Source organism: Ylistrum balloti, unplaced genomic scaffold (assembly GCF_031769215.1).
Source record: "Ylistrum balloti isolate Yb309-2 unplaced genomic scaffold, AGI_CSIRO_Ybal_v1 Utg370234, whole genome shotgun sequence".
NCBI classification, from domain to species: Eukaryota; Metazoa; Mollusca; class Bivalvia; order Pectinida; family Pectinidae; genus Ylistrum; species Ylistrum balloti.
The window spans coordinates 145,841-217,929 of NW_026782192.1; the positions used below are offsets into that span (position 1 = coordinate 145,841).

General features: G+C 36.5%; 1 protein-coding gene across 1 annotated transcript; it reads left to right on the top strand.

The window, feature by feature from the left end:
* The first annotated feature begins 905 nt into the window (after nucleotides 1-905).
* LOC132552075 (degenerin mec-10-like) lies at nucleotides 906-16,100 on the top strand. Its single transcript, XM_060216218.1, has 12 exons — nucleotides 906-1,238; nucleotides 1,725-1,963; nucleotides 3,512-3,592; nucleotides 3,987-4,078; nucleotides 4,241-4,404; nucleotides 5,444-5,527; nucleotides 6,302-6,431; nucleotides 8,024-8,099; nucleotides 8,482-8,539; nucleotides 8,706-8,806; nucleotides 9,352-9,433; nucleotides 15,930-16,100. The coding sequence occupies exons 1-12, from the start codon at nucleotides 906-908 to the stop codon at nucleotides 16,098-16,100; spliced, it is 1,611 nt and encodes a 536-aa protein (XP_060072201.1).
* The last annotated feature ends 55,989 nt before the right edge of the window (nucleotides 16,101-72,089 follow it).

Below are 72,089 nucleotides of genomic sequence, written 5' to 3' on the forward strand. Positions count from 1 at the left end.
AATTTTGCGTACTGTTGCCGTCGTCGGACATTTTTCCAGCGATTACTTAGTAATTGTTATGTAACTGATAGTGTACATTAACTCCGCCTACCAGAACAAATTGGGTGTCAGATCAACTATTCAGGTTGTCTAAACTCCGCCCCCGACCAATCACAGAGGTCGTTGTATACTTGACTCGATTATTTGAATACTTCAATACAATAGTATCAACACTTTGTTCAATACTATAGTAAGTGTGTCGTTCACACCTTCCCTTCATCGGTAGTAAAGGTGCATATAATGAATTGAAATGTGTAAAACAAAAGATGTAAATGCACATTGTATTTAATTGCCTGTGAGTGAACAGGATAACAAGTTTTGTCCTTTACGCTCATGCACGTCTCATTTTCAATGGGTAGTGTAAAGCTTCCGAAATGATCTGCGGTCCATCTCATTCGAATGTGCAACATTCTTGATGCTCACAATGCTCAACGCTTGCCCCTGATGTTTACTGACCTGTCCTTAAATTATTTTAGGAAACACTCCTAAATATACACACCTACCTAATATATATATATATTTAAACTTTTCAAATCAAAGTCATGTACTGCCTACACTATTCACAGACCACTTAGTAATGCTCGGCTTTATATTTGTGTATCTTTCTTATATTTCATTTTGATACGTTGTTATTCCAAATTGTTTCTTGAATTGCCTTTCAAATATAAAATGTCTTCTATAAAATCATATCCTGTTACTCCGGTAAATTTTAAAATGGTAGGATCCGTTTAAGGTCCAGAGCGTAAAATGTAAATGCATATTTCATTACATAGCGGACATATATAATATGCATATATATCAATAAAACTATATGCTTTCTTTTCAGTTCGGTGTTAAGAACAGTGGACTCATTCAGTTAAGTCAACATGGCCGATGGCAACGCCAAGTCGCTAAAAAATATTCTTAATGATCTAGGAGAAAATTCATCCGTCCATGGTATTCCGAAGATTTTATCGTCCAAGAACATGCTGTTAAAGATATTTTGGCTGGTCGTCTTCCTGGGAACAACTGCGTATCTCTGTCTTCAGATGTATGCACTGTTCGAAGACTACTACACATATCCAGTGGAGACTACAGTTTCCCTCAAGTTCAGTGCCATACGGTATCCAGATATAACCTTCTGTAATATGAACCCTATAAAGAAATCCATGCTTCACCACACACCCCAATCACTTCAGGATACACTCAAGCCAAAAGAGGTACGGTGTATAATTGGTAGATAATGCATGCTTTTCAAAATGCAATTGTCACCCGGATGTTGGTTTCAAGCCAATTGTAATATACTATTTAGGAAACATTTCAATAGATATGCTGTTTTGTTGACATACATTCTATTTACGGATCATTAAACATATTGTAGAAGTGGAGTGTACAGGTTACTTTACTATCCTCGGTTATCAGAGATTAAGTCTAGTAGTAGTGTGTTTGTTTTTATACCAAGCATAGCGAAAGAATGGCAGTTTGAACCTCAGAGAGGGCGACATAATTGTCAACTCTCGTAATTACATTGTCCTTATAAGTGAATTACTTCAGATATTTTTGTTAATGAAAAACTTCAGATATTAATGCATACATTTGTACCCCTTAATTACAGAAAAGTAGGTTCCAGTTGTATTTACAATATCGTTCAGATTAATAACTACCGACGCTGGCTTTGGATCCTAATTATGCATATCTACTTTCAGTCCAAAAGCGCACCAGAAGGTGACGTCACATACAACAGTGAAGACGATTACTACTACTACTCGTATGAATATGATTACCATTATGAGAATGAGGAATACCAGGACGAGATTGACGAGTACTTCTCAGACCCCAACCCTTTACAAGAGGAATATCTAAGATTACAAAGTCCTGATGTTCCAAAGGACAGATGGACAGATCGCAAGGATAAATTTAAGACAGAATACAGAAAGATGCACAAGTAAGATGTTCTATTTGTTCAGATGAATCAGCAGAATTTTTATTAGTATTTGAATTTAATGTCATGTCTTTTAATGGGACGTCATTGTCACCAATTTCTTTCCAAATTATCCTTACAAGTCGAGGACGTATTTTGCTGATAATATATTGAACTATCGGAATTTGACAATCATGTAGACATATCCCACAGTTTATTTTTCTCATTTTTTGTGCGAGTTTCTTGTTTATTCGAAATTCAAACTCACGTCAGATACTTCTATTGCGATAATGAAAGTTTGTGGATAACATGAAAAAAATGCACATTTTGATGAAAGGAATATAACACTTCGTAAGGTGTAGTTTGAAACATAACTAACTAATATGGAGGCATCGTGAAGATATCTTCCGTTTTTGTTTTTATTTCATTTGTTTTTTAAGATGAATATTTAAATAAAAGATACGTTATAGGGTTAAACGTTTTACATTGAACTCTTTCACACAATACTTTTAACACAAATTTACAGTTTGTAACAATTGGTAATCGATGTACTGTCTATTTGGAAAGATAAACAATGGCTTTATAGACAGTAATTAAACAATATTGTGGGACTATAATGTCCAGTTCAACACTTTAAAAAATTGCCTGGAGTATGGTTATGGCGTCATAATAGATATTTTACTAAAAGTCAAATACACTCCAATAGACTCGTGAACACTACAGTACATTCCAGTACACTCCAATGGACTCAAGAACACTCCAGAACATTCTAGTACATTCCAATACATTCCAATAGACAAAAGAACACTCCCGTACATTCCAATACATTCCAATAGACTCCAGAACACTCCAGTACATTCCAGTACATTCCAATAGACTTAAGAACACTCCAGAACATTCTAGTACATTCCAATACATTCCAATAGACTCCGGAACACTCCAGTACACTCCAGAACACACCGATAGACTCAATAACATTCCAGTACATTCCAGTACACTCCAATAGACTCAATAACACTCCATTACATTCCACAAAATAAGCTGCTCGAGTTGGTACACTGTTATGGACATTTCTGTCTGTAATCCCGAAGTTCCCTGGTTCTGTAGAACTTTAATCAGTGCGAACGGTTATTGATTAGTGTGTTAAATTGTTATGAAGAAATTGATATCTATGAGTATTGTGGTTGATTTAGTCGTATTGTAGTGTTGGATTGAGAATTCAGATGTGATAAAGTAAAACAAGATACTTTGGTATGTGTTTGTACCAATAATGTTTAATATTGCATTATTAATTTGACTGGAAGTTAATCGTTTACAGGATGAGCTTGTCCACTTGTCAAATGTGGGTGTGTCGGAGGTTTACTCATTGTGTTGGGAGAAACATAAAGGACGCTTAATCCTGCCCTTCATAAGTTTTAACCTATTCCAGCCGCTTATTTCTTGTTATTATGAGCGCATGGCAAATTGTTGATCCTAAATCGCAAAAATACGAACTATCACATACATCGAACAACAGGTCCTGAGCGGTGTATGGTTTTCCTGAATGTATTTCCAGAACTTTTGTGTTAATAGGTATGAGAAACAATACGTTGGTCACCAACTGAACGATATGATTGTGTCTTGTACTTTCAACAAACGTAGATGTAACATAAGGTAAATATATGTCTTAGTCATTCATTAGGTATTGTTTAATACATAGGTGCTAATTTCTTAGAAAAAAAAAACAAAAAACAAAAAACGTCATGAACATCACCATTTACGGTGCATTAATATCTAGTTTATATCAAGAAGTACGAGTATTCTAGGCGAAAAAATAATCGATAAAGTTTCCTTGTTAATGATCTGCCTGTTAATTTATTTTGGTTATAAATTCTTCTCATAACAATTTCACTAAATTGGGCATTAGATGATGGAGACTTTGGCGTGTATCTAAAGGACGCTTGCCATTATTTGTCTTGATATAAATATATAAGTTCATCCTTTATTGATTATTCTGTAATGAAGCTGTTGATTAAGTACACTCGATGGTCACACACACGTTATGCAGTTATTTCCAGCCATCCATTAGTTCAGAATACGGAGCTTGCTACACCCTGTCGTCGGAAGACTTTATTGCGCGCAAACCTGGCCACCTGCACGGTAAGCTGATAAAATGTGTTATTACCGATTAATATATACACTTCTTGGTGTTTCCCTAGAACGATCAAATTACAGGTACGGAACTTTTATAGACGATTTGAAATATATGTATTGAATTTTTTTCTGAATGATAAAAGATAATTTGGGTACCATCATCCACAGGATTACAAGTGATTTTAAATCTAGAGGTTTCGGAATACATCACACCTTTGTCCTCGGCATATGGTATCAAGATGGTGGTTCACCAGCCCCAAACGGTACCCTTCCCATCTGTAGAGGGTCTGACACTGAGTTCCCGACAGGAAACCACCATGTCTCTACGAAAGGTCAGGATAATTAGCATTTCATTTAATGTCCAATTATGGAGTATCTTGTACTGTTAACGCCATGTTTAATAAAGAAATTCTACATGACTTCACGGTGGTGTCGAATGATAATCTGTTACCGGAAGTCAGTCATTGTTTACATATCACACAAAATTGAATCAGGGATTATTTTTTTGAAAAAGTCATTGTCCATTTCATAACTTTCATGAAGCGTTTTTATTTAAAACTATTTTTCTTACTAACGGTGGGAATTTCCCTGTCATGGTACATAAAAGTTTCTGATCGTTAAAGTATACATACATCTGAATTGTTATTTTCTCGGGGACAATTATGTAAATTATGAAATTATGACAAAAAAGATTATCGGTGTGATAGGTTAATGTAAAAGTATACTGAATTAGCTGCGTCGAGCCCGAAACAGAGGAGAAACAATATTAATTAAGTGTAACATGGGGCAATAGCAAATGATTTTACTGGAAAATGCTTGTGTGACAACATCTCGAAAAGTTTGGTTTTCCTGATTCCTAAATTTAAGTATATAAATTTTCATATTGAATTCTCAGTGATACAATGTGATTCTTATATTCCGAATGGTATCAAGAGAAGGGAGATAACTCGTAAAGACTTCCACATATTTCCTCAGTATACTCTAAATATATTCGATCTTCCACAACAAAACGGTTAATAGGTATATTAATAGTCCCAAGTATTCCGATATTTTACCAACATAATCATTACAAATCATTGTTACTGGTTTGGCTTATATTTCTGATAAAAATGTGGCAGTATAGATAGATAAATCCGGAGTAGATAAAATGGAAAGGGACAGAAACAGTTTCTGAGAAATTAATTGTTTATTGCTGTTTCATTGTATTGTTTTTTCTAAGCATTGTTATATGTACTGTGAATACCCAGTAAAAATATGAAACTTGTCAATCTTAATGAATTTGAGGTCCGACATGCATCTGCTAACAGGTTAACAATTATAATCCTTCTTGGTATTATCTTACTAAACACCACTCCGCCATTGTTCTTTTAGTTAGAAATAAATCGCCTGGGAGGTAACTATGGAAACTGTGAAGACTCTGTCCTACAGGACAATGGTATGGTGTATTCACAGACGGTATGTATTTTTTTACAGTTACTCTATGTATAATTACATGCACATGGCAATGTCACTTTACAAACTAAAGAGGAAGATATGATTTAATATAAAATATGTGCAGGGAGATTTAAGTTCGCTTTTATTGCAGTTAATACAGATAAAATGAAGTAGGATACCTAGCGAACTTTCTACACTAACATCTCGAAAATATCTGTTATGCCCGTATAAAGCTTTATAGACACAAACCTTACATTCTTAATTATATTGTTAATTACAGGAAATGGTGTTTAAAACTGGTATAATGCCAGATTATACCGTTTTAATATTGTACCATATTGCCATTTTGAGAAAAGAGGATATATATATTTTATGAGTCAGAGCGTCCGTCTTTTTTTATATATATTTATGTATGTTTTCTGAATACGTACCTTACTATTTTATCGTTTGATATGATAGTGGAAGAAATCTATGAACTATTGAAAGCTTGTTAAGGTTTTCAGATGTCTAAAATCTATGATTTTCCATTGTAGGACTTTTGTGTTGATATTTTATAGGTCATACTAGCACTGAGTAACGCCTTGGTAACGTTATCTTTAGTGGAATAGAAAGAGGAAGAACATCTTTTTCAAAATTTCACCCACTTTGTAATTCTGTTACATTCTGATTGCTGTTTTTGAAGCCCTATCCAAACTTTTGGGTGCTTTTGAATGTTATAAATCAGTTCGAATGATATATTGAAAGTTCTTCTTCTAATTAAATCAATCTGTACACGACTTTCGTTTGTTTTTGCAGTTTTGTCTCAACACGTGCGTAAACTTGAATGTGATAGACCAATGTGAATGTCTACCTAACACTTTGGATTACGCATTTTACAAACCCGAATACGACAGACTCGAGTATTGTGAAAGTGAAGATTTCGAAAGTGCGTTCATTTTTATCAACTAATTTCTCTAATTAATTTTACCATACATAACACTTGGTTTTTGTTTTGAATGGTTTTGTTTTATTTTTCATATTAATAGAAAATGTCAGAAACCGAGGGAGTGATCAAATATCGAGATGTCATGTAGAGCATTGTGCAAAAAAATAAAAAAAAATATGACATTTAATCAGATATGAATATATATATCAATATATGAATGCAGGAACTCTTTGTCATTACATTTAGGCTATGATCAGATAGATACGGCCAGTCATGATTGGCAGTTTATTTTTAAAACATCACAGATGTTCTTATGTACGAGGTACATTGTTTTCACCTACTTTGTCCGTGTGTCCAACAAAGTGGATTTAGCAGAAAATATTCCTGTTGACGTTTAGAAACTAGCTCAGAGATTTTATAGTATTATTGATGTAGCACAAAACATACTTTTTGTATGGTTACGTTAATATCATATGATGTTGTATGATTCTGTCAATATCATATGATTTTGTGTATGGTTCTGTCAATATTATATGATTTCTGTATGGTTCTGTCAATATTATATGATTTTCTGTATGGTTCTGTCAATATTATATGATTTTGTGTATGATTCTGTCAATATTATATGACTTTTGCGTATGGTTCTGTCAATATTATATGATTTCTGTATGGTTCTGTCAATATTATATGATTTTGTGTATGGTTCTGTCAATATTATATGATTTTGTGTATGGTTCTGTCAATATAATGTGATTTCTGTATGGTTCTGTCATGTCAATATGATATGACTTTTGTGTATGGTTCTGTCAATATTATATGATTTTGTGTATGGTTCTGTCAATATTATATGATTTTGTGTATGGTTCTGTCAATATTATATGATTTTGTGTATGGTTCTGTCAATATTATATAATTCTGTGTATGGTTCTGTCAATATTATATGATTTCAGTATGGTTTTGTCAATATTATATGACTATTGTGAATGGTTCTGTCAATATTATATGATTTTTTTTGTATGGTTCTGTCAATATTATATGATTTTTTTTGTATGGTTCTGTCAATATTATATAATTCTGTGTATGGTTCTGTCAATATCATCTGATTTTGTATGGTTCTGTCAATATTATATGATTTTGTGTATGGTTCTGTCAATATTATATGACTTTTGTGTATGGTTCTGTCAATATTATATGATTTTGTGTATGGTTCTGTCAATATTATATGATTTTGTGTATGGTTCTGTCAATATGGTATGATTTTGTGTATGGTTCTGTCAATATTATATGATTATTGTGTTTGGTTCTGTCAATATTATATATTTTTATGTATGGTTCTGTCAATATCATATTGTTTTTGATATTGTCCTTTCAATATTGTTTTTGATATTTGTTTTGTTATCTAGTTTTATACTACGATAATGTTCCAAGTAATAAGGCAATATGTTATTGTCAGATAATTGGGTTTCTGATTTATCTATCTAATTAATTCATTGTGATATTTAAGTGAGATGGATTGTCATTTTTACTTTGTTATTTTCCATCATTATTGATCCCACCACTGTTTTAGTTCCCTCCCTATTTTGATTTTACAGAAATGGTCTGTCAGTTCGACATTGAGAAACAACAGCTCGATGGAACATTAAACTGTGACTGTCCCACACCGTGTAGGTAAGGTACATTTCTATGTATAAACGTTGTCCATTTAGTGTTAAATGCTGGTTAGGGATAACAAGTGACTAGTGAAAATTTCAAACATAAATTAATCAAAATTAGGGATATTCTTTTATCATTTCACAGGTATAGATTTGTTGAGACAGGCCAAACAGGTATATTTCAAGTGTTAATTGAACACTCTTGTTTGTTTGATGACTGGAATTTGAATTTTCACTAACCAGTGATTATCTTTTCAGCAAACCGAGGTCAGATCCTTCCATTACACCCCTAAAACTTAAAGTCATGATGTCACCACAGATTTAGAATGAATCGGAGTTCGTGTAACGTTAATTGATTTTCTGTGATTTGTTTATAATTGTTTGTTTATGTTATACAGCGAAGTTTTGTATACCAAAACGCTGTCGTCTAGAACTTGGCCTCATGACGAGTATCTAGTAAGTATATTCCTTAACTGAGTATGTGTATACAAGTATGTTGTCAAATTGATAGAAATCTTTGTGGTAGAAAGAGATTTTAAGACATCCGATGATTTTTTTTCATCATGTCTACGATGATTACTTCATGACTTCATGATACAGTCTTATATTGCTGTTGTTATAGCGTCAGTTTCTCATGGCGAAGGTTTGCGCTAAGAACATGACATCAGCATCTGAAGCTTGCGAAATATACAAGAAAGATTCCAAGAATTTCATTACTGAAAGGTAACATACACTTCTGTACTAATTTCCTTGATATTCTGCTCTTTTTGTAATGAGCATAATTAACCTGTCTTACCCTTCCATCTTTTTTGTTTGTTCTTTGAAGATATAAGAATTAAATAAGAAAGAGTTCCCGGATGTAGGCTGATTTTTGTTGTTATATCTCTATAGAAGATTCTGAAAAGTCTCTATAAATGGTTTCTATATACGCAGGCAGATGGGATCACAGTGTTGTAAGGCGGAAAACAAACCAAAGTTATTTAGTTGTACTTGGGACTATTTCGGTGAATAAAAACACATCAAATTACCTCCCTATCCAGAATTTTATCTCTCTATTATTTTGGATGTTCCTTACTCGCCTCCTAGGCTTTAAAATCCAGACCCATAGCATCATTTACAAGTTCTAAATGGACAAAAAGAGTTGTATAATGCAAATTAATTCCTTGTTTGACTACTCTTAACTCTAAATTTGTATTAAAAGATGTTTTTCACTAGGGTGTCTTTTGTACAATGTTTACCATATATATGTGTGTGTGTCTGTTAAACAGCGTCGTCGACAATTTCTTGGCCGTTAACATATACTTCGAGGACGTGAACTATGAAGTCATCACAGAGTCTGCCAAGTATGACGTAAGTTATGATTCCCACTTTTTTTTACTTTAGAGCATTTATTGCACCATAAACAATAAGGTTATTATGTTGGAGAGGGGCGGGGGTGTCTCCGCGTAAAGCTTTTTTTACTAAGGTCTCCGTGTAAAGTTTCTTTCCTAAGGTCTCCATGTAAAGCTTCTTTACTAGGATCTCCGTGTAAAGCTTCTTTACTAGGATCTCCGTGTAAAACTTCTTTACTAAGGTCTCCGTGTAAAGCTTCTTTACTAAGGTCTCCGTGTAAAACTTCTTTACTAAGGTCTCCGTGTAAAGCTTCTTTACATAGATCTCCGTGTAAAGCGTCTTTACTAAGGTCTCCGTGTAAATCTTCTTTACTAAGGTCTCCGTGTAAAGCTTCTCTGTGTAAAGTTTCTTTACTAAGGTCTCCGTGTAAAGCTTCTTTACTAAGGTCTCCGTGTAAAGCGTCTTTACTAAGGTCTCCGTGTAAATCTTCTTTACTAAGGTCTCCGTGTAAAGCGTCTTTACTATGGTCTCTGTTTAAAGCTTCTTTACTGAGGTCTCGTGTAAAACTTCTTTACTAAGGTCTCCGTGTAAAGCTTCTTTACATAGATCTCCGTGTAAAGCGTCTTTACTAAGGTCTCCGTGTAAATCTTCTTTACTAAGGTCTCCGTGTAAAGCTTCTTTACTAAGGTCTCCGTGTAAATCTTCTTTACTAAGGTCTCCGTGTAAAGCTTCTTTACTAGGATCTCCGTGTAAAACTTCTTTACTAAGGTCTCCTTGTAAAACTTCTTTACTAAGGTCTCCGTGTAAAGCTTCTTTACTAAGGTCTCCGTGTAAATCTTCTTTACTAAGGTCTCCGTGTAAAGCTTCTTTACTAAGGTCTCCGTGTAAATCTTCTTTACTAAGGTCTCCGTGTAAAGCTTCTTTACTAGGATCTCCGTGTAAAGCTTCTTTACTAAGGTCTCCGTGTAAAGCTTCTTTACTAAGGTCTCCGTGTAAAGCTTCTTTACTAAGGTCTCCGTGTAAAGCTTCTTTACTAAGGTCTCCGTGTAAATCTTCTTTACTAAGGTCTCCGTGTAAATCTTCTTTATTAATGTCTCCTTGTAAAACTTCTTTACTAAGGTCTCCGTGTAAAGCTTCTTTACTAAGGTCTCCGTGTAAAACTTCTTTACTAAGGTCTCCGTGTAAAGCTTCTTTACTAAGATCTCCATGTAAAGCTACTTTACTAAGGTCTCCGTGTAAATCTTCTTTACTAAGGTCTCCGTGTAAAGCTTCTTTCCTAAGGTCTCCATGTAAAGCTTCTTTACTAGGATCTCCGTGTAAAGCTTCTTTACTAGGATCTCCGTGTAAAACTTCTTTACTAAGGTCTCCGTGTAAATCTTCTTTACTAAGGTCTCCGTGTAAAGCTTCTTTACTAAGGTCTCCGTGTAAAGCTTCTTTACTAAGGTCTCCGTGTAAAGCGTCTTTACTAAGGTCTCCGTGTAAATCTTCTTTACTAAGGTCTCCGTGTAAAGCTTCTTTACTAAGGTCTCCGTGTAAATCTTCTTTACTAAGGTCTCCGTGTAAAGCTTCTTTACTAGGATCTCCGTATAAAACGTATTTACTAAGGTCTCCGTGTAAAGCTTCTTTACATAGATCTCGTGTAAAGCGTCTTTACTAAGGTCTCCGTGTAAATCTTCTTTACTAAGGTCTCCGTGTAAAGCTTCTTTACTAAGGTCTCCGTGTAAATCTTCTTTACTAAGGTCTCCTTGTAAATCTTCTTTACAAAGGTCTCCGTGTAAATCTTCTTTACTAAAGTCTCCGTGTAAAGATTCTTCACTAAGGTCTCCGTGTAAAGCGTCTTTATTAAGGTCTCCGTGTAAATCTTCTTTACTAAGGTCTCCGTGTAAAGCTTCTTCTTCTTTAAACTTCTTTAAGGTCTCCGTGTAAAGCTTCTTTATGAAGGTCTCCGTGTAAAGCTTCTTTACTAAGGTCTCCGTGTAAAGCTTCTTTAAGGTCTCCGTGTAAAGCTTCTTTACTAAGGTCTCCGTGTAAAGCTTCTTACAAGGTCTCCGTGTAAAGGTCTCCGTGTAAATCTTCTTTACTAAGGTCTCCTTGTAAATCTTCTTTACTAAAGTCTCTGAGTAAATCTTCTTTACTAAAGTCTCCGTGTAAAGCTTCTTTACAAGGATCTCCGTGTAAAGCGTCTTTACTAAGGTCTCCGTGTAAAGCTTCTTTATTAAGGTCTCCGTGTAAAGCTTCTTTACTAAGGTCTCCGTGTAAAGCTTCTTTACTAAGGTCTCCGTGTAAAACTTCTTTACTAAGGTCTCCGTGTAAAGCTTCTTTACATAGATCTCCGTGTAAAGCGTCTTTACTAAGGTCTCCGTGTAAATCTTCTTTACTAAGGTCTCCGTGTAAAGCTTCTTTACTAAGGTCTCCGTGTAAAGCGTCTTTACTAAGGTCTCCGTGTAAATCTTCTTTACTAAGGTCTCCGTGTAAAGCTTCTTTACATAGATCTCCGTGTAAAGCGTCTTTACTAAGGTCTCCGTGTAAATCTTCTTTACTAAGGTCTCCGTGTAAAGCTTCTTTACTAAGGTCTCCGTGTAAAGCTTCTTTACTAAGGTCTCCGTGTAAATCTTCTTTACTAAGGTCTCCGTGTAAAGCTTCTTTACTAAGGTCTCCGTGTAAAGCTTCTTTACTAAGGTCTCCGTGTAAAAAGTAAAGCTTCTTTTCTTTAAAGCTTCTAAGGTCTCCGTGTAAAGCTTCTTTAGTAAGGTCTCCGTGTAAAGCTTCTTAACAAGGATCTCCGTGTAAAACTTCTTTACTAAGGTCTCCGTGTCAAGCGTCTTTACTAAGGTCTCCGTGTAAAGCTTTACTTAGCTCTCAGTGTAAAACTTCTTTACTAAGGTCTCCGTGTAAAACTTCTTTACTACGGTCTCCGTGTAAAGCTTCTTCACTAAGGTCTCCGTGTAAAGATTCTTCACTAAAGTCTCTGTGTAAAGCTTCTTTACTAAGATCTCCGTGTAATGCTTCTTTACTAAGGTCTCCGTGTAAAGCTTCTTTAGTAAGGTCTCCGTGTAAAGCTTCTTAACAAGGATCTCCGAGTAAAACTTCTTTACTATGGTCTCCGTGTAAAGCTTCTTTACTTAGATCTCAGTGTAAAACTTCTTTACTAAGGTCTCCGTGTAAAGCGTCTTTACTAAGGTCTCCGTGTAAAGCTTCTTTACTAAGGTCTCCGTGTAAAGATTCTTCACTAAGGTCTCCGTATAAAGCGTCTTTACTAAGGTCTCCGTGTAAAGCGTCTTTACTAAGGTCTCCGTGTAAATCTTCTTTACTAAGGTCTCCGTGTAAAGCTTCTTTATTAAGGTCTCCGTGTAAAGCTTCTTTACTAAGGTCTCCGTGTAAATCTTCTTTACTAAGGTCTCAGTGTAAAGCTTCTTTACTAAGGTCTCCATGTAAAACTTCTATACTAAGTTCTCCGGGTAAAGCTTCTTTACTATATCTCCGTGTAAAACTGTCTTTAAGGTTATTAGTCATAAGCAGCACACCAAACATAGAACCAAACATCTGTGGTTGCATTATTCCTGTCATTTATTTGCTGAGCTATCGTGGTCCAAGGTCACGAGCTATATTAAACCCAACCCACGGCCATTTAAAAAAAAAATTCTACGAAAAAAAATTCAAGGTAATCAGGCACTGCGATACGTCCCGTTGACGTGGTTTGTTTGCATTAAATAGAACAACTAAAGCTAGTGTTACAAGAAACTGCAATTAGAAATTTAATTATTGTCGGTGCAATTTACTAATGTGCGATAAATATCTAAATGATGAATTGTACCATTTTTACGAAGATAACATAAAATGTAAAAAGAAAAAAAGGAAAAAAAAAAAAAAAAAAAACGTATTCATTTTCTGTTGATCTGGTTGATACTTGAATATATTTACATTCTGTCATTTAAAGGTTACTTGTGTCGGTGATGTAATACAGTTATGGGTCTCCAAATTAAATTGTTGGACTTAAATAAGAGGCCTTCATAAAAATTAAGAAAAAATATAAAGCTTTGAAATTTTAACATAATGAAGTTATTGTTAAACGTGCACTTTACCACAAAATCCTTTTTTATCATCACAAAATACGAAAGTTTACGGTCGCAATAGTGACCTCATTCAGGACATTATATTTCTTTCTGGATATGCAGCTTATCGTGTTTGATGTCCGTTAGTTTGTCTGTTGGTTCCGTTGTGTGATATGAAGTTGGACGTGTTTGATGACCGTTAGTTTGTCTGTTGGTTCCGTTGTGTGATATGAAGTTGGACGTGTTTGATGACCGTTAGTTTGTCTGTTGGTTCCGTTGTGTGATATGAAGTTGGACGTGTTTGATGACCGTTAGTTTGTCTGTTGGTTCCGTTGTGTGATATGAAGTTGGACGTGTTTGATGACCGTTAGTTTGTCTGTTGGTTCCGTTGTGTGATATGAAGTTGGACGTGTTTGATGACCGTTAGTTTGTCTGTTGGTTCCGTTGTGTGATATGAAGTTGGACGTGTTTGATGACCGTTAGTTTGTCTGTTGGTTCCGTTGTGTGATATGAAGTTGGACGTGTTTGATGACCGTTAGTTTGTCTGTTGGTTCCGTTGTGTGATATGAAGTTGGACGTGTTTGATGACCGTTAGTTTGTCTGTTGGTTCCGTTGTGTGATATGAAGTTGGACGTGTTTGATGACCGTTAGTTTGTCTGTTGGTTCCGTTGTGTGATATGAAGTTGGACGTGTTTGATGACCGTTAGTTTGTCTGTTGGTTCCGTTGTGTGATATGAAGTTGGACGTGTTTGATGACCGTTAGTTTGTCTGTTGGTTCCGTTGTGTGATATGACGTGTTTGATGACCGTTAGTTTGTCTGTTGGTTCCGTTGTGTGATATGAAGTTGGACGTGTTTGATGACCGTTAGTTTGTCTGTTGGTTCCGTTGTGTGATATGAAGTTGGACGTGTTTGATGACCGTTAGTTTGTCTGTTGGTTCCGTTGTGTGATATGAAGTTGGACGTGTTTGATGACCGTTAGTTTGTCTGTTGGTTCCGTTGTGTGATATGAAGTTGGACGTGTTTGATGTCCGTTAGTTTGTCTGTTGGTTCCGTTGTGTGATATGAAGTTGGACGTGTTTGATGACCGTTAGTTTGTCTGTTGGTTCCGTTGTGTGATATGAACGTGTTTGATGCTCGTTAGTATACCTGGTGGTTCTGTTGTGTGATATGAAGCTGGACGTGTTTGATGCTTGTTAGTTTGTCTGTTAGTTCCGTTGTGTGATATGAAGCTGGACGTGTTTGATGTTTGTTAGTATACCTTGCGGTTCTGTAGTGTGAAATGAAGCTGGACGTGTTTGATGCTCGTTAGATTGTCTGTTAGTTCCGTTGTGTGATATGAAGCTGGACGTGTTTGATGCTCGTTAGTTTGTCTGTTGGTTCCGTTGTGTGATATGAAGCTGGACGTGTTTCATGCTCGTTAGTTTGCCTGTTGGTTCCGTTGTACGATATAAAGCTGGACGTGTTTCTTGCTCGTTAGTTTGTGTGTTGGTTCCGTTGTGTGATATGAAGCTGGACGTGTTTGGTGCTCGTTAGTTTGCCTGTTGGTTCCGTTGTGTGATATGAAGCTGGACGTGTTTGATGACCGTTAGTTTGTCTGTTGGTTCCGTTGTGTGATATGCAGCTTATCGTGTTTGCTGCTCGTTAGTTTGTCTGTTGGTTCCGTGTGCGATATGCAGCTTATCGTGTTTGCTGCTCGTTAGTTTGTCTGTTGGTTCCGTTGTACGATATGAAGCTGGATGTGTTTGATATGAAGCAGAAGACGCTTTCTATTCCGGAAGAGCTTGTGCTATTTTCCTTGCTATTTTGCATGATTCTTCGTGTAGATCCCTATTTTGTTCAAATTATGCCATAGTTTTATTGGATTTGAGTTTGAATTATGTTTATGTTGAAAAGTTGGTATTTTCTATAGTCATCTTTGCTAGACGTCAGTTAATTAATGACAGAACGGACTTTCATTAGTATTTCTCATGGGTATTCTATTCTGCAAATCTCATTGATTCACCTCATCACACGAAAACTTCCCGAAGAAACAATAGACTATCTTTTTGTGAAATCTGACTAAGAGCACCAACACCTTTTAATTGAATATCAATGCTCAATAAACTGCTTTTATTTCAAACTAACGAAAACAAAAATATTGTTATTACAAAACAATTGCGATAAATATCAATTTTATATAAAAAACATCAAGTTAGATTGTGAGCATACTACTTCTGTTGTTGTTTATTACTGCACGAGGAACTATGTTATTTCATCTGTTTTCTATTTGAACTTGATCTCACCAGTATTTTTGTTTCAAACGGGAAAAGAAATGCAGCTTAATTATGAAAAATGACAACACGCATGGGAAATTTGAAGCCACTTTTATTTCATTTGGTTATTAATAAATGGCGGAATCCTCCGTGATATTTGTTAAATACGATCGATAAACCTGATTTATGTTTAATGTGTCTGGTTTCAGGAATTCCAGGTGTTGGCCTCTATCGGAGGCAATCTCGGGCTATTTGTTGGAGCGTCTGTTCTAAGTTTTGTTGAAGTCATTCATGTCGTGCTCGAAGTTGGCATCTATTTCTTGCAATCTCGGGTAAAAAAAGACGAAATATCCAGCAGCAAGTCATCCGTGAAGGTTTAACAATGATGTTGTTACTGAAATTAAACAGTGTCGATTTGAAATAACTTCGTGATGGAATAAAGATGTGATTGTATCGAGATGTGTCAGACTCCAGGAGCCGCATCGTGATCAAAACATATTGTTTTTTTAGATATAGATTTAGAAGAAGATCTTTTTGCTTTTTTATTACTTGTATGCTATTTTATTCAACAGAAGCCAGAAACGTTCAGTTGTTGGATGTAACTGAACACCATGGAATACTAATATCCTTTTTCACTTTGAAATTTGTATACAATGATATGTTTGTAGCTGACTGTTTATATGTACATATATTTCATCATTAAAATAATATTTTAACGGTAAATGTAATCGATGACTTAGCAACATTGTGCTCTTAAACAATTTTCACCACCAATTTAGTATGTTATAAACACAACACCCTATGTTATTCACCTGTTCTGAAGATGGTACTTAAAACAATGTCATTTTAATATTTTTACACCTCTGACGCATTGACCTTGAAAGTCTGTCAAAATGATTCATCAAAGCCTAATATCACGATCCCAGATTTGCTTTCAGAAGTCTTAAAAAACTCTACATGGAGAGGTAGGTGTACAATGTAATATCTATCCTTTAGCAATGTGTTACGGTAGCCTCTCTGATACCTTCACTTTGAGTAATGGTCTGCTACAGCATATAGACAATACTGTAGACCTGGTAACCTTGTATTCTGCCATATTGTGTTCATCAGGAGATAAATTTGGATGTATTTTCATCACTTTTAATAGATATGTTAAATTATTTCTTCAGACATTTTCTGATGACGAATATGTCAAACTTCATATTAGACTCAACTTGTTTGTTGGGTTATTTATATATCACGTAATTATTGTATAAAATATTTTGCATGCGATGTTTATGAATTACTTACACATTCATGCGTTTTTTAAAGTATTCTTGCATATCTTTGCCTTCTGCAATAAAATGTTTGGTTGCAATTATTTGTAGCTTTGTTTATCCTGTAAGAATTATTCTAAAATAATTTCCATGTAGCGAATTCTCATTAGATGATTTTCATGGTATAATGGCGGCTTAATAGCAGACAATATATTTGGCAGTGGAAGTCCAAATTCAGAAAACACCAGTTATGAGGAGTATGCGACCATATGTTGAGAACGTATGAAGCATGTACATCAGTTAGCAAGGAAACATTTACATAAAAAAATCAAGAAAATACCAACATTTCAACATAATCGTGACCCAAACTCACAATTCAATAAACCTATTGCAAACCATGAACAAAGGAAAGAGTTAAACGGAGACTACTGAATATGTAAATGGCGAATAAACCCAGGTGCTTAAAAGAGTAAGCGTATTTTGCTTCAACGATGACGCCTGCTATGTTAATCCTGGTCAATCTAAGTAATGTCGCGTTCATAGCAGAGTGTTGTTATCCATCGTGGACCGCGCAATTGAAATTGACGTAACTCTTCATCACTTCCAAGTCTTGAACTACCAGATTGTGAACGACGTTTTACCATTTTTGAAATCTTTTAGTCTCTATGAGGCATTGCAGCAGCATGTTTTCTTCGTTCTGACGCTCTATACCAGATTGATCCCACCAGTCATGACCTCACTGTAATAAAAACATCAGATAATGAAGGCATAGGAGAGGTGATCCCCTTGACAGACATAGGAGACAAAATAGCAGTAAAGGATGTCTGAAATTTGAGAGGAAGATAGAAGAAAGGGGAAGAGACTGGAAGGTAATTGACAGGAAAAAGAAACAAGAGTAGATGCAGTTGTGGAAAGCAAAAGAAAGTTGTTTTGAGAAATAGTTACAGAAATAAATGAGTGTGGGAACAAAGAGTGAAAGTTTGTTTAGAGTGAACATTTTTAACGGCAGTGATTTGAATAATTTCGTTATTTTGTCTTGAATATTGTTCAAGTGGGGAGGGATTTAATTGGAGTAAGTTGTATTGATGACGTTACATGATATTGCAAATTCGTCTCTGTCTCTGGCGCGGCCCAAAATTAGGCACCAAAGTCCATGTACAGTTTATTATTGTGTTGTACTATGAGAATCATACAGTGATTATATATATAGTGGATGATTTAGGTGGCTATAATGTTTCCGTGTTTATTTTTTTAAGGTTTTCTGTTTTAAATATAACTTCTACAATAGCGGAATTGTCCAGTCAACTTGAGTTATTGTTATGTTATTTTTGTGCGAGTTTGTAATATAAGATATAGTAAACTGGAGAGCTAAAAAAATTTTCGACATGCGTAACACAAGCATTTTGAGCATTTTTAGGCGATTGTGAGCATACATTGTAATTACACATAGCATAAGCAAAGAACAACCCGAATGTATGGCATGGCGATAGATGAGTGAAATGTTACAAATACACTCTATTACAAAGAGTAACATCAGAAGTAGGTAGTTGATTACGTACTTCTGATAACCAACTCTATCTAGTAGTTAAACGTTCTAATGGGGGTGGTGTGAGGTATTTTTTCATATAATCGGTATCTATCTTCATGTAATGTTCTTCATATTTTTCTTTGGTTATACTGGAAATTGCCATTATCATAGATATTATAATTCACAGCATTTTGCATGTAATCGCATTACGGATACGGTAAACAAAACACATGGTCTTGCTATCGAGCGCAGCCATATTGTTTGTTATGGCAGCTGAGGAGCTAGCTTAGACCATGATTTCGTAGCTTAAGCTAATGATGAATACGGGTTCAGTTCGACTGTTTACAGTCTTTCAGATCATTATTAGTAAAACTATATATATTGTAGTAATTTCAAAGTTGAGATCTACGTCTATGTAACGACGTTTTGGTAAAAAACAGCAAGAAAAGAAAAAAAAAAAGAGAGAAAAAAAAAGAAAATTTACACGGGGACTCCTGAAAGAGTACAAGGAGTATAAGACTAGATGTTCCGGAAGATTAAGCATCTCATGTCAGCCAATTCCACCAGCAGATTCAAGAAAGCACAGTGTTCCATATTCTAAAGGTTCTTTCAGTCTGCGTCTTTATGTCCTCGCTGAGGACTATGTTTGTTTAAAGGTGTGTGTTTTAGCGATGAACAAAGATGTGTTTCCATAGTTTCAGAGCTTGTATCTTGTTTGTGTATCAGATTTAGTTTATATGTATGGGTATGTGTTTATGTAGATTTATCATAGATGGTTTGGGTATTTCTCTCGTTACCTTGGAGGGACTGAGGTTTACTACAAGGTGGATTTATTATCTGGTACTCAGAAGAGAGTTTTGTTAAGTTATTATAATTAGTATATACTTTCTTTAGAAACCTACAGGGAAGTTTGTTATAGCTAGAATTAACAATTTGACTATTATATCAGTATTCTGAGTCGATTCTGCTAGGAATGCGAGTGTTTATTCTAGTATTAAATGGGGAGTATCTTTTACAATATGTATTTGATTTGAGAGGAATTGATATGTTTGTTAAGTATTTGTATTGATTTAGGTTTTGAGTGATATGTTATCTGTACTAATATTATGCTATTTGTGAAGTTGCTACGGACAGAAAATACCAATATGTCAAAATACTTATAATCCACACTCAAGTTAAAATAAGACAAAATTTGAACAAACGAATTGCTTACATAGAGACGCCTGTTAAGGTACAAGGATAATCAGACCAAGTGTTCCGGAATATTAAGCGTCTTCGACGACACCTGTCATGTGAACCTTGGCCAGTCAAAGTAAGTGATGTAACGCTCTCAAATGTAAGCAAGGAATACAACAATGAAAACACAGTGACACTAACGAGCATCAAACACGTCCAGCTTCATATCGTACACAGAAACACATTTCTCGATGACGACCGTTAATTTTCCCCATAAAGTTCGTCAACGTGTATCTATAAGATTAAATGCACTAAATAGTGCTACAAGTATTTCGTGTTGCTCCTCAGGTTGTCTTGTTTGCTGTTCGCTTGTTGCTGCTTTTTCTCATTATACTTTAAACAGTGATAGAAGCTGTGAAAGAGAACGTTACATTTTCATTATAAATTCTCTGTGAAAAAGCAGTTAATGTGTAATCTTAAGGAATGAAATCTCTGTTTGTGTGTTATATATAATGTGCGAGTTTTTTTCTGTGGTGATGTCGTCAACAATATGAAACCCTAGGGATATGAAACCCCAGGGTGCTCCATTATGAAAGTTGTAACCTCTAATGTTCGTTACTTAGTTACCAGTGTGATTTGGTGTTAGAATGGTACAGTTAAGTAGTCAATATCCAGGTAGTAATCCAGAGACCGCTACCCACTTTTATGTGATGGTTACCACAGATTTATATCAAGTTTGGAGTCTTGACCACTTGACCATCACAATAGCGGCATCTGGTTAGCTAGTCAGAACATGTGAAGATAAACAAAATTCCACTAACATATTTTGATTACCAAACGCTAATTTAAGAATTTTCAAGGAAGCATTTAAAAGCCATCATAATTCAGCGGCATGTGTGACAATATAACAAGTTACCAAAGCTGTTATCTATTTCAGCAACGCTTCCTCTGGGTGATGAATTTTACTATTTCGTTCACCGTTATTGAATGAATTTTAATAACTTGTCATTTTGTAATATGCTACACAAGCACTGGCTTCCTTTCAAATTCTATTATTTAAAGTAATTATAATACACGTGCTTATTTTACAATGTTTTCATCCAATAGCATGCGCGCTCTGATCATTGTAATCCCCTACACACTCGAACACCATTATCAGGTCCAACTGTTCAAAAGTATAGGCCTATATATTTCAATGTATGTCAAGATAGAGCGCCGGCTGTGAGATTTGTGTTAAACTTGATGTTTTTTGTAACGTTTCAGTGGCATATAGAATAGTAATGCTGTTTACCTTTATGTCTTTATCTCAGCACTTATTACAATTTCAAGTACTATAGAATGGTCGTTTTGTATGTGTTTGTTGCTTAAAATTCTATTAACATCTATGAAGTCGGGGTAATAGAAGAATTGATGTTTACTGCGGATGTTTTACAAACACTCGTTAAAGATTTCTATTGTCAATAACATCAACCAATGACTTTGTCTGCAATCTTTTTTATAACTTCAATTATATCCTAGAGGACAACAAGCGCTGAAATCCTTGCTTCGTTGCAGATGCACTGGAGTCTAGATGGCCAGACAAACCAATTTATTATCACATAAAAAGGTCATTATTGATACCAATGGTTAAATTGTTTTACTGCTGGGAGAATTCCTACAGTGCATTCCAGGAAAAATGTGTCATTAAACTGGACACTTGGATCAAAACAAAATCATCCATTATATAACTTAATTGGGTAGAAAATGTACTCCAGTCGAACCTATGGCTGCTTGTTATGTGATCTATATCTACAATGTATGACACTGATGTACAGCGAGTTACAATCACATTTACGTACATTATTGTTAATAATATCTACAATGTATGACACTGATGTACAGCGAGTTACAATCACATTTACGTACGTTATTGTTAATAATATCTACATTGTATGATACTGAACTACAGCGAGTTACAATCACATTTACGTACATTATTGTTAATAATATCTACATTGTATGATACTGAACTACAGTGAGTTACAATCACATTTACGTACGTTATTATTAATAATATCTACATTGTATGATACTGAACTACAGCGAGTTACAATCACATTTACGTACATTATTGTTAATGATATCTACATTGTATGATACTGAACTACAGTGAGTTACAATCACACTTACATACGTTATTATTAATAATATCTACATTGTATGATACTGAACTACAGCGAGTTACAATCACATTTACGTACGCTATTGTTAATAATATCTACATTGTATGATACTGAACTACAGCGAGTTACAATCACATTTACGTACATTATTGTTAATAATATCTACATTGTATGATACTGAACTACAGCGAGTTACAATCACATTTACGTACATTATTGTTAATAATATCTACAATGTATGATACTGAACTACAGCGAGTTACAATCACATTTACGTACATTATTGTTAATAATATCTACATTGTATGATACTGAACTACAGCGAGTTACAATCACATTTACGTACATTATTGTTAATAATATCTACATTGTATGATACTGAACTACAGCGAGTTACAATCACATTTACGTACGTTATTGTTAATAATATCTACAATGTATGATACTGAACTACAGTGAGTTACAATCACATTTACGTACATTATTGTTAATAATATCTACATTGTATGATACATTATGTTAATAATATCTACATTGTATGATTCTGAACTACAGCGAGTTACAATCACATTTACGTACATTATTGTTAATAATATCTACATTGTATGATACTGAACTACAGCGAGTTACAATCACATTTACGTACATTATTGTTAATAATATCTACATTGTATGATACTGAACTACAGCGAGTTACAATCACATTTACGTACATTATTGTTAATAATATCTACATTGTATGATACTGAACTACAGCGAGTTACAATCACATTTACGTACATTATTGTTAATAATATCTACATTGTATGATACTGAACTACAGCGAGTTACAATCACATTTACGTACATTATTGTTAATAATATCTACATTGTATGATACTGAACTACAGCGAGTTACAATCACATTTACGTACATTATTGTTAATAATATCTACATTGTATGATACTGAACTACAGCGAGTTACAATCACATTTACGTACATTATTGTTAATAATATCTACATTGTATGATACTGAACTACAGCGAGTTACAATCACATTTACGTACATTATTGTTAATAATATCTACATTGTATGATACTGAACTACAGCGAGTTACAATCACATTTACGTACATTATTGTTAATAATATCTACATTGTATGATACTGAACTACAGTGAGTTACAATCACATTTACGTACATTATTGTTAATAATATCTACATTGTATGATACTGAACTACAGCGAGTTACAATCACATTTACGTACATTATTGTTAATAATATCTACATTGTATGATACTGAACTACAGCGAGTTACAATCACATTTACGTACATTATTGTTAATAATATCACCATTGTATGATACTGAACTACAGCGAGTTACAATCACATTTACGTACATTATTGTTAATAATATCTACATTGTATGATACTGAACTACAGCGAGTTACAATCACATTTACGTACGCTATTGTTAATAATATCTACATTGTATGATACTGAACTACAGTGAGTTACAATCACATTTACATATGGTTAATTATTATTATTGATTATTTTTGTAACGATCAGATTATGTTATCTGCGGCTTTTCCTAAAAATGTTGCATGAGGTCACGTGATCATTATTATCATTATCACAAGCTTTCCTGTAATAAGTATTGATATATATATATTATCACTGTAATTAAGATAACGCCATGTTAATAATCAGTGTTCTGTAGAGATTAAAGAATACATTTATTACCTGTTTCAGGCGTGTCAGTCTATGTTTGTAATATATAATATATATCAATGAAGTAATAGCGACAGTACGGACAAGAAAATTGTCAAATGTTCGAGGCAACCTGTCCCTTTTATCAAGACACAAATATTACATAAATTACTTCACATACATAGAGCACAAAACAAATACAAAGTTATAAATCTTAATCGAGAACGGTGGTGTAAATTTATGTCTCAATAATCCCTTCAGCAGATGGACGCCGAAGGCAATTTATAGCGGACAAAAAACCATCCCAAGTTGTTGTAAGATGCTGATTAAAACCTCAAAAATATTTATCCCGCGATGGATATAACACCGAATGAGGCTCGGGTTAGATCGTGGGTCCCTTTAAGATAAATATGAAGGCTTTATGTTGTCAATCCGATTCCAAAGTTTAGTTATTTACAATAACATATTTAGGAGATCATTCCATTACGATATGTATATTGCTTTCTTTTTATAAGATTAAATACACAGTCGATAATGAATTAATCTACAAAGTACCGGTGTTTACTTCTCAAATAGAAAGGCAGGCGTCCTGTTGTCAATCTGATTCCAAAGTGAATTGCTTGACACAGAACCGATTTGTTGACGTCAGGTACCATAGAGATGATTTCCTCTAGCCTGTTGACTAATGTCGTCTTCACGGGGTTTGGACGTTAGATAACAGATTAACCGTGACATTAGACCTGAGCTTGGACAAACAATAGCTGCTCGCTATACAGTTACGCACTTACAATGATTTATTTCTCTATCGTACCTTTAGCATTAGAGAACTACGAACTTTATTTTACGACAATTGCGAAATAAGTTATTTCAGCTTATACCAATCACTCTTGTGACCGGATATAAGCGCGCGAAGGGTCTTATTGTGGGAGGAAACCGGAGTACAATGGGAAAACACACACGTGGTCGGGCAGGTGACCCTTACCTTTTCACGTCCGTTCCAAGAGTCGAACCCCGGACGACTTGGTTAAAGCACTGCGCCACCCGACCACCTTTAGCATTAGATGATGAAACCCATTGATACACAATGTCTTCTAGATCTACTTTCTCTACCTGTACACAATAGCTTTAAATCACTATCAAAGATCACTATAAACATTGTATTCCGTAAACAATGACATCGCAATAGACGTTAAGTTACCAGCTCTCTTATCAACATCATGTCATTGTGTTTAATCATAAAGAAACATCGTAATATACGCATAGTAATTAAGGAGAGAATTGAGAAATCTTAGTTTTTTAGAAGCTTTTCAATACTGACTCTTTTAAACGCACACTTGCCGTAGTGTAAAGTAGTGTTTAAGTTAAGCCATGCCATATCTTTATATTCAGGCAGGAAATCTATTGATGTTTTTAATTCATTTGAAATAGAAAATGTAAATATCAAGTCTGACAAAAGCCGTAAAATTGATTAAATATTCATGCACATATTTCTGAAATTTGCTTGAAGGGACTCCAACAATGTTGTAAAAATATATGAGTTTTTTTAACTAAGCAAGGTAGACGGGTCACAATTCTATTATCATATCCAGTTTTCAATTTCGCCTTTGGGTTTGGCATTTCACAAATAGAAAAATTCTGAAAGATGAGATTTGTTGTGTGTAATTTATTACACCTTTTAGTCATCTTTTAAAAGCTACAATTACTTCCTCTTTTACATGTCAAGAGGCTGAAAGATATGGGCTTTGAATTTGTTTTAAATACTACTCAAGCTATTCCCCGAATACACACAGAATTTAGTAAAATTTAAAAAAAAAATCAGCTTAGGATTTCAGGAGAGACTACACAGTCAGCATTCCATGTGTCAAATCTTCAAGGTATGGACAGAACTCATTCTCTTCTGAGGCTGTCCGAGGTGTGAACAGACTCCTAATGAATTACGGAGATGTGAATACTTTCCAGATTTCCGGAGGCTGATTCACACAATGAATGGTCCCATTTGTACGTGTTCTATCTGTACAAAGATGAATTGATCTATCACCTTAGGCTGTTGTATTTACAATGGCTTCTTTATGCTGCTTAGTGTGGTCAAGGAATTTGGTCGATAGGGACTGGCCATAGGGACTGGCCAAACCACCTGTTCTGTGACCTTTTAGCACTATTGCTGTTTTATTAGGATGTGTTATTGTACTTCTCCTGCTTTATGTGTGTTAACAGTATTTTTTAAATGTTCTAATATTATTTTTTAAATGTTCTAACATTATTTTACTTTCAAAAAAATAAGTTCTTAGTTATTTCCTTATATTTACCAAAACTCAGTTTCTAAATGAATTAGTTCTGTGATTATAATTTATTTCTTTTTTATTTCATTTGGTAATTTCTTTAGTTGTGCTATGTACAATTAACTCACTGTGGTAAATTTTATGGTGATGCCGTGCCTATGGGGTCATGTTCCTGTCTATGGAGGTGACATCAAATTTCAGAATTAAGGAAATATTGCCCTGACCCAATGATGCGCCAAACCCATTTTCCATGGAATCCGTCAAGGTATGAAGGACGACAAGCGTTTAAGGCTAATATCAGGTAACTTCCCCCTTCAGGACTCCGCCTTTTAAGCCCCTTGGGTAAAATCAAAATGTCCGGATTTAAGACGTGATTATGAACACTAATTGATTGAACTTGCCATAGCTGACTGAAATCCACCACCATTTGAAGGACACCAGTTCCGTCTGATAACACACGTAACATATTGTAACTATACAACGAGACTTTGATGTAATATCTCCCGTTTCCTATGCCATCTAGCGTACTGAAATTATATAGTTGGACCCCACTCCCTTCCTCCTTTACTTTGAGAATTGCTGTTTCTCTAAAGTCGTTGCCAAACACCTTAATGACGTAAAACTTTCCATAAATAAATGTTGGCAGTGTACGAGGGTTTCACTATAAAAGATTACATACATCTGGTATGACTACTCCAGTCTCTGAATTAATATTAAAGTGATAGACTTGATATATCCTACAGACACGATATGAAGATATAAGACTGACACATAATTTTTATATATGAGTACTGATACTCTAAACAACGTCAAACAAATTACAGTAGTATGCACTTACGTGTATATTTGTTGTTGTTTATGGTACACGACAAAGTATAGGTATAATGTTCTATCTTTTCCTTCATAGTATAAACCAGGTTATATAAGCATCATTTTATTGGTGTAAGTAAGCTTATATATATATATATATATGTGTGTGTGTGTGTGTGTGTGTGTGTGTGTTAGTTTACGTATGTGTGCACACCTGGTGCATGTTCGGTATGTAGGTATATGTATATATATGTTGGTTAAGGTGTATGTTCGGTATGTAGGTATATGTGTATATATGTTGGTTAAGGTGTATGTTCGGTATGTAGGTATATGTATATATATGTTGGTTAAGCTGATGTTCGATATGTAGGTATATATGTATATATATGTTGATTAAGGTGTATGTATATCTGTAAGCTGTTGATGTAGATTAAGATCTTTTGATTTACACAAGAGTATGTTCCACATGTCGTGTAATTGATGACGTAACTAAACAAATAACTATTTAGAGTTGATTATATACTACTGATGTAAAGCATTGGTCGGATGGCGCAGTGGTAACACACTCGCTTTTCACCTAGCTGTCCGAGATTCGATTCCTAGAACGGCCTTTAAAAAGAAGGGGTTACCTGTCCGATCACGTACATCATCGTTCTCTGGTTTCCTGCAACAGTAAGAGTCTTCGCACGCGTACATCCCGTAACCCTATACAAGGGTTATCTGCCTTTGGTTTAAGGAAAATACAGAGTTATCTGCCTTGATTATCATACTGGGTTATTTGCCCTTGTTTATAACACCTATTGTTCTTTGCTGAAATAATTATATATATTTAATATATGTACCGTTAAGTAATGATGCAGGTGCAGTAATTGCGCGATAGTTAATACCTGAAATGCTGACGAATGTTTATGTGACGGAATGTTTCGAAAGTCTTTTGTTTACACTGGAAGACTAGACCTTGGCACACATCATCACATATAGCCTAGTTGTAGGCTTTGTATTTTGGTTAGACTGTTTTGGCTCCAGAATGTCTGGGTTTCATTCCAAAATTGGTGATAGTTTGACAGCCTTGGTCAACCACGGTCATCCATCAAATTTGGCAGTCACGTAAGCATTTGTTATAAAAATGAGTTGACAAAATCGCCCCTCACTTCGGTCATAGACAGCGTATTATACGGACCGTTGTCACGAAGCCTGGGACCAGGACAGGTACGGGAGTGAGAGAATTTTCGGAGCTTGTGTAATACCGGATATAAAATGAAACGCTTTTCTCTCGAACTTCTGACTTCCTTCAATTGTTTCTCTCTGTGAGAGGATTACAATCCTCGCCAACAAGAGTGATTAGCACCAGTTACAGTAACTTGGACAAATTGTTGTAAGACAAAGTCCATATTTAAACCCGTGAGATACTATACAAAAACCTTTAATTCAGTGTTTAAGAAAACGTTTTTGATTTTTTTTCTCAAATTGCATTACAAAGAAATTTCTTTTTTTTCTACTAAATTGAATGAGATCCCTTTCATTTCCACCATGGTTTCAAATAATATATAGAATAAAGGTGGTAACAAATATTGAAGAATAACAACTCCACCTTGACACGATTGTAGCCCATTAAGTGACGTAATACTGTAATATCTGTTACAGAAACATATCGTGACTCAGATAATACTCTAATTGTTTTTATCTGTTTTATTGAATCATGGACATTTTTATTTTTTTTTTACCTCGGGATTTTGTTTTGAAAATGCCGGTCGATAAATTGATTTATTTTGTTCCTTTATATGGCGATATTAGCGAACATTTCATTAACGTTCTTCAATCAATTATACACAATCCAAAAATATACTCAGTAAATTTTTACGTATCTTTACAAAAAACATTCCAAGTGTGTTAAATCTCAATATATGATTACAATTTTACAGTTTTCATATAGATATGCAGCATATACTCCCACGTACGTTTAAATGGAATGCTGTTATTGAGTTTTAGTATTCTATCATTGTTTCATGCTGCTATCCGGAGTACTATAAAAACGACATCCGTCTTACTGTGATGTTTTATACTCCATATTCCAAAACGGAAATTGAACTTCAAAGTGTTTTTGTTAATCTTGAGTAGCCGCTTCTGCAACATTTGATTTCTCGGCTCATTATAACACAGTACCATATTACATATCACATAATGGGTTTTTCTTTCAAGGAAGCAGTGAACGGAAGAATAATTTGTTTTGTTAAATGATTGTTTTTTCCTCTTGTCCAATTGGCCGATTCTAATTCATTCCAACATTGCTAAATCATTCAATGATATGACTGTGTTGTCCCTGTTGTCTGATTGGCCGATTAATTAATTCCAACATTTTAACAAAATGAGTAAAAAATGGATTTAATAGTTACTTTGGAATGGTGTGTATCGCAGATAGCAGCATCTTAGTTTAAAGTACATCAGGTCAAAAGTCAGTCAATGCTGGACCGAGGTAAAAATCCGTGAGTGACAGGTAGTGATGCACGCCTGATAACGGGCGGGGTGTGTACCCGAGTAGTGAAGCACCGTGGCAGAATATCGCCAGTATGATTGATCAGGACAGATAGATGCTCTCTTTTGTATGCCTCGCGCTGGCGAACATATTTGTAAGTAAACAAGATAAGAAACAATGTATAAAGTAGATCAAAGATGGGAAGTTGATAACGGGTACTCCTAGTCGCACGTGCCTTCATAATTAGATGCTCCGGGGGCTGGGTTATTGTTGTCCACTTGTGACTAGGCTTAAATTAAGTATTTGGGTATTATTTATACAGAGACAATAGCCAGGAGAAGTCTAATCTAATCTGGGATCGAGTAGCTAGAGGGAGTTGGGAGTCGGACGTGGACGATGGAGCGGGTCCTGGCCAAGTTGGCCCATGGACATTTTTGTGGAACTCTTTGATATGGACGGGCAGGTGTTTAGTTTTTGTCTGCCTTACACAGGTATTTATTTTTTGGTGGCACGACATGATGCTGTATGTTGATTAGGAACTATCTTTTGTAATGGATATTAACGCGAAGTACTAACTATGGAAAAACCACTATACGATGAAATAAACGTTTCGGTCAACCCAAGTAAACACCGTGTTTAGTTATTGTGTTACAACATTGCTAAAACAGTCAATGATATGACTGTGTATTTCCCTGTTGTCTGATTGGCCGATTTGAAGTTATTCCCACATCAAAATACAGTCAATGGTATGTTTGTACATTTCCCTTTTGTCTGATTGGCCAATTCTAATCATTCACACATTACAAATACATTCAATGATATGACTGTGTTTTTTCCTGTTGTCTGATTCTAAGTTATTCCCACATTACTAAAACATCTTATGCTATTATTTTTTTTTCTGATTTTTGATTGGCCGATTCTAAACATTCCCGCATTGCTTAAACAAACACCAATTTGTCCCGAAATAGCAACAAGGGACTTTCCGTGACGTCAGAACATCTCGAACCGACATTTGTTGACAAGATGGCAGACGTCAGATGATTTGTCACGATAAATGAGGAACAGTATTAAAGTTGCTTGGAAGAAAAAGACTCGAAAAACTCGAGAATGGCAACAGATATAGTGCTGATGGTTTTTTTTTATTTATTTGGAAAAAAATCAAGTCAGTCGATTGGGAAAACTCTGAATTTGAGAGATTGTTGCTGAAGCGGGAACGGTAAATGTAATGCTGTTTTACATCACCGTTTATTGTATTTACTGTAAACTTTGTTGAATGTTGAAGAATGCATTACCTTGAACATCACTTTTGTAATGAAGAATGTGATTTAATTTCGGATGTTTTATAGGTTCCCGCTCACAAATGACGGGAAATGATCATTTGTAAAGAAATACTATTGTAAGTAATGTCCTATGATAAAACAGTTATCGATCTATCTTTTGGGTCGTCTATTCACTTCAAAAGTACAGATCGATAATTGTATAATAATCTACACTCCAAGCTTCAGATTAATTATTTTCGGAGGTCACTCATCTAAATGATAGGAGCGCTGATTTTTATTTTTGCTTATGAATTTCTACTTCTAGTTTGAAATCTCCCTCCTTTATAAACATACGATGTAAACATGTTGCTAGCAATCGATAAAAAGGTTGGTCCTAAATACGATTTCCGTGGTATATAGATGACTTGAAGATTAACGACACATGTGTGTTTCAGTACTGTAGGACGAAGACAATGGAGACTGTTTTACGATCACTTTAATGATACCATGAGGAAATATAACATTTCCTGGTAGGATATAATCTACAATATATGACCTTAGCTGTTGTTATGACAACTATAAAAAATCTTGCACTTTGTGTATAGCAGACTTACAATGACGTATACAAACTGTGTTTATTTGTAAACAACCCGCACATACACAATACAATGACATCCCATCTTATTGTACAATCACAGATTCCCGCGATATCGGTTTTCAACCTTCACCATTCACGTAAACGGATCCTATTTAAACATGGGGGTTTACGGCCTCGTACTTACATCAGTCAAGGTAATACTAAGTCGATATGTAAGGATGTTAAGGTCACTGTTGGAAGCTGGCATGGCGTCATCTACTGTAAACTCTGGCTTACAGAACCTTGCAACTCATTCCACTCAAGGTTGAGTATGAAGGAAGTTCGAAGTATTACCTTACTGCCTTTGTATGTTCCATCCTGGGGACAAAAAATGATAAGTCTTCCTCTCTTTGATCGACCAACAGTCTTTATCTAGGATTCTTTAGGAGATTTTCAGAATTTAAGGTGTACAATGTATATAGTAAGTATGTAATGTATAAAAGAGAATGTTGTGCTACAGCGATTGTCTCTGAACTAACCACATCGTGTTTCCTATCGGAGAAACAGATATTATCATTCAATTCAATACAATCGAAGTTTTTTTATTTTTAAGTCGACGGGACCGTTTGAAAACTTCAAGCATACGAGTGTTCGATTTAAATGAGATCTAATGATTGGTGAAAAGTTCGACAGGGGCAGAAGAATTACTTCGAATTAAACGGGGTATTCGAGTTATATGTGTTCGAGATAACGATGCTCGACTATCTATGAATGATAAGCGTCGAACGTAATTCTGCGCATCTCAAAGTACATTGTAGTTTGATGATGAGGTTGAATACAAATATAGATTCAACACTCAGCTTTATGACAGTAGTCATAAACAAGCCATAGTTCGCCCCATCTTTCAACTGATGTGAAACTATGGTAGTTTGATTAAACGACCCACGTACGATTGCGATCGGCTTAAAACAAATAAAATCCAAAAGTAATATGATCACATCAAAATAATGAAGGAAGTATTCAGAAAGTGAATTTGTTCAAATTGGACATAACGTTAATGGGTAAGAAACACGTGTAAATGGACCCAGATAGACTACTGATGCTGTATCGATCCGTTTTCAGACATGATCGGTCTATCTATCTGTTTGTTCCCACTTTATAGTAGCCAAGTGATGTTAAGCATGCAACACCGTGATATATGGCTTCACTGAGAAGTATTGAAAAAACTTTTAACAAGTCTTCTCCTAACGCATTATTTCTGAAATTGTGATCGATCAGCTACTAGAAATAACACCCCTAGTTTTGGTTGTGGTAGTCTATTAAAATTGTCCTGCTTTCGCACGTCCGTCGTCGGTCGTGTAATAATTCTATCACTATCTTTTGTGAAGTATTGGATGGGTATTATTAAAATCCATCTGTACAATGTAAGTTCCCAATGGTCTCTCATTTTGCTCTTTTGAGTTTAAGACTAATAAATAAAAAATGACTGGCAGACGGCTATCTTTGACTTTAATGATAAAAACTGTTGTAAAAGGACTTGCACAATCCCATTGGTCCCTAGACTTGCCATTTTGATTTTTGCACCGATCAGAAAAACAAAATGGCCGACAGGCGACACCGTGAATTTAACAATTTAAATTTGATGTCGATAGTTTTGAAGAGAAGGTTTGATAAACTTCAGAGCAAGAAACAGAGGAAGAAGAGAAATGACCTAGTAAATAAAAATCAAACAACGGTGGCGCCATCTTACATCCTTGTTTATTCCATAATTCGTTAAAAAAGCGCCTCCACAGTATAGTAAATATCATCGGTTTTTTTTCGAAAGAAAATTGAGATTGTGTTTTCATGTTACGTAATGATTTATAGATTATTTCTGTTGTTCTGTGAAATATCCAGTGTTGTTCTGACAAAAAAGTCATCACGTCACAACCTTCATTTTTGTTATATGAGTTTATGTTTGTAGCATTTATAGAAGTTTAGCTTAAAGCACAGTTGGTGAATTTCCATCTCACTGGTCGTATCACAGCAGACACAAATATAATGATGTAGTCAGACATTGTGTTAAATCGATACAAAAAACAACACTAATTTTCACTGCATTGTAGTGTATACAGACTATATATCCGCTACGTTAGATTCATTGCTGACGTCTTCTCTTACGTTCTAGACATTCTTGTTATTGTGTCTTTTTGCATTTTTGTTATTGGATAGCAGTTTATGGTCTTACAATCACGTGTACAGTATCTGTATGTCCATAGACAACATACAGTCAAGTGTACTGTACCTGTATGACTATAGACAACATACAGTCACGTGTACTGTACCTGTATGACTATAGACAACATACAGTCACGTGTACTGTATCTGTATGTCCATAGACAACATACAGTCACGTGTACTGTACCTGTATGACCATAGACAACATACAGTCACGTGTACTGTACCTGTATGACCATAGACAACATACAGTCACGTGTACTGTACCTGTATGACCATAGACAACATACAGTCACGCGTACTGTACCTGTATGACCATAGACAACATACAGTCACGTGTACTGTACCTGTATGACCATAGACAACATACAGTCACGCGTACTATACCTGTATGACTATAGACAACATACAGTCACGTGTACTTTACCTGTATGACCATAGACAACATACAGTCATAAATACTGTACCTGTATGACCATAGACAACATACAGTCACGTGTACTGTACCTGTATGTCTATAAACAACATACAGTCACGTGTACTTTACCTGTATGACCATAGACAACATACAGTCACGTGTACTTTACCTGTATGACCATAGACAACATACAGTCACGTGTACTGTACCTGTATGTCTATAGACAACATACAGTCACGCGTACTGTACCTGTATGACTATAGACAACATACAGTCATAAATACTGTACCTGTATGACCATAGACAACATACAGTCACGTGTACTGTACCTGTATGTCTATAGACAACATACAGTCACGTATACATGGCCGAGTGTTTGAGGCGTCGTACCGTTTTTATCACTAGCCCCCACCTCTGGGTCGTGGGTACAACAACTATATCCGATAGTGGGCAGGTATTGGTTGCAGGTCGATTTGTTTTCTCCGGGAACTCCGGCTTCCCTCCACCATGCAAACCTGACCGTGTCGCTAAGGTAGCTTTGCTGTAGATTTTGTAACACTTTCCTGTTCAGCATCCCAATTAAAAACTCGATCCTATAGTGGCTTATACATCATAATTTGTCTTTCCGATTTGTTGCCCGCGTAAACATGCCAAGTGGAAAAACGAAATAAAGAAAAAAACGAAAACCCGCCTCAGCGAAAAAACGAAAAAACGCCAAAACCACGATAATAAAGGCGTCATTTTAGCTGTACGCTTTGACGTCATTTTTACCAGAGTTTGGCGTCTTTTGGTTTTATCGTTATGGCAACAAAGTGAAAAGACGAAATGTAAGGAATATGTCACCTCACCATGCTATGTGTATTTCAATGAATGTTCAATTTGATAATATTGCACCAAGAGCTAGAAAATGTTAGAATAACTTGAATATCTAAGTACCTGAAACACATTGAAAACCGTCAATTATAGAATGGTTTCCTATTTTTTAGAAAAAGTCTCGCTAACAAACTACTAGAAACACCATTTGAATATTCTCACTATATTGATATAAATGCTTCTTGAGCAAATTGGCAAAACTCCTTATTGAATTAAATAGTTACTAGGTGTGCTGTTGACATTTCCTCCATGCAGCATGACCTTTCCAGTTATATTGAATTCACTAGAGTGATGAATTTCTATAATCTATCACCCTATCTATCCAGGTGACCTTGACACAGTAGGCTTGAAACAATTGACATTTGCTTAAAGTGTGATTAGAATAGTTTTATCCTTAGTGACTCAGAAACACAGAAAATACTATCCGGTCCAGGAACACAGAAAACGACTGATGGTCCAGGAACACAGAAAACGACTGATGGTCCAGTAACACAGAAATTGACTGACGGTCCAGGAACACAGAAAACGACTGACGGTCCAGTAACACAGAAATTGACTGACGGTCCAGGAACACAGAAAACGACTGACGGTCCAGGAACCCAGGAAACGATTGGCAGTTTTGGAGCCTAACTAACGACTGACGGTCCAGGAACACAAAAACGACTGACGATCCAGGAACACAGAAAACGATTGGCGGTCCAGGAACACAGAAAACGATTGGCGGTCCAGGAACACAGAAAACGATTGACGATCCAAGAACACAGAAAACGACTGACGGCCCAGGAACACAGAAAACGAATGACGGCCCAGAAACACAGAAAACGACTGACGGTCAAGGAACACAGAACGATTGACGGTCCAGGAACACAGAAAATGACTGACGGTCCAGGAACCCAGAAAACGATTGGCAGTTTTGGAGCCTAACTAACGACTGACGGTCCAGTGACACAGAAAACGACTGACGGTCCAGGAACACAAAAACGACTGACGATCCAGGAACACAGAAAACGATTGGCGGTCCAGGAACACAGAAAACGATTGGCGGTCCAGGAACACAGAAAACGATTGACGGTCCAGTAACACAGAAAACGACTGACGGCCCAGGAACACAGAAAACGAATGACGGCCCAGGAACACAGAAAACGAATGACGGTCAAGGAACACAGAACGATTGACGGTCCAGTAACACAGAAAACGACTGACGGCCCAGGAACACAGAAAACGATTGACGGTCCAGGAATACAGAAAACGATTGACGATCCAGGAACACAGAAAACGATTCACGGTCCAGTAACACAGAAAACGATTGACGGCCCAGAAAACTGAAAACGATTGACGGTCCAGGAACACAGAAAACGATTGGCAGTTTTGGAGCCTAACTAACGACTGACGGTCGAGTGACACAGAAAACGACTGACGGTCCAGGAACACAGAAAACTATTGACGTCCAGTGACGCAGAAAACGAATGACGGCCCAGCAACACAGAAAAAGAATGAAGGCCCAGGAACACAGAAAACGACTGACGGTCAAGGAACACAGAAAACGATTGACGGTCCAGTAACACAGAAAACGACTGAAGGCCCAGTAACACAGAAAACGAATGACGGCCCAGGAACATAGAATAGGACGGACGGCCCAGTATCCTAAGAAAACGACTGACGGTCCAGGAACGCAGAAAATGACTGACGTCCCAGGAACACAGAAAACGACTGACGTCCCAGGAACACAGAAAACGATTGGCGGTTCAGGAACACAGAAAACGATTGGCGGTCCAGGAACACAGAAAACGACTAACGGCCCGGGAACTCGGAAAACGATTGGCAGTTTTGGTGCGTAACTAACAACTGACTTTCCAGTGACACAGAAAACGACTGACGGTCCAGGAGCCAAACTTACGGCTGACGGCCCGGTAACACAGAAAACGATTGACGGTCCAGGAGCCTAACTCACGGCTGACGGCCTGGGAACAGAAAACGATTGACGGTCCAGGAGCCTAACTAACGACTGACGGCCCAGGAACACAGAAAACGATTGACGGCCCAGGAGCACAGAAAACGATTGACGGGCCAGGAGCCTAACTAACGACTGACGGCCCAGGAACACAGAAAACGATTGACGGTCCAGGGACACAGAAAACGCTTTGCGGCCAATGTGCTCTGCAAACGACTGGCTGTCAAGGAGCCTAGGAAATGACTGAAGGTCCAGAAACCTAGAAAACGATTGGGGGTCCGAGTGTTCAGCAAACGTCCATCGGTCAAGGGACCCATTAAACGACAAGCGATCCAGGTGTCCAGCAAACGTCCATCGGTCCAGGGGCCCATTAAATGACTGACGATCAAGGTGTCCAGCAAACGTCCGTCGGTTAAGGGGCCCATTAAATGACTGGCGATCCAGGTGTCCAGCAAACGTCCATCGGTCCAGGGACCCATTAAACGACTGGCGATCCAGGTGTCCAGCAAACGTCCATCGGTCCAGGGGCCCATTAAATGACTGGCGATCAAGGTGTCCAGCAAACGTCCGTCGGTCAAGGGGCCCATTAAATGACTGGCGATCCAGGTGTCCAGCAAACGTCCATCGGTCCAGGGACCCATTAAACGACTGGCGATCCAGGTGTCCAGCAAACGTCCATCGGTCCAGGGGCCCATTAAATGACTGGCGATCCAGGTGTCCAGCAAACGTCCATCGGTCCAGGGACCCATTAAATGACTGGCGATCCAGGTGTCCAGCAAACGTCCATCGGTCCAGGGACCCATTAAACGACTGGCGATCCAGGAAATCAACAAAATACAATATTCCTAGTTGTTGATAGAATATTCAATAGTATTAATGTATTGATAATGAAGATAATGTTAGTTATATTTAATTAGAGAGGATAAATTCCCACTGTCGGTATATTCTTAGATTGTATGTATTCAAAGCCAAGGTAGATAGCACGTGTATTTCCATTGAGAAATAAAGTCGCTTTTGATATCCCTGAATTGGTTGGTAATTTCTACTTTAAGATCCTTTAACACGAACACATCTGTTGTATTGTCATTATTGCCTTTACCATCATCAGATTCCCTGATAGAAAAGTAGTTCTTATAACACAAGAAGTAAATGATTAAAGTGTGACGTTGCGATGCATACATGGTCACCTTCATCAGCAAAGCATTTGGTTGATTAAGATGACCATGTAGTTATGGAAACGCCACACTCTAATCTTCTACTTGTTGTGTTGTAAAAATCTACTATTCTCTTGACAGTACCAACCAAAAAATCAAAATACATTCTGCAATGAAGATTCGCTCGGGGAGAAAAGAGCAGCGCTTTATGTACCCCTCTAGATATTTCATATGTCATTACGATGGGGATTTAACAAACGAAACGTTGACAGAAAACCAAAAGCCGTCGGTAAGACGAAACCAAATGATATATTGAGTCGTGTGTATCGGACTGAATATAACCGTCTTCATATAACTTTGCTGGTAACATTCTCATACATATCTTTAAAACGCGATGTCACACCTCACTGTATACCATGCAAGGACCACAAAGAAATTGTCAATTTGACAAAAGAAGCACCATTCAAACAAAATCGACAAAAAAACATCAAGAAAATACCAACATTGCCGCAAGATCATAATCCAAACTCAAATTCCATAAAACAAGTGTTAAATATGAAGAAAAAATTACACGAAACTCCTGAAAAGTACAAGGAGAATACGACCAGGTGTTCCGGAAATGAAATCCAATTTAGTAATCATCAAATGAGAACAATGTTTACAACAACGGAACAAACAGGCAAAGTAGCGAAATGAAAAGAAAATAATTTGTAAAAAAAAGAATAGGTATTTAGGAGGGGTAAGTGTCTCCTCCTTAACGACCACACCCACTATGATAATCGTTGTTAAGGTAAGCTATATCACGTGAGAGCACGTCTTATAACAACGAAATCACCTACAATACTAACGAGCTTCGAGAATGCTCATATCGCACAAGGTAATAGTTATTTCCCGAATGTGATCATTTCGACAATAATACTTCACGAATATGCTTCTCTCGGAACACAGTGAGTTTATCAGTCAGCTTTCGTCCACTTGCTTTCATGTATATGCCTCTGAATATTGAATGAAGGTTTAAAACTTTCCCTTTCTGCGATCGAAAAGTGGACTTGTCCCCGTAACCAAAGTTGTTAAACAATAAAAATAATTTAACGGTTTAAAGTTATTTTACTAACGCTTTAAAAGCGCCGCCAATATGTCTCCTTAGCTGTGAACATACCCTTCGGCAAACACATCCAAAGCAAAAATTCAATATCGCAAGGAAATTGCACCTGCTGCTTTCATTGCATGGTCGTGGGAGGAGACAAATTGGGATGTACTTTTACCCCTTCTCACTGATCACCTGTCTTTTTTCTAATTTCTTCCTCGACACAGCTTTACTAATGGCCTTTTACAGAGAGTTTGGCATTGTGGGTAAGGATTTGGTTCTATGCCCTGGCTGAGTGTACTGCAAAAGTAAGTACTGCTTTCTACTTCACACTAAGCCTTGTAGTTGTACAACGACTGCTTCCACCCTTGCCAGTGTAATGTGACCGATTCGTTCTGCTGCGTTCTGCGGCGGTATAATTCAGTGTGCTAACACTTTAAAATCGGCCTTACTTCCGCACTATCACATGGGTGTTTGTACAAATATATCGCACGTGCTCAATACCTCTACTAACATCGCATACATAGTGGGTCTACGAGGATATCATTGCACGACCACCGAATTCCATTCAACAATTAAAAAACAAATTTAAATAGTTATTATTCATTTCATTTCGGAAAAGTTTTATCTTATAAATTTATTTATTGATTATCTAATATTGAGATTTGACCGAGAGACACGAAAACAAACATCATTCCTCGAAACACCAACGCTTTTATGGAACGAAGCCTGCAGTTATCAACGTCAACATCTATTTGTATTATAAAGAAATAAAAAATACCGGGGTTCTTGCTTTAGAAACCTTTAGTTCTTGTGTTAAAGAGAATTTCCTTATTGGCGAAAGGTGTCAGTAAACATTCTTCGCGAAATCTCGATTTTTATGTTTTGTTTAATAAATAGTCTTCGCGAAATCTCGATTTTTATGTTTTGTTTAATAAATAGTCTTCGCGAAATCTCGATTTTTATGTTTTGTTTAATAAATAGTCTTCGCGAAATCTCGATTTTTATGTTTTGTTTAATAAATAGTCTTCGCGAAATCTCGATTTTTATGTTTTGTTTAATAAATAGTCTTCGCGAAATCTCGATTTTTATGTTTTGTTTTATTGAATACCTTGAGTGGGCAAGGAATGAACTACTGACACTACAAGGCTTTGATGCTAGCTACCCGAATAATCGTGCATGTCATGTCTCCTGTACATTAGATACATTATTGATGTGCTGATGGAACCTCTCAATCTTTGTATCTTCCTTATTAACTTGTATGAGAAGAAACATCAGTAGTGGAAGATGCCACTTCAGATGACGGGAATAGAATAAAGGAGTTCGTTAAGCCACACAAAATACAAAATTTATAAATATGATTGTTTGTTTTCTTACAGTCTACCAATGGAAGCATCTTACTTTTAATTAAAAAATAATGTCGTTTTCAAGATTACTTCATTACCGATCATGTTCATTTTTAATCAATAACATTGTTCCACCTGAAAGCCATTATAATCACGCGGGAGTTGCATGTCCCACAAAGTCCTGCCGAGTAAACAACATGTTTTAGAAAGATAAATTCGAAAACATTCAAAATTATTGTTATCGTAGATAAATCAGTACTCGGAATTGATTGCGACAAAAACGTTTGTACAAAACTACTGCTTGCACCATGTTATTTGTTGCGAAACTCGCGTGACGTAAACAATAATCTTTATGCTTAATCATTAAAACAAACCATTTCCGAAATAGCAGAACACGTCTCTTGAACAAAGCTGTTGTAGCTTGTCAATTACCTTAGATATACGATAGTAAATATACAAAACGACATCTATAAAATGAGGCTTAACAATATATTATAGTTCCTGTTCCGGAGTTCGATCAGTCGATGGTCGTGTTTTAGTGGACACTATGTCAATACTTCAGTTAAATTGTTAGAAAATCTTGGACCAGCGCAAATGATATTTTTCGTCCTCATGAACAGCATGAATCATGTGAAAACTGTTTTAATGCATATTATGAAAACACTTATAATTATAGCTTCATCACACTGAATTTCATAAAGTTAACGGTCAACCTGGTCACATGGTACAATTAGACAATTAAACAGATCCTAATTCTCGCTCCGTTTCTCTCCGCGTACTCAGCGACAATTCCTCTACTCTATGTTAATCAGATATTATCATGGTGACAGCGAGGTTAATAATCCTTTAGAGACGGATATGAAGCATGAAGACTGATTCCAATCGTTATTATTACGTATCTGTGGGTTTCACTTGCTTTTATCTGCTCATGTTCCAAACGTTATACACCCGTTATATAAAGCCACTCATCTGCAAGAACACGGGGAATGCTTTTTTCTTACAGTTTAAACTGCCAAAGCAGCAAAATGATTTTTCTACAAGTTCAAAAAAAAAACATTATTAATCCGTTTATCCAACTATTTATCAAACGGGTTTTACGTGTACTAATACAGCTTTTCGACCTTTCAGCAGACGAGCTTTAACCTCGCGATTTGCCTTCAATCAAATTGTACTATGTGACGGGAGGGAATGTTCAAATATCCATTAATTAACATAATGCATCCTATACAGTTATATGTGTTGATCCGAAGGTTTCAGATCTTAATTTCCTGTCGAAATTCGTATCCATATATATATGTGTGTTTTTCATATAACATAATATTGTCACGACGATCATGACAAGAATTCCCAGCGGTCTATCATTACAACTACCAAACATCTGGGATGTCGAGGTGGTGTAGTTGGCTAGGCAGTAGCTGATTTCTTTGTTAGGCTATTTAGTGGCGTAGATCGTGAGTTCGACGCCCTGATAGGTAAGAGTAAACATTGTCTCCCTTTGTCAATTCTGTTAACATGTTCAAATAAAATTTTAAAAAAGACATATGTGTGTGCTGAAATTGTACCGTCCTCATCATTTACTCGTTAAACAAATTTTGTTTCAAGATGTGAATGGTGATAGATTTTAGAAAGTGTTGCGAGGACCGAGTAATTTTATTTATTACGTGTACGTGTCGTTGTAGTTAGCTTCTTGCACGAGGAAGCTTTACTGTGCTATGGATGTATTAAGTGGTGTGTTGTTACATCTCTAAGTAATTCCGTCCTCTTTTACGACGGTCATATTTTGATGAACGGACCGACAGCTTCCAGACAGTACAGAATTTTGGACGTAGTTATTGCTTTAAAATGAAATTTAAGACTATAACTCGGGTAGGTTTCGATTTGTGTTAATGCGGTCCAAATCAGAGGTAATTTGTTGTAACAGGTTCTTAGCATCCTATACATTGTGACTGGTCGGTGTAAATGTGTAAAATACCTATCACCTATCGGGAGAGCACCTATACACGGGGACTGGTCGGTGTAAATGTGTTATATACCTATCACCTATCGGGAGAGTACCTATACACTGTGACTGGTCGGTGTAAATGTGTAATATACCTACCACCTATCGGGAGTGCACCTATACACGGGGACTGGTCGGTGTAAATGTGTGATATACCTATCATCTATCGGGAGAGTACCTATACACGGGGACTGGTCGGTGTAAATGTGTTATATACCTATCACCTATCGGGACAGCATCCTATACACGGGGACTGGTCGGTGTAAATGTGTAATATACCTACCACCTATCGGGAGTGCACCTATACACGGGGACTGGTCGGTGTAAGTGTGTGATATACCTACCACCTATCGGGAGAGCATCCGATACACGGGGACTGGTCGGTGTAAATGTGTTATATACCTTATCACATATCGTCAGAGTACCTATACACGGGGACTGGTCGGTGTAAATGTGTTATATACCTATCACCTATCGGGAGAGCATCCCATACACGGGGACTGGTCGGTGTAAATGTGTTATATACCTTATCACATATCGTCAGAGTACCTATACACGGGGACTGGTCGGTGTAAATGTGTGATATACCTATCACCTATCGGGAGAGTACCTATACACGGGGACTGGTCGGTGTAAATGTGTTATATACCTATCACCTATCAGGAGAGTACCTATACACGGGGACTGGTCGGTGTAAATGTGTGATATACCTACCACTTATCGGGAGAGCATCCTATACACGGGGACTGGTCGGTGTAAATGTGTGATATACCTACCACTTATCGGGAGAGCATCCTATACACGGGGACTGGTCGGTGTAAATGTTTTATATACCTATCACCTATCGGGAGAGTACCTATACACGGGGACTGGTCGGTGTAAATGTGTTATATACCTTATCTCCTATCGGGAGAGCATCCTATACACGGGGACTGGTCGGTGTAAATGTGTAATATACCTACCACCTATCGGGAGTGCACCTACACACGGGGACTGGTCGGTGTAAATGTGTAATATACCTACCACCTATCGGGAGTGCACCTATACACGGGGACTGGTCGGTGTAAGTGTGTGATATACCTACCACCTATCGGGAGTGCACCTATACACGGGGACTGGTCGGTGTAACTGTGTGATATACCTACCATCTATCGGGAGAGTACCTCTACACGGGGACTTGTCGGTGTAAATGTGTGATATACCTATCACCTATCGGGAGAGTAGCTATACACTGTGACTTGTCGGTGTAAATGTGTAATATACCTACCACCTATCGGGAGTGCACTTATACACGGGGACTGGTCGGTGTAAATGTGTGATATACCTATCACCTATCGGGAGAGTAGCTATACACTGTGACTGGTAGGTGTAAATGTGTAATATACCTACCACCTATCGGGAGTGCACCTATACACGGGGACTGGTCGGTGTAAATGTGTTATATACCTATCACCTATCCGGAGAGTATCCTATACACGGGGACTGGTCGGTGTAAATGTGTTATATACCTTATCACCTATCGGGAGAGTACCTATACACGGGGACTGGTCGGTCTAAATGTGTTATATACCTTATCACCTATCGGGAGAGTACCTATACACGGGGACTGGTCGGTGTAAATGTGTTATATACCTTATCACCTATCGGGAGAGTACCTATACACGGGGACTGGTCGGTGTAAATGTGTTAGATACCTATCACCTATCGGGAGAGCACCTATACACGGGGACTGGTCGGTGTAAATGTGTAATATACCTACCACCTATCGGGAGAGCATCCTATACACGGGGACTGGTCGGTGTAAATGTGTGATATACCTACCAACTATCGGGAGTGCACCTATACACGGGGACTGGTCGGTGTAAATGTGTGATATACCTACCACCTATCGGGAGTGCACCTATACACGGGGACTTGTCGGTGTAAATGTGTGATATACCTATCACCTATCGGGAGAGTAGCTATACACTGTGACTGGTCGGTGTAAATGTGTAATATACCTACCACCTATCGGGAGTGCACCTATACACGGGGACTGGTCGGTGTAAATGTATTATATACCTATCCCCTATCCGGAGAGTATCCTATACACGGGGACTGGTCGGTGTAAATGTGTTATATACCTTATCACATATCGGGAGAGTACCTATACACGGGGACTGGTCGGTGTAAATGTGTTATATACCTATCACCTATCGGGAGAGTACCTATACACGGGGACTGGTCGGTGTAAATGTGTAATATACCTACCACCTATCGGGAGTGCACCTATACACGGGGACTGGTCGGTGTAAATGTGTTATATACCTATCACCTATCCGGAGAGTATCCTATACACGGGGACTGGTCGGTGTAAATGTGTTATATACCTATCACCTATCGGGAGAGTACCTATACACGGGGACTGGTCGGTGTAAATGTGTGATATACCTACCACCTATCGGGAGTGTACCTATACACGGGGACTGGTCGGTGTAAGTGTGTAATATACCTACCACCTATCGGGAGTGCACCTATACACGGGGACTGGTCGGTGTAAATGTGTGATATACCTACCATCTATCGGGAGAGTACCTATACACGGGGACTTGTCGGTGTAAATGTGTGATATACCTATCACCTATCGGGACAGCATCCCATACACGGGGACTGGTCGGTGTAAATGTGTTATATACCTATCACCTATCGGGAGTGCACCTATACACGGGGACTGGTCGGTGTAAATGTGTGATATACCTATCACCTATCGGGAGTGCACCTATACACGGGGACTGGTCGGTGTAAATGTGTGATATACCTATCACCTATCGGGAGAGTATCCTATACACGGGGACTGGTCGGTGTAAATGTGTTATATACCTATCACCTATCGGGAGAGTACCTATACACGGGGACTGGTCGGTGTAAATGTGTTATATACCTATCACCTATCGGGAGAGTACCTATACACGGGGACTGGTCGGTGTAAATGTGTTATATACCTATCACCTATCGGGAGAGTACCTATACACGGGGACTGGTCGGTGTAACTATGTGATATACCTATCACCTATCGGGAGAGTACCTATACACGGGGACTGGTCGGTGTAACTGTGTGATATACCTACCATCTATCGGGAGAGTACCTATACACGGGGACTGGTCGGTGTAAATGTGTTATATACCTTATCACCTATCGGGAGAGTACCTATACACGGTAAACGGGATATGACCTGGTCGGTGTAAATGTGTTATATACCTATCACCTATCGGGAGAGTACCTATACACGGGGACTGGTCGGTGTAAATGTGTTATATACCTATCACCTATCGGGAGAGTACCTATACACGGGGACTGGTCGGTGTAAATGTGTTATATACCTATCACCTATCGGGAGAGCATCCTATACACGGGGACTGGTCGGTGTAAATGTGTTATATACCTATCACCTATCGGGGGAGTGCACCTGTACACGAGGACTTGTCGGTGTAAATGTGTGATACATCTACCACCTGTCGGGAGAGTACCTATACACAGGGACTGGTCGGTGTAAATGTGTGATATACCTACCACCTATCGAGAGTGCACCTATATACGGGGACTGGTCGGTGTAAATGTGTTATATACCTTATCACCTATCGGGAGAGTACCTATACACGGGGACTGGTCGGTGTAAATGTGTTATATACCTTATCACCTATCGGGAGAGTACCTATACACGGGGACTGGTCGGTGTAAATGTGTTATATACCTTATCACCTATCGGGAGAGTACCTGTACACGGGGACTGGTCGGTGTAAATGTGTGATATACCTATCACCTATCGGGAGAGCATCCTATACACGGGGACTGGTCGGTTTAAATGTGTTATATACCTATCACCTATCGGGGGAGTGCACCTATACACGGGGACTGGTCGGCGTAAATGTTTGATATACCTATCACCTATCGGGAGATTACCTATACACAGGGACTGGTCGGTGTAAATGTGTGATATACCTATCACCTATCGAGAGTGCACCTATACACGGGGACTGGTCGGTGTAAATGTGTGATATACCTACCACCTATCGGGAGAGTACCTATACACGGGGACTGGTCGGTGTAAATGTTTTATATACCTATCACCTATCGGGAGAGCATCCTATACACGGGGACTGGTCGGTGTAAATGTGTTAGATACCTATCACCTATCGGGACAGCATCCCATACACGGGGACTGGTCGGTGTAAATGTGTTATATACCTATCACCTATCGAGAGTGCACCTATACACGGGGACTGGTCGGTGTAAATGTGTGATATACCTACCACCTATCGGGAGAGTACCTATACACGGGGACTGGTCGGTGTAAATGTTTTATATACCTATCACCTATCGGGAGAGCATCCTATACACGGGGACTGGTCGGTGTAAATGTGTTAGATACCTTATCACCTATCGGGAGAGCATCCTATACACGGGGACTGGTCGGTGTAAATGTGTTATATACCTATCACCTATCGGGAGTGCATCCTATACACGGGGACTGGTCGGTGTAAATGTGTGATATACCTACCACCTATCGGGAGTGCACCTATACACGGGGACTGGTCGGTGTAAATGTGTTATATACCTATCACCTTTCCGGAGAGTATCCTATACACGGGGACTGGTCGGTGTAAATGTGTGATATACCTACATCACCTATCGGGAGTGCACCTATACACGGGGACTGGTCGGTGTAAGTGTGTGATATACCTATCACCTATCGGGAGAGTACCCATACACGGGGACTGGTCGGTGTAAATGTGTTATATACCTATCACCTATCGGGAGAGTACCTATACACGGGGACTGGTCGGTGTAAATGTGTTATATACCTTATCTCCTATCGGGAGAGTACCTATACACGGGGACTGGTCGGTGTAAATGTGTGATATACCTATCACCTATCGGGAGAGTACCTATACACAGGGACTGGTCGGTGTAAATGTGTGATATACCTATCACCTATCGAGAGTGCACCTATACACAGGGACTGGTCGGTGTAAATGTTTGATATACCTACCACCTATCGGGAGTGCACCTGTACACGAGGACTTGTCGGTGTAAATGTGTGATACATCTACCACCTGTCGGGAGAGTACCTATACACAGGGACTGGTCGGTGTAAATGTGTGATATACCTACCACCTATCGAGAGTGCACCTATATACGGGGACTGGTCGGTGTAAATGTGTTATATACCTTATCACCTATCGGGAGAGTACCTATACACGGGGACTGGTCGGTGTAAATGTGTGATATACCTACCACCTATCGAGAGTGCACCTATATACGGGGACTGGTCGGTGTAAATGTGTTATATACCTTATCACCTATCGGGAGAGTACCTATACACGGGGACTGGTCGGTGTAAATGTGTGATATACCTACCACCTATCGGGAGAGTACCTACACACGGGGACTGGTCGGTGTAAATGTGTTATATACCTACCACCTATCGGGAGAGTACCTATACACGGGGACTGGTCGGTGTAAATGTGTTATATACCTATCACCTATCGGGAGAGTACCTATACACGGGGACTGGTCGGTGTAAATGTGTGATATACCTACCACCTATCGGGAGAGTACCTATACACGGGGACTGGTCGGTGTAAATGTTTTATATACCTATCACCTATCGGGAGAGTACCTATACACGGGGACTGGTCGGTGTAAATGTGTGATATACCTACCACCTATCGGGAGAGTATCCTATACACGGGGACTGGTCGGTGTAAATGTTTTATATACCTATCACCTATCGGGAGAGAAAGTGAGTCGGAACAAAATCCTCAAGATACATTGTTTATTCACTTTCATTTGTTCAAGGTCGCGGCAGATAGCACGTTCTCCTGAAGAGAATCTTGAAACATAATTTGGTTGAAGGCATCTTGAGGCATTATGATAGGCGTTTGTTCCAGGCATGGTGTAATCAATTTACTGTCAATATTACATGTATTCTCTTCTCATCGCAATGTTGTCATTTTGTTTTCAATTATGTTCACAAATAATGTGTGAGCCACCTGTATGAGGCTAAACCTTTAGAAAAGAGGGCCAGAGCGACACGTGGGCTGTCCATGTAGGTCTATTGACAAACTCGAGTTGTGCAATTAACACAATCAATTTTTAATTAGCCAATGATAATAATCACTACAAAACAAGCCCTGAGAACAGCTGTTATTTAGGTAAACGAAGATGAAATCAGTTTGCTGTTAACATTGTAATTGGCTTTAATTGGCCGCAATCTTTGCTAAGCATTTAAGTAATAAAAGATCCGGAACTTCGAATTAGAAATCCGGATTTCAGCTTAAATCAGAGAAAATAAAGATAAAAATTTGAAATAAATATCATACTAGGCGTGTTGTTCCTTTTGATGAAGTCATAAATTATCGATTAACAGAAACATTGGTCAGATTGCAAATCAATCGCTCATACAGGATTGTTCTTTCTTTTTACTTTTCAATCCATAATAGTGATTTACCAATAGTTAACAACGCTCCGAATGTGTCATACTGTTGTGCAGTTGAATATTATGCAATGTGCGGAATGATGTGTGTGGATGATGTGAGATCTTTGTTTCAGTGAATTAGAAGGATAAATCTGCTATGTTTGACATTAACCATTGCTCTATTGAATAAGCACTATATATCGCGAACTTACCTATTCACACATATTCGCGAATACATCATTTCGCGAACGTTGATATAGAAATGAATTTAAATTCGCGAATGATGAGCTGTTAAAGAAATTGACTCTATGAGACTTTGATATAGGTTACCGAGTCAAATTGAATGCCATCCAGAATAACTTCCGCACAAAAATCGGAAGGATTTGAATTCGCAATTGACATTCTTCGCGTGTTCACGCAAAAATAAATCCTACTCGAAATATTACAGTATTGTGTAATGAAGTCAGCTTTACTTTACATAGGGTGTCATATAACCAGTTTCTGCGCGAGATTTTAATACAATTGAAGCAATCTTGCTTTTTTTGGCCAGGTTCGGAGCCATCTAAATGATTAATATGTACAGAAAACAAATATCGTCATCAGTCGACAGCTTCATTTTAATACATTTTAATTTTTGACTTTCAGGTAACATTGCATTTATTGTAAGTATTGAGAGTGGAAGACGAAGTAAGAATAGACTGAAGTGAAAATTCCAAACATTGCAATTAGGCAGCGTACAGATTCCGGTTTCTTCATTAAAAGCCACGAAGGAAGCCAGCCTTTGATTCTGTGACTCTTCCACGTGTGTTTTCCTCATATCAATATGCAGCTTAATGTATTGAATCCTTTCTGCTCTCTACGATTGGAGGAACCATCCCGAATCTCCTACAAATGCCCCATAATTAACCACCTCTTATGACATGCATTGAGATAATGAAGAAATATTTTTCCATTTGCGAACCTATGTAACTGCTTCGGGACGTGACTCAAACTCGTAACACAGCCTTTGAAAATAGCAAGTTGATGAAAATTATGGATAAGTACTTTAGTTACAATGGTGATCTCAATGAGAAATATTCTATTTCTTTGTGCGATATAAAGCTGGACATGTTTGATGTTCGTTAGTTTGTCTGTTGGTTCCGTTGTGTGATATGAAGCTTGACGTGTTTAATGCCCGTTAGTTTGTCTGTTGGTTCCGTTGTGTGATATGAAGCTGGACGTGTTTGATGACCGTTAGTTTGTCTGTTGGCTCCGTTGTGTGATATGAAGCTGGACGTGTTTGATGACCGTTAGTTTGTCTGTTGTTTCCGTTGTGTGATATCATGCTGAACGTGTTTGATGCTCGTTAGTTTGCCTGTTGGTTCCGTTGTGTGATATGAAGCTTGACGTGTTTGATGTTCGTTAGTTTGCCTGTTGGTTCCGTTGTGTGATATGAAGCTTGACGTGTTTAATGCTCGTTAGTTTGTCTGTTGGCTCCGTTGTGTGATATGAAGCTTGACGTGTTTAATGCTCGTTAGTTTGTCTGTTGGTTCCGTTGTGTGATATGAAGCTTGACGTGTTTGATGCTCGTTAGTTTGTCTGTTGGCTCCGTTGTGTGATATGAAGCTGGACGTGTTTGATGACCGTTAGTTTGTCTGTTGGTGCCGTTGTGTGATCTGAAGTTGGACATGTTTAATGCTCGTTAGTTTGTCTGTTGGCTCCGTTGTGTGATATGAAGCTTGACGTGTTTAATGCTCGTTAGTTTGTCTGTTGGTTCCGTTGTGTGATATGAAGCTTGACGTGTTTGATGCTCGTTAGTTTGCCTGTTGGTTCCGTTGTGTGATATGAAGCTTGACGTGTTTAATGCTCGTTAGTTTGTCTGTTGGTTCCGTTGTGTGATATGAAGCTTGACGTGTTTAATGCTCGTTAGTTTGTCTGTTGGTTCCGTTGTGTGATATGAAGCTGGACGTGTTTGATGCTCGTTAGTTTGTCTGTTGGCTCCGTTGTGTGATATGAAGCTTGACGTGTTTAATGCTCGTTAGTTTGTCTGTTGGTTCCGTTGTGTGATATGAAGCCGGACGTGTTTGATGCTCGTTAGTTTGTCTGTTGGTTCCGTTGTGCGATATGAAGCCGGACGTGTTTGATGCTCGTTAGTTTGTCTGTTGGTTCCTTTGTTATATATTATATCTCATATGAGAACGTGGCATTGTTTACTTGGATTGACCATGATTCACATCGTGGGTGTTGTCGTAGATGCAGAAGACGCTTACTCTGCTGGAACACTTGATTTTATTCCTTGTACTTTTTCAGGAGTCTTCCTGTAAATCTTTCTTTAATTCATATTTTGCCACAGTTTTATGGCATTTGAGTTTGGATTATGATTATGTTGTTATATTGGTTTTTTCTTGATGCTGTTTAAATCCTAGTAGAAACATTGCCATAAACGATAACCCCTGTTACATTAATGGTTTAAAACACCATCAGAGAGAAAAAGCACGGCATGATGCAGTCAAAACTATTATCATTCTGAACAGATATTTTCATCCCTTTAATGTCAGCATTCCAAAAAAATATTTCAAAATGGATTTTCACTTTTGATACCTTACACCAAACGCATTTTTTGAACATGTTTGTTGGCACAGAGAAAAATGCTCTCAACTAATTGCCATGGGATCGAGACAATTTGTATTCGTTTAGATTCCATCTCTTGATGTTACTGGACTGTAAAACCGATATGGAATAATTTTGATTGAAAGTGGTGATAAATAAGCAACAAGAAAGCTGCAATCAATATCAACTGTTTTTATTAATCAGTGCTTGCTATTTAACAACGTCACGGCAATATCACAGTTTTACTATACCTATTACGTTTTCACAACCTCATTTGAACTTATTCAGTTTCGTCTGAGGGGATGATTGACAACCATAATGATGATGAATGCATATTACATTCATATAAATCTTGGTATCCATGGTTACATTAGTCTCTTATCATGCATGGAAATCGAGAATTTGATAATGAGCACACATGTTTCCTCTACTTAATTATCTGTGAAGGGAATTTTTCACAATGACAATTATTTGTTCACGAACCAATTAACTTCAAACCAAATTAAAATCACAACTAGTGTTTCATTGTGAACCTAATTCCTTAACACGGCGTAACCATTAGGAAGATCTAATTATAAATATAGACTGCACAAAGCTCTGCTAAACTATTTTATAAATATTAAATAAAACTAACAGTCGAAACAGAAGACGAAATATTGAATTTTAATATGTAATACTGTTTTGTTTAGATAGAGTGCTTTGTTTACACTGATTTCATCTCTAGATTAAGGAAACCCTGTATCTAAAATCATGGCAATGCATGCTTTGGGTTTTATAACAATTAAATAGGAAAAGAAAAAAATATAATTGCCTTTTTAATTTTTCCCTCCAAACTTGACTGGATGTTTTTTAAACTCCTCCACTATTAAAACAGTGCACATATCTTCGGATTTTAAAAAAATGTAGTGTTTCTAATTTATGTCTCAGGAAAAATAGAAACAATGCAAGTTATATCACAAGTATTTGGAATGGTAGTCATTGTTTGTTAAAATACTACGAAGTTGTAATACTTTTGTCCGAACAGCATCGAATATATCAAAGTAGTGTTAGATGTATTTAAACACTATCGGCTAATTAGATATGTTCATGATCTCAACAAAGATAATTTAAGCATATAAAAATAGACGAAAAACATATTGAACAACTAACATGAAAATCTATGCAAAATAATATGATTGTACAGCATGTGAAAGCTTGTTGATTGTTCCAATCGAAAAGGACAACGTATACAACGCCAAACCTGATCTATGTACGTACGAATCGGTTCACTACAATCTCTCCGGAAAATGATATCACATGTTATATTATTATACGACTATGTATATAGTAACCTTTTAAAGTTACTTATACATGTAAGCATTATAACAAAGGTGCATTTCGTAACTGTTGTAAAGCAAACTCGTCAAGGACACAAAAGCTGTAAATTTATTAGGTCAAGATCATTTAAATTGTAAACTTATTTGGTCAAGGACACTAAAGTTGTTAACTTATTAGGTCAAGGACACAAAAGCTGTAAACGTATTAGGTCAGGGACACTAAAGATATAAACTTATAGGTTAAGGTCATAAAAGCTGTAAAGTAACTTAATAAAGAAGACATAAGCTATATTGTTCATTACTGCATGTAATGTTTAAAGTGCACTAAAAAACAAACAAACAAACAAATGAACAAATAAATAAAAACAAAACAAATCCGAAAAAGCAGACTGCCACACCAAATAGTTCATTTCAATGCGTAAGCAATTAACCTTAGTGCAGACAACAAAAATAGTTATAGCAAATATTCTATTATATAATGTGTTTATATTCTTCAGAAGGAGAAAAACAATATGTTCCACGCCTTAGTTGTCTAGCCAGATCTAGAATGTTAGCTGATGTTGCCTGCCGGACAGAAAAATAAAATTCTGAGTTATTATTTACTGCTCTCCGTTATACCTACAAGTTTAAATGGTTGGTAACGTTTTTCTGATGTTAGTGTTCTCAGGTAATGATACTTCAGCATTATAATGGAGTTTTTGAATGACACATCCATCCCAAGATACTTCCTTTATATAGAAACAAGCAATGACACAATCCACCATTCATACCACATTCATTCCTGTTTACGAAAAGACAATATAAAAATCGGAATAAAATCCACACATTTCTACGGAAGGAATTAGAGTAATTTGTCCTAATTCTCCTATTGAGCCATGACTCTCTGTCCCAAGGGGTTCAGTCTCACCATTTATACAAAATTGAATCCCTTTCAACCAGAATTCCAATATTCCTAAAGAGGAGGTATTTCAATCAATTATCTATTCTACCCTAATTAGCATAGGTTTCCAGCGCATGAGGGAAGATTGGAGAGGAGAAACCCAATATTTATACATTTTCCCTAAAGCAATGGTATTGAGTCCAAATTTGGATAAAATCCAATCATTTCTACCGAAAAAGAAGTTTAAACAAATTCGAGTCAACCCTACCTCCTTTTGCAGAAAAAGCTGACAGGAGGCCAAACCACGGTATGCAATAAGTTTAGACAGAGTAAGCTCAAAAACCTTTCCCAGATAAATAAATGAATTAAATGGATATTTTCTATCAGTGATTTAAAATAGCAATATTTTTGTGTAAGATGTATTCGTCTTACAGGTATCATACTTGGATGTTCTAGTCTTTAATTAAACATCGAATACCAATAATGTCACCTATATCCGAACTACTGTTGGCAAGGCTCTCGTTTGAACTATTGAGTCTAATAGGAGAAACAGAATTGCTGAACATCCGGTGCAATTATGGGCTGGCAGTCAATACCGTGATAAGTATCTAAATGAATGTTGCCTACACAAGAGTAAATACACTGGGATACCCTAATATCACTCCCACGTATGTCTATTTTCTATATTTATACTTAACTGTCAAACAAAATCTTGATCTGCTTCCTCGAAAGCATTTGATTTTGTTTTTACCCTGTTTAATTTGATAAATGAAATTTAGATCAGCAGCTTGTAGTAACAGAACTACTTCAACTGTGCGATCTGTTATTCCATATCTATTATTCCCACATGTCAAGGCCTAATATGATGTATAAGAGAGTTGTTATGAAATAAAGTTTTGATTGCGTAGAGTCAGTATCTAGAAGCATGTTGTTAATGATGATAGGGAGAGAATAAATGGTGTCAATACGATATTTCTCTTAATGTATTCGAGCATGATGTTGTCGGGACTTCCTCAGGTAGTCAGCATCTGATAGCAACGCTGTTTACAAATATCGACCAGGTTGTTTCTGATCCATCGTTGAAGAATGATTGTTAATTATTATAGTATAGTTTCAAAAGAATGAAAAAAACGTGTCAGAGCCAGTGTTTAAAGGGACATCACGATTAAAACATTAGTTTTCTTATTGATTATACACGTTTTATACACTCCCAAATATGTTTCTATGCTATCCCGATATTCACAGTCAATTTCCAATTTCGTGAAACCCTTCTGAGATTAAGCGATGGTTATGTCACGTGATAGTCTTGAAAACGAGGCAGCTCATTTTCTAAACACGAACACATACATGATAGCTGGCAGAAATGACAGCAATAATAGTAAAACAGTATGTAATATCTCTTTTTCAGCACAGGATTCTATTAATGGCGTAGCAAAAAAAAGGAATTACGAATCATTTCTGGCGAGTAGCCATTTTTGAATGCAAGCGACGATGTTTGAGCGCATGCGTCAGCATATAAGACGAAAACCACCCATTACTATAAAAAAAAGATAACACTTGAGATATATGAAATAATGGAAAGAAGTTTTAACCGTGATGTCACTTTTATTTGAGACTTTTGGGGAAGGTGTAATAAAACATTTTTCAAGTAATTCAATATTAATATTAGTACTTCCAAAAATTTTTACAGCACGAATACCAAATTGTTGGGCGCATTTTTGTTTACTTTAAAATCATGGATATCACACAAAATAATTTGTAATGTTTACAACTTAATTACAGTTTAAAGGTATAGTTTCAATGATGTCTTTCGCAAAGGAAAACACAACCACACGAACCCATTTCCTAAACACATACTCCATACAACGCGGGACAATAGGGTAACAATAGGACAACGATACGGTAACTATAGGGTTACATTGAGTCTCCGTTAAACATATAGTATATCTAAGAATGTTCTTTCGTGATACAAATTATGTTCAGCATGGTATCCCTGTCTATCCTAATACCGACTCCATAGTTGGCTATTAATGCCTTCTCTCTAAGATCTAAATATTTCGAATCAAGTACACGTTTGAATGGTAATTTGTGGCATGGTAACAACTCATAATGAGCGCTCAACCGAGGATATAAATAAGGCAAGGAAAACGGGGCCAATGTTTAGAAGTGTTCAGGAAGATGTGATGATATCAAGTTTAGGAAACAGCAGTAGACAGCAGGAAGAGAATTAAACACCAATTACATCTTAGAAAAAATACCACGTTTTGATTCAATAGTATAGATTCATCGAAATGATCAAAAGCGACCATTGTAAAATTGAATCGCTGTTTCACTACAAATCATAAATATCAAAGGGAATTTTAACATATCAAAACCATATTGTAAACAATATATTTAGTTACTGTAAATCACTTAGATTTCGTCAATACTTTATTTCGCGGACATACCTCTTCAGAAATATTCACGAATACATAATTTCGCGAATGCTGATCTAGAAATAGCTTTAAGTTCGCGAATGTTGAGATATTAGAGACATGGATGCCGCGAGAACTCGATACAGATAACCAGGTTCAAATGGATACCATTGACTATTAACGAATTATCGCAAAAATAAATAGCACGCGAAATTTAAGTGATTTACAGTATATGTCTTAAATAAAAAAGACATTAACACAAATAAAACACTAGTTTCTACAACACGTACCATCGGTATAATCATTAGTATCAGGATTTCGGAATGGCGTCAGTTCAGAAGAATCCTTCTCCTTTATAATTTCCGTCAGTGTTATACCGTTTGATGACCGTTCAGCGTCTTCTGGATAAATGTCATGGTTTCTCTGTTGTGTAGATGGTACTCTTCGAAAACATCTGCAGCATGATACTACTGTTGACAAAAATGCAGCACGATACGTTTTACAGCAGGCAAGGTACAACAAGAAATTGATGGAGAAGTTCAGATAGTACATAGTGAGAAATATATATTGCAGATTACGGTCCGTAGAAGTGGTGATGTAATATTCGCCAAGTATATGTTCGATGATGACTTTGATGCGTATTACATGACTCGGTGTATGAAGAAGAAGAAATGCTACAGAGACAGACGTCAGGAGACGTTTAACGACGTCCTGGGGACTAGCAATTGAGTGAGGTCGTTCTGTTGACTGTAAGCGTCTAAGCCTTAATTGACGTTTTGATGCTTCTACGGCTGCACAAATAATGAGAAACAATAAGGTAATAATGATAATAAGCGGAACAATCAAGGTCAGGACTGTGTCTATGTATGTTAGACCCTCTTCCAATGTTCGGTACTGTGGTAATGTCAAACAGTAATATTTCCCATGAAAAAGTCTCACTCGTGTTGCCCATAAAGGGAAGTTATACCCTGCCAAACTCATCAGTAAGAGAAATATCATCATACGCTTTGCTACTTTGGTAGTACAAAATGTGTTCACTTTCAATGGTTTACATATTCTGATATAATTTTCAAATGTTATGCAAACTACAAAGGACACTGACATAAAACTGGACACATACGACACGAACACTGTTATCTGACAAACACCTTCCATGTGAAATATCCGCACGTCCACGAAATCAAACCATGCTATGAATAGAGTAAGAATGAAACCGGTGTCTGTGATAGAGCGAGCGGCAAGGTACAAACTACACGACGTTTCCCGATGTTTAGAACCAAGGAATACAAACACAGACAATAGATTGCCCAATACACCTATTAGTCCTATTACAGGCAGCGTGTATTGTCTTAAAAAGAAGAGAACGTCTTTTGAATTGTCTGCCAAAATCAAGTCAGCTGCTGCCTTCTGCATATCCGATGATTCGTTGTAAGCGTTGAATATATACATACTTTCCTCCGAGAAGCTAAGATTTAGGATCTGAAAGTGCGACTCGCCCGTGCGCTGGGCGTTGTCAGCGTGTTGGCTGGAAACAGTGAGCATGGCTTTTAATATCAGTTTGCTGTCATCGTGATGGATCGATAACCCGGTAGTCTACAGTTGTACCGCAGCATATCTAGAGAAATGAGAACGTTAGAAGTTAAACAAGATCAACATAATGGGTTTAATGACTTTACATGTAAGCATTGGTAATCTCAGATAAAAAAGAATTATTCTTCATTAGTTGAAAAATATTTCAATTGAATATCAAAGAAATACCGTATTCTAATCATATATGATAAAACGTTTTTGATCAAATGGTTCATTATTTTACGCAAAATGAATATAATTCTGTGTTTGTAATATTGCATAAGAACGTAGCATGTAACACATTCATAATATAGATAACAAGATATCATCTCCGTGGGTGATTGATTTGGTTTAATTTGGTTTTATATTGCCTGAACGTCCCATCAGAAACTATCGGTCGGTCTCGCTATGCAAGGTGAGTGCTCTGCCGAGTGCGTGTCTATCGGATTGATTAATTAATTTTATATTCTTAACGATCCATCGATACTGGAAAGGTTGTATGGACCAACCAAGGTCAAAAAAAGGAAAATAAAAGAAGGACGGTGGAAAGGAACGGTATCACATATACATATTACATGTTTGTTTAAACTTGGCCATCAGTTAGGGACCATCAAGTTTGGTAGGATTAGAACTGATGTTCCCTATGGTAAAATAAGGATTGGCGTACTCCTGACCTATTTAGTCTTTTGTATCGAATGCCACCAAGCGAAACACCCAACTTAATGATAATCAGGATTACATTAGGATACCACGGACTCTAACAAAACAATTCTGCCTTGTCACCGAAGGCATCGCCAGCATGTGTATTATTGGTATATCATGCCCGTGCTCTATAGTGCGTTTAGAAATGACACGTCGAAAATGGATAATTGCTAAACGACTGCAAGCCTCTAGAGGTATTCAAGGTATATAAGACATCTAGACAAGTAAAAACACAGGAACCAAACCAGGCATGTTGACGATCATCCCTGGTCTGACAGACCTCGAGTTACTTTATATAGATTAGATAGACTTCTGTGAAGACAGGCAAGATTAGTTCATTTCATCATATCCTAGGATACCAACATCAATTTTCGCCGTACCACCTACAGACGTTTGAACCATAAGTGACTTCGCTAACGCCGAACAGCAAAACTCCTATGTTTACTGGAAGGCACAAAAAAGGAGGACCGCAATTGACACATGTTCACCGAACATGTACTTAGGTCTTGGCGAAGTGTTCACTGGTCTAATGAAAGCCTGTTTTTGCTTAGACGTCAGTGTCCGTGTTTGGAGATCAAGAATACGGCGTACCTTGCATGGGACTTTAAATAGACAGAAGTATCCTGATTAGATTATTTGACTTTTAATTGCTTTGCATTTCGGTGACCATCCATTGGCAGATCGGCAACTCATGATTCAACTGCAAAACAAGGCGGAACCCTCCTAAAATCAGATCTGAAGTAAAAAGTAGTTATAGAAACGCTCCAAAGGCACTCAATGTCACCAGAAATGAATGCAAATGAACATGTCTGGGACAAAAAAGTCAATGCACGAGATACAAGATGCAAAACAATTGTAAAATTACGGACTGCATTGATGCAGCGTTTGACCAGTAGTATTAGACGACGGGTAGAATAATTGTACTAGCTAGCATGGTAAATATACCTGATAATGACATGTTCATACCAATAAAATCCATTTATCTTGATCAAGTAGCATGCTTTGGTGATTTCATGACGTACCTATTATTAAGAGCCAGTCTAAGTCAAAGTGTTTTTATAGACTTTAGGAATGCCTTTTTGAGCACGAAGTTTTAGAATTATATATCACGGTTCTGTAAATTGCTTTTCCTATCGACCGTCTGCAATCGATTATCGACTATTGTTCAAAGAAAAGTTGGCTATGATTTGTCTTTTATGTGTTGCAGCGCGTAGGCTGAGGTGGGTGGGATGGGGGGTGTAACATTAATGCAATAAAATGTACGTTATCCTAACCCTTTTTTCCATGATTGATATACTTTACGTCTGACGCCTCGATATGTTTTTACGACACCGTGTAATAGACGAGACTGAAGCCGACAATTCAATGCTATCACATTAAAATAAACAGCAGAATACCGGTCACATATCGACAGCGAGTAGACATGTCGTTACAGTACCACAATGCATAGTATTAAGTAGAACATATTTTACCCCAGGTCTGTCTCGGTCAAAGCCCAACGTTGTCCTCACAAATAAGAACGCTCAATAGATGGCTGCAAGTGAAGCAGCGACACAAAGACAATGGGAACAAAAAACTGATTAGAACGAAGTGCAAAATTACAATCCCAAATATAGTCACCGTACATATCAAACCGTCCACATTCATTTTATAATTATTACTGGTACATGTAGTATTCCGAACAGCCTATAGACATAGAAAGACTTATCCATTGAATTATAAATGTGGAAACGTCCGCTATTCCGTATCCATGATAAGTATCTCGATAGAGTTTTCAGTGACTCTTATAATCAATGCAATTATTAAAAACCTTCAAGAAAATGCCAACATGGCAACATGATCATAATTCAAACTCGAATTCCATAGAACCAGGGTAAAATATAAAAAAGAAAGATTTACACCGAGACCAATGAAAAAAAAACAAGGAGAATAAGACCAGGTGTTCCTGAAGAGTAAGCGTCTTCTGCTTCATCGACGGTACCCGCCGTGTAAACTTTGTTCAATCCAATTAAGAGATGTCATGTTCTCAATTAAGAATGTGATATACAACAACAGAACCGAACTAATGAATCAAGTCAGAGGACGTGGCAAAAAAAAAATAAATAAAATACGATCAATAATGCCCAAAGTGGCTTTCTCTCCATTCGTGCATCCGTAATTAGAAGGATTACATATCTAAATATAAATCTTCCATCTTTTGAACACTTCAGTATCACCAATTATTGATAAAGATACCGACTGTCCAATCTATACACACAACGTTTTATTGTCTTTCCTTCTAGCTGATCACCTTAACCTTTGTACAATGTCAGAACGACCAGTGGCTAAGTCAATGTCAAAAGCTAAGAAATAGTCTGAGGATTCCATGAAGAATTAATGGAGTTTCTAGTTGATGCTATCTCAGCCAAATTTTGTGGTACGGTCTTCAAATCACCTTATAGAAGGAAATGAACTTTGTTATACACAATTTGTAAATTCCTGTATGTTTCGATGCTGCAGACACCTGTTCCAATGTGACCAATTCAAAAACCGTGTTAAATTGGGTAACCTATCCTGGTTTACCAGTAGGTGTGTTAAAATGTGAAAAATATTGTAGGTTTGTGTTTTATATTTTGCAGTGTGTATAGTCTATGTATTTATGTATTTACATGCATCATACAAATACTTGTGAAAGTATACTTGTGAAACTCAGCACGACACGATCCTGTATAGTGTGTTGTTCTGTTTTCCACGATTATATCTTCTAACGATAAAGGTGTTTGTAATAACACGATACTTGGGCAATAATATTGTTTTATTTGATTAAACGTGTTTGACAAGGAAATTAAATCAGTGCCCAGACGTCCCTAAATCTGCCGAAGGGTTCTGCCCGTGTTACAATTTTCCTGTTACCGTAGTTACGATGCCAGACATACAAAATTTACTGATTTTCCAGTCAAAAACTTAATAACCATCACCACGAAATTCCGTAATCATACCAAGTTAGTGTCCTAGCCGTGTCATTTGCTGTTGGCAATATTTGTTTTATTTTAGTCTATTTTTTTCTGTTCAGATTTTCTCTACCTGCGTTTCACATCTACAATAAAAGACTCGGAGAATCCTCATTCAAGCATTGCTAACTATAAGGTAGATATACATAAGGAGGATAAGATCAATAGCCAGCGAACGTTTCCACGTGCTCCTTATTGATTTTGATGGTAAGTTCTGATTTATGATTAAAAACCAATAGCTAGTTCATTAGAATGATATGTATGTGTGGATTACTTGTGTCATGAGTGCACAAGGGTCCGTAATAAACGTCACCCTGAGAGAAGTTTCATCAGACGAGTGTCTAGCACGGTTTAGTCTGCTGTATGTAATCTGAGAGTATCAACATTCATCCCAAATCCATTTTATTCTATTTTATGCAAACAAATAGGGAAAACCGACCTCTTCGTATAATCGTACTCTCTTTGTCTATTTTAACGATTATAGCCTGGTTAATGTAAATTAGATGTGGATTTCTGTTTGTCAGGTTACAGTACAATGTTTGTTAGATGTGGATTTCTGTTTGTCAGGTTACAGTACAATGTAAGTTAGATGTGGATTTCTGTTTGTCAGGTTACAGTACAATGTAAGTTAGATGTGGATTTCTGTTTGTCAGGTTATAGTACAATATACTTAGCACTACGTCTTATGTTTGATGGCATTAATGATTTGCACTTATTACATAATGAATCAAATATGGCATTCATCGATTAAATCCGAGTAATTGAATTGCCATCTATATCTTCATGCTTTGATCAAGGAGACGAACAACTGACGTGGCAGTAATGACCATGTTTTAATCAAAAATGTTTTCTGTGTTCAAAGTTTTTGCCTATACATCGTCCCATGAGGAGGTCCCATTAGTAGTGGCATCTGTCGACAAATTCAGACCTGTTTGTTTTGATCGCAGTTTTTTTTTTTCTTTTTTTTTTACGTGTTGGAGTATACATGAAGTAATTTAGCCCTTTACACTCTATACTCCAACGGAACACATTCTATCAATATTGGTTTCATTATCATTTCTATGAATATGTCTTTATATTTTGAACCCTTTATCATAGCAGTAACACCGTTATCGCGTAAACCTTCTCTTCTTTACGGTTTACCTTGCCGTAGCGTTGATCAGAATCTCCGTCTAAATAACGCATTCTTTGTGAAGTACAAATAAGGCATTGATTAGTTAAACATTCATGACAACGTAACATTCTAACGTAGGACCACCGCTGAGGTACTATGTTGAATGTCGTTAGTTTGAACACTGGGTTCAGTTCACCTTATATATGTAGGTGTTCTATTGTAAGTTGGATTGATAGGCACTATTATTCTTTCTACCTTATTCTAATTGTGGGCCCGTATTTATGAAACCATTCTCGTGCTCAAGCATAGATTTTGTGCTCTAGCAAACTTTTTTTTCACCTAAATCATATAAAATAATACAAATGTCAAATACATGTATAAACATTGAATATAACTTTGACTTGAAGACTTTTCAATTTTCGTTTTTTTAATCTTTGGCAAAATCAGTCTTATTTATGAATTTTTAACTTAAACAAAACATAAGGCTTGAGCACAAAATTCATGCTTGAGCATGAGATCGGTTTCATGAATACGGGCCCTGTACTAGGACAGGTTCTCCTTTCGCATTTCCCTTTGTTCGCTCCTACGTCCTCTTTGTATCAGCCGCCTACTACGATCTCTCCATAAAATAACTCTCCTCTAAAATCTCTAAACACCTTGGTGAGTTTGATTTCTTTTCCATTTGTTTAAAGCAGCATTCATGTTTCTGCAACCTACGTTGTCCACATGCCGTATGGTCTCAGAATTTAGTTTTGACTGGTTTTCGTCCTCATCGGGAAATATTCTAGTTTCTCTTTAAGTTTGGGTGTTTGGTGTGTTTGTCATTTAAATATATATTGTTGGAGTATGTCTGGTGGTTCCGGTGATGTTGTGGCTTAACGAACTTTGAACTTTACATCCGGAGTGTCTCGATAAAGCAGAAGATAATTATCATTCCGGAACGTCTGCTTTTCTTCGTGTACATTTATAATTCATATTCACTAAATACTTATTTTATATGCTGCAGTTTTATTATCGATCATTTGTTTACAAAACACAACCAGACAATACCAACATGTCAACATAGTCATAACCCAAACTCAAATTCAATAAAACGATGGCAGAAAGGAACAAAGAGAGGTTTAACGGGAAAATAAGCGTATTTTGCTTCATTGACGATAACCGTCATGTAAACCTTGGTGAATCCAAATAAGTAATGTCATGTCCTCAAATAGAAAACAACTAAGTAACGAGTGTAAAACACGTCCAGGTTAATATCGCAAAATGAAATATTTCTCAATTAGATCACTATGACGGTCTTAAAACGTCCTCTTTTGAAATCCTGTGTTACGACTTTGTCTGTCAGTTGACAATTTCCTGCACCCCAATTTTGATGGGAGCAAGGTCTTGAATATCGAATCAACTGCGACATGTAAAGGCCACAGGTTAGGGACGTAGAAATGATGGTATCCAGAACTGTGTGATTCCGATTGTTATTGTTATTGTGTTGAACTTAGACAAAGGAAACATAATAAATTATAGAGATAGATGTAAGTGTTAGACTGGCTTACGTTAGTCAGGTTTAAGCGCTCGGACCATAACGCTTATTTATAAGTATCCAGTCATTTTTAAACATACAGTATTTTATCTCAATTAGCACAATTACGTTCTTGCAATACAAGAGACTCAATGTGCTTGCTTCTTCTACGTACTATTTAATGCGTGTTTACAAATATATTATTAATGACATCCATTCCAATTTTTTGTTAGTCACACTTCATGATTCTATTGGGTTTTGTTACTGAGAAGTTATTCGACGTTTTTAAACAATTTTGATTTTTGTGACACTGAATATTGGTCATGGCTATTTTTTGTCGAGTTAATCGTACGAATCTCTCCGTCGTCAAGTGTTATCCTTGACCTGTTGGATATTGAGAAGTGGTTTGAAGGTTTTAATGAAAAAATTCATAAAATTGACTACAGGTAATGAGATTTGGTCTGAGGGTAGTGTTAGCTTGCGTAATGCATTTAACATTGAAATGAAGAAGCATATTTATAAAAGATGAAAATTGTGTTGCACATATTTGTTTCATATACATCAATGCATTTACAACCATTGTCGCAAACGTGATTTAACACCATGCGGAGCCCTTTTTACTACCCGTGGATGTATATTTTTTACATCTAAATAAATCAGAAACAGATTGATAGAAACATATTGATAATAATAGTTTGCGATAATAAGATATTGTGACCGATGATTAATTGTTGATCATTTACGTCAGTTGCCACACTTTTCGTAAATATTTGTATAATTTCTGAAGTGAAGCAACTAATTGACTCTATGCAACTCGCGACACTTAAAATTCTGAGTAGTTTTTACATACTTAAAGAGTACAAGCCTAAAGGTCCAGTAGACATTGCAAATACAGGGCGAACGTAAAGTTCTGATAGGTGAAATTTGAAATTATACAGACGATCAACAAATAAATATGAAGGAAAAGATTAAGCTCACTTTAGGTGCTTCAAACTAAATTTGGTTGAACTTAGACAAAAAACAAAAAAACAAAAAACAAAAAACAAAAAAAAAAAAAACAAATAAACAAAAAAACAGAAGGAAAATAATAGGAAATAATCATGTCTTTCATACAATACAGAAGAAGGATTAAACAACATTTGGGCCTCCTGCTTACAAAACGATTTGTTAAGAACAAGCTCCAGGGGACATAGATCATAGGTTTATGCTAAAACCATTCATCCTGACTCCGTGAATGTTCAGTCCAGAGTTTGACAGATCCTCGCATTTTCAAAAAACAAATAAATAAAGAATTTGTCTTTTTAACTCCGTCTCTCTCCATCATGGGGCCAGCGACCATCCATTTATACAAAATTAATTTCACTTCACTTACAGATGAATCAAACTAAGTTACCTGAAACTGATTATCTTTTTGTTCCAAATTATTCCAACAAAAAATAGTAATTACAAATCATTATATCTTTTGTTATAAAATATTCTAAAACATAGCAGGTTTTCAAAGTCATGCAATTACTTATTGATTTCAAATGAACGCACACTAGTAAACTCTCCTGGTGGCATTAATTTACATAGGTTTGAAAACCGCCAACAAATGAAGCTTGAAACAAATTTTTCATTTGCGTCTGATTATTGAAAGAGAAAGCTTTCATATTTATTGTACAGAGAGTTAACAAAGATGTCATTATCGATTTGTCATGTTGCAAACTAAATGTAATGTTCTCCACTGGATGTTCCTTTTTAATATCTATATTGCCTAGTGAGTAGAAAATAATACAAGTGGTGTGCTGTTTTACTAAGAACCATGTCGTTCATAAGACCATGCAATAAAGTGTTCTTGTTCACCAAGTTTTCTGATATTCTTGATACACCAAATCGTCCCAATCATATTGCACGATCAAACCTTTCTAAGATGAGGTTTACCGAGTTCTTGGTATCTTGGTAAAAGGGCAGTTTTTTTCTTGTTATTTACAAACGACTAAATGTGTTGAAATGGATATAGAAATAGACAGAAATAGAATCCAAGGTTTTTAGACAAAAAAATATTGTTTTATAGAAGTTCTTAAGCATTTTCATTTTGATTATACCATACCGTTTGTAGTATTTGCAGAAATCCCATATATACTGAGGTACAGAACGTATATATCATTATCAAGTATATGGAACCAAGCAAAAGTGATCTTACAATTGAATCACGCTCTCATCTATGTTAAATGGTGAACTCTCCTATCTATATCAATGTTGTTTTGTCCTAAAAAAAATCCTTATGTATGATAACCTGCTGGGAAATACAGGTTCTCACAATCGCAATATAGCTCGCAAATACGAAACCTGTGAGAAGAATTCTAGTGCAGAAAAACGAAACGAAATATAAATGCAGTTGCTAAAATATTAATGTGAAGCCAAAATGATTTGTAAACGAAGATGTTTAACAGAGAAAATCATGTGTATTTCCTGCTTTCAATGTGATAACAAATAATGCTTCCCGAAAAAAAACAAAAACAAAAAACAAAATTTTTTTGCCACAAAAATTCACAATTGTCCGTTAGAAGCATCATATATTCTTCACCATACTGTACATTTAAAGAGCAAGTAATATGGATATCGCGCAATAGACATTTATCATCAACATCAATTTAAAGTAAATTAAACCTGCTTTCTGTAATCAATATTTTCCAGCAATTGCACTACGGGAGAACTTTTTACAAAAATTAAGAGATCACATGGCGACTAACGTATCTTTGTAAATCATCATCGATTATACCTAATTAAATACGGCGAGTAAAAATGAATGATAATCGTTCTTGGGTCACACATGTGTGAATATTTGCAATGACACACATGGATGGATCTGACAAATTAATGTAGTCACAGCATTGACGCAAGTTTGTAAATCGTAGTTGGCAGGGGCGAACACCGACAAATGTTTATATCAGACATTGTCACAGGAACATTTATGAAGTTATGTTGAATTTAGAAACACCAGCAACACCACAGTCTGCCCCTCTTTCCTGTACAGAAAAAGTAATATATGGCAATCTCATGAGCTCTTTAAAATCCACATGCTACTAATTCCACTTCTTAAGTAAACAGTATCACACAAAGATTAACCCAGATTTGATAGTGCTAAGATAGGTATGAGCATTTTTGAGAAAGGTATGGTTGAACAGCTAGACGAGCCTGTAATAAAACGCTGTTTATAGGATTTTTGTGAGGTTAGGGAATTCGAAAGAAAAGAGAGAGGTCTGTGTCCTTATCGTTAATAGACAATCTAAATTATTGTAATACTGATATATGATTTACCAATATTTCTTCATTGGAAAGAATCGAATGGACTTAATCTACCCAGAATCCATTCCCATTAGTTTTCATATTTTGATTGTCGGACAGATTTCAAGACATTTTGGACCTTTCTTGAAAACAACTAGCTAAACATTTGAATAGTGCATTAATCAACATTAACTATGAGTCTAATTGTACTATAATTATTAGTAGAACAATGATACGCTAGAGAAAGAGTGAAAAGGTTCAAAAGTACACTTTCATATAAATAATCTGTTGATTGAGAAAACGGTTAAATGCAGCCTTTCAGGAATTTAGAACTTCGAAATGCGTTGGAAGACATGGAAGACACTGGAAGCCAAACGTATACTAGATAAGTCATGAATTGGATTAAAGAAGTTTTAAAAAAGACATTAATATAAATAACGGAGATTTTAAATCAACAAACAAATGAAATAAAAAAAGCAAAAACAGTTGTCACTCTACAACGTGGCCATAATATCGTCATTATCATACAGAAATGCATTCGTTATGATAGCCTTAAATGATAACAGAATCATTAATAAAGCATATTGTACATTTTTCAAAGAAACTTTTCATCTCATGAAAATGCAGAAATGCATTCTTTAGTAAGCAGGAAACATTTAATTGCATTTTTCCTGAAATTATTGGTCATGTTTGAGATATAAAGCTATAATATTTTGGTATGAAAGAAACATCCTTAAATTTATGGTTAAAACAATTACATTAATAGTAGAGATATCAAATAAAATGATTTACCTACTCAAAAAATGCTAAAAATGCAAAAAAATATTGTTAATTCCAACCTAACCTTTTATAAAAGAAATTTATTTCTGAACACCTTAAAATCAACAACACTGTCATGGTAACAAACTACTTACATTTCAGCAAATTCCAACCCGGAAATTCTTCACAACTTGACCACGTGTTAACACTATGAAAGTTTCACTTCCTGTAAAGTTAGTTTTTAATGCGTAGACACAGATTCGAGACTGCCCAAATAGTAATCACCAACAAAAATCTAAAAATATTATTCTGAAAAAAACCACATTGTCCACTTCAAGATGACAAGACCAATTTTAGCCAGGATTTATTCTTAGATTATTAATTAACCGTTTAAAATGAATTAACAAAAATATCACTCATGGCCACACTGTGAAACTGTGTACTGCTAACATAGGATAGCCTTAAATCATGAACAAAACATAATGTACATTTTTCAATGCAAACAACACCAACACGTACGTTTAAACAGGAGGAGCTGGTTTGAGAAATAAGGTAATTTTCAAAGCGTTATATCAGCCACTAATAGCCTTCTTTTCTCTCGGCTCAGACAACAATTCAGATTAACCTTTAGTAATACTTCAGAGGGAAGGCTGCATTCCAAATCAATGGACACTTAACTTGTTATTGAGTATTGAATTACTGATGACAAACGGAGGATTTTCTAAAGGATACACAATTGAATAGCTCTTCCTTCAATTCTGTAAATTATGGCTATTGTTTGTTGATCTCCATGGTCTGGAGAAGTAGGCTTTAGAAAAATTATAAACCAACGTTTGCATCAGACTATGTCATATTTGGTAGGATTTGTGTTTTACCTTTTGTAGGATTGTACCAACCATAACACGTTTTAATTGATATTTCAAGACTTGTAACGTTATGAACAGATACTTTAATAGAAAAATAAGTTGAAACAAAATATGCGATAAAAAAAAACTAAATAAAAATACTAACAATATGTCAACATAATCACATTCCAAACTCATTTTCATCAAAATTATAAAATAGGAACAAACGAAAGATTTACACGAAAATTCCTGAAAAATACAAGGAGAAAAAGACCAGGTGTTCCGGAAGAGTATTGAGGCAAAATATGAACAGAAGAAAGATTATATGACGACTCCTGAAAAATGTAAGTTGAGAATAGGACCACATGTTCTGGAAGAGTATGCATCTTTTGCTTCTACCATGTAAACCTTATTCAATCTAACTGAGTAATTTCACGTTCGCAAATGAGATAAAGATATACAAAAACGGAACCAACAGACAACGAGTACCAAGCACGTGAAGCTCTATACGGCAGAACGAAATGGAATGTTTCTGAATGAGATCACTGACATCTCTAAAACTTCCCCATAATTTTTTGAAAGCCTGTGTTACGAGTTGGTCCGGCATTTGACGACTTCTTGTACGAAAATCGTGATAATACTAATAGGTCCTTGAATATCAAATCAACTCGGCTGATGTAGAAGAGTCTGTCTTGTCTTTGTGATGGGATATATACGATCGACCTGGTCAATAAATTTCTTCTTATTTAAAGACAAGATGTCATCAATATATCAGAAAGGGAAATTAAACAACATTGCAGGGTCTTTGTAACCTGTTTCGAGTAGCTCTCCGATAAATTCAGTCTCGTATGAAGGCGTTCTTCCAGTTTAGAATGATGTATGGTGGAGTACAGAATGGAAAAAATAGAAGTTCTTATAGAACATTTTTTTAAAAAGAGGATGTAAAGCATTGGTCAAAACCTCTTTTGAGTTCTTTAAAATCCACATACTATTAATTCCACTTATTGAACAAACGTCACACATTAAGATTGTGACCCAGATTTTGTAGTACTAAGAATGCTAGTTTTAAACAAGGAAGAGCTAAACGAGACTACAATTAAACTTTATTTATATGGATTCTTGTGAAACCTACATTATGTAGCACGTTAAAATTGTCGTCGGGAAAATAACCATGTGGATTGCTGTCTTCGTTTAATGTTTAAATGAATTCAACATATCCCTCTTATAGCATACTTTGATGTATTGGTGTAAATGTTTTATTTCAGAATAGACAACTACAACAGTTTGATATGTGATGTTAAGTCAAATCTTTAAAGATTTCTTCTGTTGCTACTAACGTTGTTCTGATAGATACTTCAGTGGAAACAAATAATCAATTAGTAAAGCGAAACGAAAGATCATGGGACCCTCTCTGAAGTTTAAATCAGCTATGAATGAAGAAAACAAAATTATGTATTGCAATGGTAGATGTTGGCATAGCGAACATATGTAATTAAGGTTGTTGAACCTTTGTAAATAGAATATACCAGTTATCCAATATACAATGGACCTCAATATCCAGAGGGCAGGCACCAGCCAGTCCAAGTAATACAATACGAACAGTCATTATGTTATTCATCAGCCGAAAACATGCCACGGGTGTCAAGGGAATACCGTGAATTTTGTTGATAACATTTCAACATTCTCACCTAGTAGCACTGAGTCGAATAATACAAATTTTTGCCAGGGAGTTAAATGAGAATTTCAAGAGACGTAGACAATGAAGATCTTCTGTGAAAGTAAACTAATGAGCTAATAATCACTGCCACAGCAGGTTAAGGATTTCAGTTTCTGTATCAAAATATACGAGCATTGGATAAACATTATCAAGAAATACTGCAGGTGATATATAATCAGTTTCAGACTTGCTGATAATTACTGAATTTATCAAAACCTACAGTGATGAGCGCTACATTTTGCTATTTTCACAAATCGATTTAATTCAGAAGTTCAAACAGAAGGCCTTATATATTGACACTGTATTCAAAGAAGTGTATTGATTGATTTAATTCATTTAACATTAAAGCAAGACCACAACAATCTAGAGTGCATTGACATTGTCACAGTAGCCATATCGGACGTTAATTGCAGTATTTTTACAACGACTGTCATAACAATATATAGTAACCTGAGTACATAACCACAGGAACTACTTTGCATCCTGTCTAGCCAGAAAAGGTAATTTACCAATTGGGATTGGCGGATATTGACCTCTTACACAATCTATTGCAGCAAATTATAGGACATTATTAGTGTGTCCAAGATGTTACTGCATATCATTCCACACTACTGCACATCATTCATATTAATCATGTTGACAGTTTTACATGTGACGTGAATGAGGGGAGGGGTTGTGACGCTAATGCACTATCATGACTATTAGCAGAAGAAGTGGCGCACCTTAAAGTATTGATTAGTTAAAGTACATTGTGACCATTTTGTGTATTTTATGGTCTATCTGGTTCTACCTGGTCTGTTTACCATCTCGTCACACTATTTTCAACATTAGTGTACTTTAGATTGATAATCAATACAATACTATGTTAATCAGAGTTAGTTCTCCCCACAGTAGTCAGTCATTCATCTGATGAAGGTGACCGTGTAGTCATCGAAAAGTCAAACTCTAATCTTCTACTGGATGTGTTATCAGATGAAGGTGACCGTGTTGTCATCGAAACGTCACACTCTAATATTCTATTGGATGTGTTATAAGAACTTCTATTCGATTGACATTACCAACCTGAAGTAGATGTTCCAAAATATAATTATATAATGCTTTATGCTAGTGAGATCCCGGATGATTTCGTTGTAAGTAAAAATCCATAGACTAATTAAAAGGGTATAAAATATAAAAAAAAATAACTTAACTTTCGTTTGATCCACATTTAGCATAAACCAGTATTATAATAAGGTTTCAATAGAATTATATGAAGGTTAGAATCTGTTAGCATTTACCGACTACGGGACTCTAATGAAATAAGTATTGATATGTCAATACTACTTCTGTTAATGATCATAGCTACAATTTAAAATCTGATCTGATAACAATTTGACTTAATAAGGTAGTCAGACCACTAGGGACATCGTATCATGTTTGATTGACGAAATATATATGGCAACCTTATCTCTTTTATGCCAGTATATGTTAAAAGCGATCTGTGCAGAGTTTGAGTCAGTAATTCAAAGACTCTAAGCGATCATATTAAAACAAATAATAGATTTAATATCATTTGTTCCCTATCATTTTTTCTATGTAACTTCTCAAACAGACTATTTATGCCATCAGACAAAATAATTTTTAAAGCAAACACACAACTTTTGGGAAACTCTCTATATTGAGGATTATGTGAAAACGTTGGCGCGGACTAACCTGACCTGGATGCCATATATATTACTAATACAACAAAACTGCCTATGTAGAAAAGTGACTCGGCAACAAAAGCTCATTTATAAGCAGTTTTTTCAGTTCGTTGTTAAACATATTTATCATATAATCCTTACGAAATATTCCTGTACGTCCAGGTAATGAACACAAACCTTAGAATATCGCCAAATATAGGCACAATTCAGTTTAAAGGTGAGAACTGTAAAACGGTTGTTAAACTGTTTATATAATAATTCGTGTGGATTGTCGTTAGAATACGTTGATC

What these genes read in the sequence shown, in the direction of transcription:
- LOC132552075 (XM_060216218.1), top strand. Translation starts at nt 906, where the DNA reads ATGGCCGATGGCAACGCCAAGTCGCTAAAAAATATTCTTAATGATCTA. An exon ending in GTATGGTGTATTCACAGACG is followed by an intron (nt 5,528 to 6,301) that starts GTATGTATTTTT and finishes TTGTTTTTGCAG; the next exon opens with TTTTGTCTCAACACGTGCGT. An exon ending in GACTGTCCCACACCGTGTAG is followed by an intron (nt 8,100 to 8,481) that starts GTAAGGTACATT and finishes TATGTTATACAG; the next exon opens with CGAAGTTTTGTATACCAAAA.